This window comes from Bombina bombina, chromosome 1 (genome assembly GCF_027579735.1).
Source record: "Bombina bombina isolate aBomBom1 chromosome 1, aBomBom1.pri, whole genome shotgun sequence".
Lineage (NCBI taxonomy): Eukaryota > Metazoa > Chordata > Amphibia > Anura > Bombinatoridae > Bombina > Bombina bombina.
Window position 1 is genome coordinate 1,008,751,535 of NC_069499.1, and position 72,089 is coordinate 1,008,823,623.

The 72,089-nt window shown below is 38.9% G+C and overlaps 1 pseudogene; it reads right to left on the reverse strand.

Moving 5' to 3' along the window:
* Nucleotides 1-18,113: 18,113 nt before the first annotated feature.
* On the reverse strand, nucleotides 18,114-43,747 carry LOC128662473 (uncharacterized; annotated as a pseudogene).
* Between the last annotated feature and the right edge of the window lie 28,342 nt (nucleotides 43,748-72,089).

Consider the following 72,089-nt stretch of genomic DNA (forward strand, 5'->3'; position numbering starts at 1 on the left):
GATGCTCATTTCAAAGAGACAAATCCAGATATAATATAATCCTTAAAATAAACATACATTATCAATGCATACAATCCCCCGAGATTGCACACTTGAATGGCATGGTTACCCGATAGAAAATAATATAGAAAAATAAGTCAAAGGAAATAAGTTTTTATCATGAAGATGAGTTTTATTATTACAGATTTACCCTCATTCAAATGTAATTTTCAATGTGAAAATCATTGAACATATTTATTAAATACAAAACGATGACACATTAAAGTATAATGTGGCATAGTACTAATATTTATAGAATATATGTGATATCATGTCTGCTAAAGCAGATAATACATTTGCAATATTTAGACTATTAGCCAAAATACATAAGTGCTAAATATTACATACTTCAAGAGATATGAAGTATTGTCTTTAACATGGAGTTATTGAAACAATTTTAAAGTGCATAATGCATTGGTCCCAGGGAGAGTCTGTGTCTGTTCATATGATGTCAATTAAAATGTATTAATCACATCTATATCATGGCAATCACATATATGTTGTGCATACATCAGTGCTTAAATATCATGAAGATGCATTTCTCAAATCAGTCTAAATATTTAATAATATTCTTGACAAAAGGGAGTGCATTAGTCATGATAGGTATAGGTTTCAGATATTACATTCCACACATGACTATAAGCATGAATGCAAGGTATTTGGCCATATCAACAGGAAGGAGTATTTACTTTTCAACTCTTCTACAACTGTACAACCCTTATTAGCTTCATCTGAAGGAGCAAACAACATATGCTTGTGGAATATTAATCATAACATTTACACATGCCACGTTGACTAATGTCAGATAGCATATACTGTATTAATTTTAGACATGTATTCTTAAATGGCATAACATTCTCGATGGAAGTACACGTACATTTATTAACAATGTACACCTGCATATTAATTGACATCATGTGAAATAAAAATGAATAAAGCTGTTAATGTTTTGAAAATAAACAGCTATTAAAACAATTTGGAAATAAATTTTCTAATTTGGATTAGAAAAATATATGCATATTTATGAGATGGAAATCGCACTTAAAGTGCTTCATACAAAAAAATAGATATTATATATCTGGAAATAATTTAAAAAGAAAAATATTTATTAATGCCTGCGGCGGGATTTGGCCTTTGGAGGAGAGGTACTTGGGGTGGAAGTGTGGCGTCTTGTGTGACGCACACCAGCTGACTGGGAGGCTAAAACATGTGATTCAGGGTCCTGCAGGGAGATAATGGAGGATGCGAGTAAGGAGGGAGTTTGCGGCCTATCTGCAAGCCTCTCCACTGCCTCTGCCAGGCGGACAAGTGAGGCTTTATGTATGTCCACCTGGCTCTGTAGCCTCCTGAATTAATGCTGCTGCTGGAGCCTAGTCAGCCTAAACTCTCTGTGAATGAGCCTCAGTAGAGCATCCTGCTGGGACTGTGTGGGAATATTGGATTCCATGGGGGGAACTTGTGGCTCCATAGGTGTCTCTGGCACATATTCCTGGCTCTGTGTGGGGTTGTTGTCACTCAATCTTGGGGACTGTGTGGGTGGCTCAATATTCAATTAAGGACAGACATGGTGGGTGGTGGTGGTGATTGTTGTGGTGGTGGCGGCATTTGTTGTGCCATGGGAGGGTGCTGGATCTGCTGTTGAAGTGGCATGTAGTACAGATGCTGCAGTGGAGGATGCATCTGCTGATGCTGCGATGGAGGATGCATCTGCTGATGCTGTGGTGGTGAAGGATGCATCTGATAATGCTGTGGTGGTGGAGGATGCATCTGATGATATGTCCTCCCATATGAATATGGGGATGGGGCAGGAACATTTTCAACCTCATAGGCCAGTGGCTGTTTCTCATCCCCTTCAAGCATGCTGAGATTGGAGTATCCAGCTTCAATAACATCCCCCTCCTCCTCCTCACTGAATTCCGGAACATAACTGGCCTCCGGTCTTGTTGAGGACTCATACTCATGTTCCGATTTTGAAAAATAAATTGCTATAATTAATTAATCTGATGAAACATATAACATTTGAAAATCATAAAACATAATAGATATCTTCACATATAACATTTGAAGATATCTATTATGTTCAACTTACAGGAACGGCCATGGGCCTGAATTTGGCCCCAGCCTACGCCAATGCCTTTATGTCTGCATTTGAGAACCAGAACTTATGGTTACACCCTGAACCCTCCATCATCTTTTACAAACGCTTTATTGATGATATCATTTGGGTCTGGAGAGGGAGTAGGACCACATTAAATATATGGTTCAATAAAATTAACACCACAGAATCCACAGTTAGATTTAAAATTAATGTTGAAGAACATAGTATACACTTCCTAGATGTTTCTATCTTAATCACAGGGAACAAGTTAGGAACAACACTATACACTAAGCCTACTGACCGTAACTCCCTACTTAGGGCAGACAGTTGTTATCCTCCATCATTGTTTAAGGGTATTGTGAAGTCCCAACTCATTAGAACACTGAGTAATAACACAAATAGGGAAACAGGGGTCTCCCAGATGAATGTGATGAAACAGAAATTCATTGAGGGGCTATAAGAAAGAGCTTGTGGATAGGATTTTGGATAAAGTTAAGGACGATGACACTTCAGGTGATGCTTTGGCACAAGAAAATTCACCTACACCTTTAATCATGAGCACCACTTTTGCACGAAATAATAGGCAAACAGGGTATATTCTGAATAAACATTGGTCTATACTATCATCAGATACAAGACTTCCTTGTATCAATAATACCAAACCAATGGTTGGATATAAAAGGGGCACAAATCTCAGAGATCTCCTGGTCAAAACTGGCCCCAAACATTGTTACCAACCCCCATGGAAGGTTACTATAAAGGGTTGCTACAAATGTCTGGGGTGCATCACATGCAACTCAATGATATCAACAAAAACATTTCATCATCCACACAAGAACAAAGTTTACAACATATGGCACTCCATCTCCTGTAACACAACAAATGTTGTATACTTATTAATCTGTCCGTGTGCATCCTTCTACGTGGGAAAAACCAGAGGAACCATCAAGGAAAGAATGGTTAATCATCGCTTGGCGATTAGACAAGCCCTTGAAACAGGACATTCTGATCAACCAGTGGCACGGCATTGCTTGATGAAATTGCATCCTGTTGCATCCATGAGAATAATACTTATACTGTAGATCACATCCCGAAACCGGATAGCGGAGGGGACCGCGACAAGATGCTACTCAGACGAGAGGCAGAGTGGATATTCCACTTAGAAACCATACATCCCCGCGGACTCAATTCGATACCGGATTTTAAGGCAATCATTTAGGAGATGGCATTAGATACATACCTGGGTGCTGTATCTCCAATTAGGGGTGGTTACAATGGGAAGATGTGGTGATGGCACACTGATTAGTGGGCGGTTCCTCCTCTTCCTGGACTGTTGGGATAGGTCTTGTCGGGAGTCCACGTGGTGGATCCTGTTCACTCACCTGCCCCCTACCCCAGTTGAAGTGGTAGTCAATCTATTAGTCTATGCCCCCTAATAGCCTGTTCAAAACTATCAAGAGTTGGCACATTTGTGGTACATACAGGTCTGGCTTTAACATTGTCTGAGGACATTCTAACAATGGAGAGACATTTCAAGTTCCCTAAGGATTTACAGAACATTGAACCCAGATTGTTTTTAACATTTAATTTTTTTATTTTCATTCAAAATAAATGTAGGTTCCTTAGTATCATTACTTTTCTTGTTTTGGTTTAGTTCTATAAGAGAAGGTATTATAGATTTAACATGCTATCGTTATATGTAATCCAGCTGGTATCATACCAAGCGAGTTGTAAGGGCACTTGGACTCATATATGTTAAATGATAGGGGAAATGATTTCAAATATCCATCACTCTTGCAGGCTGATTTAATGAAAAGCGGAGTTAATAATATATATATAAGTAGAGCACTAAGTGAGCTACAGAAGACCCTATAGGGATCTTGAAATGTTTAAATTATTTCTTCTTGTTTTACCTTAATATGGGATCTTTTGTCTTTTTTGTTTTTTTATTTGTACACAGGGTTTAGTTTTCAATATTTATTTTTCTGTACTGTGATTAATGTAGTATACACAAGGTTATTTGACACAACATGCTATTTTTATAACAAGATTTCTTTGTGTGTATATACATTTTTTGCACAAGTGCACACTTCAGTAATAGCAATGTATGAGGGTTAATTAGATGACCATAAGTACCTAGATGGCTACGATAACACTGATGTTTAAACACTAAGATTTTTCACTACAAGGGCTATATTGGAGAAAGGTATAGTTTGCATATTTGAGAAGTCAATTCACTATAGTCAGTTTAGCCCATAATATAAGAGATTAATATTCCCCCTTTTTTTCACAGAAACCGGAAGTGACGTCACTTCCGGGTTGGTGTAACACCAATATGAGTTCCAAGTACCCATCACTGATAGTAGAGGAGGGAGCATAGGGAGACCTCATACCATTTTATGAAACTAGCATGTTGCAAGCCATAGTTTTCACTGTTTGGCAATAAAACCTGTCTTAAATTGGAACATTTTCGTAATACCGAAAGTGACATCACTTCCGATACACATACATGCATTCCAATTACGAACAGTAACCCCCTTATTATTATTTACTACAGTTTGTAGAAGGGAATAAATAATCCTGTTCAGTTAACTTATAGGATAATACCGGAGTAGGTATTTATTAAGGATTATTATTTGATATGTTTTTTCAAGCTTGATTAAAACTGTACGAAATTGATAAACCGGAAGTGAGTTTATTTCCAGTTTCAGTGGAATGCATGGCGTGCCCTCCACTGGGCAACTTAGGAACCTAATTGCAGTGTTTGTTTGTTTGAGATGTGACACATTTTTTGTATTCTGATGAAGGAGTTCATGTGAACCCTGAAACGTCAATACATTTTGTTGTTGACCCACCATAAAGAAGACCTGAGAGTGCATTTGTCTGTTACCATATTCATTAAATTTTTGCACCCAGGCTGATGACCCAGAAGGGTGGATTCACTTTTAGGAGAGTGATATATATATATATATATATATATATATATATATATATATATATATATATATATATATATATATATATATATATATATATATATATATATAATTTCGATAAAAACTTAAACATATTTAACCAGAGGTGTATATTTAAAGATTGTGCCTCCAAGCGACTTTTTGTATTACACATAGTACATATTTATGATATAGATAGAAATAATTAAAATCTATACCCTTGCTTGTTTGAGCAGATAGCCAGTCCAGAAATCATGATGAATATATCCACTACAACTATGTTAAGATGCACTTAAAGGGGCAGTAAAGTAAAAATTAAACTTTCATGATTCAGACAGACCATGCAATTTTAGGCAACTATCTAATTTACACCTATTATAATATTTTCTTCCTTCTCTTGGTATCTTTATTTGAAAAGCAAGACTGTAAAGCTTAAGAGCCAGACAATTTTTGTTTCAGAACCTGGTTTGCTGTTGCTTATTGGGTGGCTAAATGTAGCCACCAATCACGAGCGCTAGCCAGGGTGCTGAACCAAAAATCCAAAGTCTCCTTAGCTTACATTCCTACTTTTTCAAACAAAGATACCAAGAGAACAAAGAAATATTGATAATAGTAATACATTAGAAAGTTGCTTAAAATTGCTTCTCTATCTGAATCATGAAATAAATACATTGGGTTTACTATCACTTTAAGTTAATGTGCCAATCAGATTTTGCACCATGTAAAACATTACTTGTCCTCAACCGACCTAGGTATGTTTTCCACTGATGCTTGAACACAATTGATTACTAAACATATATAAAATATGAACACTCTATATTCTGTATTACACATGTGTATGATTACATTGATATTCTAAAAAACAAAGCCTATGTATATTTCTGATGTTAACATATATTTGTAAGAAATAAAACATTTATTACATATGAAATTTAATATTCACATTCATGGACCTCTTCAGCTGGCACTGATGTGTCCATTGTCCTTTAGCATCCAATGACAGTTTTACCATAGATGACATTAGATAGCTTCTCCTCCCATCACTTCAGGTGAATCTCCTTACTGGGACCACCACCTGTCCCACGTACATATTTTGCCTGCTGTGCCATCTTCGCCTTGGTTTCCCTCCTGCAGTCGTGACACCTGTGTTTGATGCTGGCAATAGAACGATTGCATCCTAAGCAGCTGACTGCCACTCAAATCTCTTCCCACAACTTGTTCCTGAGACTCGCCTTCAGGTTAGGGTTCTCAAGCTGAGGTGCTCTCTCCAAGTAGGCCTCATCAAGAGCCTCCTTCTCCTCCTCTCCTCTCTAAGCCTGCCCTTCATACCTGAAGGGCCAGCAGACACAGACTCTCCCTTGTGTGACTGGGGACCAGCCCTCTCCCTCCTCTGTCCCTGCAGGCTGTGACAGACTACTATTAGCCTCACCCCCACTTGCCACAGTCTGCCCCACTCTCCCTTTTCTTTGGGTGCCTAGTTGAGGCTGACTCCTCCTCACTCATCCAACCTTCACTCCTCTTCCACCCTCTCTGCTTCCCTTCTCTGCCAGGGTTTGAGGAAGGACAAATTCTCCACCCAAACCTCGGCCCCTAGTCCTGCCCATACTACTCCCTACTTCCCCCCCTCCCCCTCCCTCTATCCATCCTCTTCACTGCCCTCCCCCTAGCCACCCCTTCCCAACTCCACTAGGCCTATCCATCCCTTTCTCCTTCCTCCCTAACTCTAACCTAACACTAAAGTCCCTAGCTTACCTAACTACACTTATTCACCTAACTAAACCCTAAATTAAATATCCCTAAAACTAACCTATCTAGACCCTAACTATCTCTATTCTATATCCCTGCAAATAAAAAAAATGTGGGGGTGAAAATAAACAAAGGAATGTAAATGAAAAAAAGGGATGGGCTAAATATATATATAAAAAAGTATTATAACAAATTTAAAGAAAAATAATAAGGGATGCAAATGAAGAAAGGGATGGGCTATATCATAAAATAAAAAAAAAAATATGGGATGTAAAACAAAAAAGGATGGGCAAAATGTATAAATAAGAAAAAAGTTAAATAAAATTATATAGTGGGGAAAGGAAAGGGTAGTTAAAAGGGAGATGGGAAGTGGGATAAGGGGGTTAATGAAAGGAGTAATAAAGGAAGATGGGGATATGGGGGTTAATGAAATAAAAAAAGATGTGAATGTGTTTGTATCAAATCAAAGTGTGTGTGTTTGTGTATATAAACTAATGTGTGTTAATTAACTAATGTATGGATGTGTGTGTGTTCCTAATATTATATGAGGCCTACAATAAGAATATATCGGCTAGATTACGAGCTTTGTCGGTAAATCCGTGCGTTGCTAACGAGCCTTTTTTTACAGCGCTCACTTTAAACAACGCTGGTATTACAAGTTTTCTGAATGGCTGCGTTAGCCTCAAAAAAGTGAGCGTTGAGCAATTTTAGCTCCACATCTCACTGTAATACCAGCGTTGCTTACGGTAGCGGTAAGCTGGCTAAAACGTGCTTGTGCACGATCTCCCCATAGGAAACAATGGGGCTGAGATGGCTGGAAAAAAAACCCTGCAAAAAAGCAGCGTTCAGCTCCTAACGTAGCCCCAGTGTTTCCTATGGGAAAATACTTTCTAAGTCTACACCTAACACCCTAACATGAACCCCGAGTCTAAACACCCCTAACCTTACACTTATTAACCCCTAATCTGCCGCCCCAACATCCTCGCCACCTGCATTATATTATTAACCCCTAATCTGCCGCTCCTTAAACCGCCGCCACCTACATTATACCTATGAACCCCTAATCTGCTGCCCCTAACATCGCCGACATTTACATTATATTTAGTAACCCCTAATCTGATGCCCCCAACATCGCCGCCACCTACCTACAATTATTAACCCTAATCTGCCAACCGGACATCGCCGCCACTATAATAAATGTATTAACCCCTAAACCGCCGCACTCTCGCCTCTCAAACACTATAAAATTTGTTATTAACCACTAATCTGCCATCCCTAACATCACCGCCACCTACCTACAATTATTAACCCCTAATCTGCCGCCCCCCTAATCTGCCGCCGCTACTATATTAAATGTATTAACCCCTAAACCTAAGTCTAACCCTAACACCCCCCCTAACTTAAATCTATTTTTAATAAATCTAAATAAAATTACTATAATTAAATAAAGTATTCCTAATTAAAACTAAATACTTACCTATAAAATAAATCCTAATATAGCTACAATATAACTAATAGTTACATTGTAGCTATTTTAGGATTTATTTTTATTTTACAGGCAACTTTGTATTTATTTTAACTAGGTAGAATAGTTATTAAATAGTTATTAACTATTTAATAACTACCTAGATAAAATAAATACAAATATACCTGTAAAATAAACCCTAACCTAAGTTACAATTACACCTAACACTACTCTATAATAAAATTAATTACCTAAACTACAGTACCTACAATTAAATACAATTAAATTAAATAAACTAAATTACAGAAAAAAAACAAACACTAAATTACAGAAAATAAAAAAGAAATTACAATATTTTAAACTAATTACACCTAATCTAATCCCCCTAATAAAATAAAAAAGCCCCCCAAAATAATTAAATTCCCTACCCTACACTAAATTACAAATAGCCCTTAAAAGGGCCTTTTGCAGGGCATTGCCCCAAAGTAATCAGCTCTTTTACCTGTAAAAAAAAAAGAATACAATACCCCCCAACATTACAACCCACCACCCACACACCCCTACTCTAAAACCCACCCAATAACCCCTTAAAAAAACCTAACACTACCCCATTGAAGATCATCCTAACTTGAGCCGTCTTCACCCAGCCGGGCACCAGTGGTCATCCGATCTGTCCAGAAGTCTTCATCTGATGGGCCAGAAGAGGACATCCAGACCGGCAGAAGTCTTCATCCTATCCGGGCAGAAGAGGACATCCGGACCGGAAGAAGGCTTCATCCAAGCGGCATCTTCTATCTTCATCCATCCGACAAGGAATGGCTCCATCTTGAAGACCTCCGGCGCGGAACATCCTTCTAGGCCGACGACTAACGACGAATGAATATTCCTTTAAATGACGTCATCCAAGATGGTGTCCCTCGAATTCCGATTGGCTGATAGGATTCTATCAGCCAATCGGAATTAAGGTAGGAAAAATCCGATTGGTTGATGCTATCAGCCAATCGGATTGAAGTTCAATCCGATTGGCTGATTGGATCAGCCAATTGAATTGACCTTGCATTATATTGGCTGATCCAATCAGCCAATCGGATTGAACTTCAATCCAAAAGGGCTGATAGCATCAACCAATCGGATTTTTCCTACCTTAATTCCGATTGGCTGATAGAATCCTATCAGCCAATCGGAATTTGAGGGACGCCATCTTGGATGATGTCCTTTAAAGGAATATTCATTAGTCGTTAGTCGTCGGCCTAGAAGGATGTTCCGCACCGGAGGTCTTCAAGATGGAGCCGTTCCTCGTCGGATAGATGAAGATAGAAGATGCCGCTTGGATGAAGCCTTCTCCCGTCCGGATGTCCTCTTCTGCCCGGATAGGATGAAGACTTCTGCCGGTCTGGATGTCCTCTTCTGGCCCATCGGATGAAGACTTCTGGACGGATCGGATGACCACTGGTGCCCGGCTGGGTGAAGACGGCTCAAGGTAGGGTGATCTTCAATGGGGTAGTGTTAGGTTTTTTTAAGGGGGTATTGGGTGGGTTTTAGAGTAGGGGTGTGTGGGTGGTGGGTTGTAATGTTGGGGGGGTATTGTATTCTTTTTTTTACAGGTAAAAGAGCTGATTACTTTGGGGCAATGCCCCGCAAAAGGCCCTTTTAAGGGCTATTTGTAATTTAGTGTAGGGTAGGGAATTTTATTATTTTAGGGGGCTTTTTTATTTTATTAGGGGGATTAGATTAGGTGTAATTAGTTTAAAATATTGTAATTTCTTTTTTATTTTCTGTAATTTAGTGGGTTTTTTTTTTCGTAATTTAGTTTATTTAATTTAATTGTATTTAATTGTAGGTAGTTTAGGTAATTCATTTAATTATAGAGTAGTGTTAGGTGTAATTGTAACTTAGGTTAGGGTTTATTTTACAGGTATATTTGTATTTATTTTATCTAGGTAGTTATTACATAGTTAATAACTATTTAATAACTATTGTACCTAGTTAAAATAAATACAAAGTTGCCTGTAAATGTATTAGTTATATTGTAGCTAGCTTAGGGTTTATTTTACAGGGAAGTATTTATTTTTAAATAGGAATAATTTATTTAATTGTAGTTATTTTATTTAGATGTATTTAAATTATATTTAAATTAGGGGGATGTTAGGGTTAGGGGTTAATAACTTTATTATAGTAGCAGCGACGTTGGGGGTGGCAGATTAGGGGTTAATAAATGTAAGTAGGTGTCGGCAATGTTAGGGCAGGCAGATTAGGGGTTAATAAAATGTAACTAGTGTTTGCAAGGTGGGAGTGCGGCGGTTTAGGGGTTAATACATTTATTAAAGTGGTGGCGATGTCCGGTTGGCAGATTAGGGGTTAATAAGTGTAGTTAGGTTGCGGCGACGTTGGGGGTGGCAGATTAGGGGTTAATAAATATAATGTAGGTGTCGGCGATGTCCGGTCGGCAGATTAGGGGTTAAAAATATTTATTATAGTGTTTGCGATGTGGGGGGCCTCGGTTTAGGGGTTAATAGGTAGTTTATGGGTGTTAGTATACTTGTTAGCACTTTAGTTAAGAGTTTTATGTTCCGGCGTTAGCCCATAAAACTCTTAACTATTGACTTTTAAATGCGGTAAGAGTCTTGACAGGAGAGGGTCTACCGCTCACTTCTTCCAAGACTTGTAATACCAGCATTAGGCAAATTCCATTAAAAAGATAGGATACGCGGTAGCCTCGAGTCGCGGAAGAAAAGTGAACGGTAGACCCTTTCCTGCCTAATACCAGCATTAGATAAAAAGCAGCATTGGGACCTCTCAACGCTGCTTTTTAAGGCTAACGCAAAACTCGTAATCTAGGCGTATGAAAATAAAATATCAAACTCTCCACTAACTCTCAAACAACTCTCAAAACCATCAAAACTCCTACCAACGCAAATAGCTCCCGTGTCTTTCTCTCTAGAGGCGATCATAGGTAAAGAGCGCAGGCGCAAACCGTTATTCTTATAGACAGAGGTCGGATTACCATGGCAATGCACTTGTTATGGCGCGCTTTTCGTTGAATCCGACATCGGTTGGCAGTGCACATTATGTACGGCCGAAAAGAGCAACTGCGCGCAACACGCTAATCTTTTCAATGGAAGCCTGGTACTAAAATGGAGCCGTAAATTACTTTTAGCTGTCGGCCACTTTGATAGCTTACAGCTCCATTTTTAATGACTTAAGTCGGTAAACAACAAAAAATTATCTTGTCATTGATTGCACAGGAATTCTCTTTATCATATAAAACTTATCAGGCTTTAGTAAGAGTATCACTTGTACATATCTTTTTTTTATTTATTTATTTAAAGGATTTTTGCTTTCTTTGAATCAAATGGCTAACACAGTACAATACTACATTTTTTCTTTTCAAAACAAGTCTTTTAAATAATAAGTCTACATTATACACTAATTCATAAGGTTTACATCTCAGATAAACTCTTAAATATCAAAAGGAATTTCACCAGCCAAACACTGCATATAATAAAATGATCTATATAACCATATATACCTTATCATTTTGGAATTCACTCATGTTATCTAGAAGTGTTTCAACTGACAATTAAAGATATTTTTAATGTATAATCTTGAAATTTCTTGCTTTATATAAATAATGGTTTACTAAAGGGGCAGCAAGTCAAAATTAAATTTCATGATTCAGATAGGGTATTTAATTTTAAACAACTTTCCAATTTACTTATATCATCAAATTTGCTTTGTTCCCTTGGTATCCCTTGGTATTCTTGAAAGCTAAACCTAGGTAGGCTCATATACTAATTTCTAAGTCCTTGAATGCCACCTCTTATCTGAATGCATGTGACAGTATTTCACAGCTAGAGAGCATTTAGTTCATGTATGCCATATAGATAACATTGTTCTCACGCCTGTGGAGTTATTAAGGAGAGGGCACTGATTGGCTTAAATGCAAGTCTGTCAAAAAAAACTGAGATAAGGGAGCACTCTGCAGAGGCTTAGATACAGGGTAATCACAGAGGTAAAAAGTAAAATAATATAACCATGTTGATTATGCAAAACTGGGGACTGGGTATTAAAGGGATTATCTATCTTTTTGAACAATAACAATTCTGGAGTAAACTGTCACATATTATTGTGTTTTCAGAAAGCTTCCTATTTTATATGTAGTTTCTTTTTTTCAAGTTATAATTGCATAGTGATAAATATGACACCAAAGACACACACTCGGGCGCCAAGGAATCAAAATATCAGTGCTTGGAAAGAGTGGCATGATATAAGGACCACAGCAAATAGGAGGAGACACAGTTCCTTAGTAAAAAGTATAAAAGGTTTATTAAAAGCAATGCGTTTATCAGTGGTACATCCTCCATTTCATCAGGGTAACAATTGATTGCCAAACACAAGGTTATATCTGTATGTTAAACCCGCCCAACAACAGAACATTCTGTGATCTGAGATGTCATTGCAGAAAATCCAGCATGTCTGCAGAAAGAATGGGACACATGCAGGAACTGTTAGCGCTTTTTACTTTGCAGCACTGCTCCATAATAGACTGTTCTCTTCAAACAGAGCTTTGCTTTGGCTGGATTGTGTAAGATTTTTCCTTAGAACAGTGCATCCAGAGCAAAGTGCTGTTTGAAGAGTACAGTCAAATATGGAGCAGTTCTGCAAAGCAGCAGTGACTGTCTCTTAGACATTTCTTCAACCCCGCCCCCTTTTCTTTCCCAGTCTGCAAAGCTGTGACTTCTGAATGTTAAATCTTCTTGTGAGCAATGCACCTTTGTTTATTACTACATTTCTAACTTGTGATTTTAGACTAAGAGAAAGGGAAATACATTTGAGACATTTTCAAAACCTATTATATTTTTTGTTTTTGATTGCAGCTAATTTGCAAAGCAATTTTCAACTGCTGCACTTTATTATAAAAGTTTAAAAATTGCTTTACTCTCCAATTAATCAACACATTGCAATTGAGCTGTTGCTTTAGTGTAGCTGCCTAATTTAAAATGGAATTTTATTTCAAAATGACCTGCAGAAAATTTTTCACAAAACAAATCTCATCACAGAAAGTGAAGAAAAGCTCTGCCTCTTGGCTGTCTATTTAGTTTAAACTTATCTAACCTGAATATAACTTTCCCCAACTGGCCTTCCTGAATGTCTATGATTCTGTCATTAACTAGTTTAGTGTACTTAGCTGATTGCACTGGCCTATAAATTTAACCCCTTTGCCGAAACCGATCTACGTCATGTGGTGCAACGCCCAGCATACTGCATAACGTAGATTGACATCGGACATGTTGGAAGCCCATGCAATCTCAGTTGTCACTAGCTGCTTGTGGGCTGTGGGCATATGCCTGGGCACATTGCAGTCTTTGCAGAAGGGTGGTATTTAATTGAGCAACCACACAGGAGGGAGGTATGATGTGTTCAATAGAAGCTTCAGAGGAATCACTTGAGTGAGGGAACTGATGGGAAAGGGCGTCCGCTTTCTTGTTCTTGGTCCCAGGAATATAAGAGACCACAAAGTTAAAATGGGAAAAGAACAAGGCCCACCTGGCCTGTCGAGGATTGAGTCGATGAGCAGTCTCTAGGAAAGTCAGATTCTTGTGGTCGGTGAGAATCTGAAAGGGATTGGCGGTGACCTCTAACCAATGATACCATTCGGTCAAGATGGGACAAGAAAGGGATTAGCTAATCCCTTTCTTGTCCCATCTTTTCCCCTATCCTAGTTGCATTATATTGTTACTTAAAGGGCAGCACCGATATCATTGATCTTTATTTCCTAATCACTATATTCACAGTGCCAATATATTTTCTCTCCAGCCATTCAGTCAAGGCCATCTTAATGGGTTTAAGAGTTCACGATTACCCACATCGTAATTCCTCTCTGCAGGAGTAAAGCGTTTAGAGAAAAAGGCTACAGGGTGTGACTTGGAAGTCAAGGGATCCCTTTGGGTTAGAACTGCTCCAGCCCCTATCTCAGAGGCATCAACCTCTAAAGTGAACTGTAGGTCAGGATCAGGATGGCGGAGCACAGGAGCAGAACAGAAAGACCTCTTCAGATGAGAGAAGGCATTAATGGCTTCAGGAGGCCAATGTTTACAGTCTTTGTTCCGTTTTGTCAATTCAGTGAGTGGAGCGACTGTTTGAGAAAAATTCTTTATAAACTTGCGGTAATAATTGGAAAACCCCAAAAATCTCTGTAGTTCCTTTAATGAAGTAGGTTGAGGCCATTCTAGAACTGCGGTGAGTTTAGCAGGATCCATGGCAAAACCCTCCTTCGAGATGACATAACCTAGGAACTGGATCTGGATTTGGTCAAACTCACATTTTTCTAGCTTAGCTACCAAAGAATTGTCTCTGAGATGTTGAAGTACCTGTCTCACGTGCATATGATGCTCCTCCAGACTGGAAGAGAAAACAAGGATGTCATCCAGATAGACGATGACAGTGCGGTTGAGGAGGTCACGGAAGACATCGTCGACAAATGCCTGGAAGACTACTGTAGGGGCATTACAGAGCCCAAACGTGGTTTCAGCTTTGGAGAGTGGATAATAAGTCCTCCCTTTAGGAAGTGGGGCTCCGGGGAAAGAGGTTGATCTTGCAGTCATAAGGACAGTGGAATGGCAGTACAAACACATCTGTGAAGTCCGCATATACTGAGGGAAAGTTTGGAGGAGTCTGTATACTGGCTATGGGAATGCAGAGTAGAGGAGTGACTTTAGCAAGGCAGGAGTGGAAACAGGAGGTACCCCAGGAGGCCAGTTGTCCTTCCGCCCAGTCGAACTGTGGATTGTGTATCCGAAGCCAAGGAAGATCAAGGATGACATGCTGTGCTGGGGAATGAATAACCTCAAACTGCAGCTGTTCGGTATGAAGGACTCCCACAGTCAGAGTCAGGGGTGCTGAATCAAAATGGATCAACCCTGAACCAAGGGGGGTGCCATCCAAAGTAGTTATTTTGAGACAATGTCTTTTCTGCAGAAGAGGCAAGCCAGCTTGAATCATAAAACAGTGATCCAGAAAATTTCCAGCTGCCCCTGAATCAATGAAGACTTGAGTGTGGACAGTATTCTAAAGAAAGGTAAGGGTAACAGGTACCAGAATCCGAGAGGAGTGAGGGGATTTAGAAGAGATCATGCTTAGAGGTACCCCAGTGTTATCCCTTAAGCATTGGCTTTTCCCAGCCGAATGTCACAGTTCTTTAGTTGGTGGGAGTTAGAACCACAATAAAAGCATAGTCTCAATCTCATACTTCTCTGTCTTTCAGACTCTGAGGGTTTGAAGGAGGAAAGATCCATGGGTGGGTTCCTCTACAGGGGTGGCTGGAGTAGTAGAAGGAGGAGAGGGCACTGCAGAAACCGGATGAATAGAAGGACGGGAGGGGAGGTGTGACGAACCAGGGTTATCCAACCCTGCACCAGTCACTTATTTGGCACAGAAAGGGTTATCAGACCCCTTCTACTCTCACTAATAGGTCACAATCTAGCCACACCAGGCAAGCTTGTGATTTAGTTCCGTGGGTGCAAGGGTTAACAACACTCCCTAGTCTGTACTAGACGTAAAAGAAATGCCCAAAACTCCCCTTTAATGCCACACACACTAAACTAACAACCATATAGCTCCAAAACTGCCACCACTTAAAATTTATTAAAGGAAAAACCCAGACTTACACATTAACTCTCTGAATACAATTTAGCAGAAAATAACCTAAATTATACAGTTCTAATATTCCAGTCTCTTCAGTAACGTGGTTCAATTATTAGACAAAGGCCAAACTTAATAAAGGAATTATTTATTATGCCAAAAATATTATGCACAATGCATTATTAATAAAAAGTTGTTGCAAATACAATTACACACAGCAAACAGGTTAAAATAAAAAAAGAGAAAAACAGATTGAATAATTTACTTGTCTCAAGATATGCGCCTGGGGACTGGCATGAAGCAATTGGGTCCTTACTCTGTAGAACAGCTCCCCTTGTAAGAATGACAATTTCAGTGTTAAAAAACAAGACCCTTATACCTTTTTTCCATAGATCAGATTGCCTGACCACACCCTCCTGGGCGGGCTAAGAAACCCCCCTGTCTTTAAACACATATATGAATTATACCAATGTCCTTTTATTGACCTCCTCAGGATATGGGGAAGTAGCACTGTGTTGTATCTCTGGAGCTAAAAGCTTGAGTGGCTTTATGACTCAATGCATACACAATAACATTTGGTGGAGTGAGCCTTAGAAACTATTTATGAGGCTCCTGGCACTTCAAAGAAAACACAAACAAACACAGGACACAATTCTTCTTGAAAAGCAAATAACTGTTTTTAGTTCACAAACTGAACAGAATTAACCCCTTAGCAGCTAAATCCTGAGGCATTTGTGACACCTCCCCCAATAAGAGATGCAAAAGGGGGTGGCTACAAGCCACTCCCGATGCGTATCAAAGGGATCGTCCCCTTGCGGTGAGAACATCATTGCCAGACCGGTTGCACATAGCAGTTTTGCCATCATGATGCCTTCCATTTAAAAATGACACACTAGTTCCTCTACCCTGCTGATTTAATATATTGCAGGGCCCCCTCCCATGCAGCCTGTAGTTTGTTCTGTCTCATGGGCGTGAGTACAAGAACATTTTGCACCATCTCATACACTCCCTCTCTGGCAGTAAAATCCTGTAACTGTTTTTGTGGGAATATGGTATTGGCATCTCTGGGTTTTCCAGGTACCTTCCCCCAATAAGGCTTGCATCTTATCCCTGAATAACACATCATCCCCTTTTACAGAGGTGCCTGTGAAGCCTAGGGTCTTGCTACCTATGGTGTGCTCTCTGAACATACTGTGTGCTGTCAGTTGCTGCTTAACTACCCAGGGCTCTTGCCCTCCCACTGGAGTAGAATTCCTGTACTCCTGCACTCTGTTATGGTTGGTAGTGGGTTGACTAACTGCCCTCCTCCTCTCCACTGTGGGTCCTAGCTGCTGAGCCTGCTGGGGACTCTGATGCTGCACACCTCTCAGTGTATCTGCTGAATGGCACTGTGGGGCTGTGTAAATACACTTCTCTGTACTCCCCTCTCCTGTGTCTGCAGTCTGTGTCAGTCTCTTTCCCCTAGTCTGTGCAGTCTGTTTATAGGTCACAGCTGAGGTTACTGGGGTCTCTGTCACCCACAATCTCTCACTCTCACTCTGGGGGTCCCTCAAAGAGTATCCTGTACCCCCCTCCCTCATACACTCTGGATTCTGTGGCTCTGCTGCTTCTGTTATAGAGGGGGCTACATTCTCCCCCCACTCTCTCTCACAGTCAGTCTGCCAATTCACATCATCACACAGAGTTTGGGATCCTTCTGACACTGGTGCAGACAAGCACACATCTTCCTTCTGCCATTTATCCCATATATCCTGTCTTCCCACAAGGAACTCAATTGATCCTGGCACAGACTGGCACACATCATCCAGCGGCCCAGTCACCCAGTCATTCTCTCCCCTGTCAGTCTCATTTCCTTCTATAGAATCCACTGATTCAATCACAGACACTCACCACTCATCTGCCTCCTCTCACAAACAGTTTCTCCCTGTACAGTTAAACTCGGTTCAGGCACAGACAGACCCACACAGTCTATCTGCCTTTCTCCCCCATCAGTCTCTCCTCGTACAGGTTCACATCTCAGCACAGACACCCCCAGTTCAGGCACAGCACTTTGCACACATGCACTCTGTCCTCCCTCCTGGCTATAATGTCTCTGAGCATTTTTACACACAGCCCTTTTCACATAAGGGTCTGCAACTACTGTCACTAGGTCACATGTAGCATTGTCAGGCACATAAAGAGATAACAATCTACCCAGATCAGTACCCAGTAAAATATCATTAGGAATATTTTCAGATACCCCCACATTTCTTAAACCTCCCCCACTCCCAAATCAAGATATACACATGCCATAGGCACTGCAAGTTTCATTCCCCAATCCCTTTAACTGCTACAGTCCTGCCAGAAATAATGTCCTGAGAGCGCACCAGCGCTGGACGTACGAGAGTCACTGCTGTGCCTGTGTTCCGAAGCCCAAGTGTTACCTTAGTTCCAACGAGCACAGGTTGCAAGTTCTCCTGGTTGCTTTCCTCTGGACGTGTAACAAACAAAACAGATGCTGGTACTTCTGAGGGATTACCCCTCCAGCTGATTGCTCCAAGTTAATCTTCTCTGGGCAAGTAGAGCTGATGTGGCCCACTTTGTTACAAGCAAAACAGCTGCGGGTATTCCCCTGCCCAGATGCAGCACTCGCCCCTCCTTTCCCAGAGGGAACAGACACATGAAACAAAGGCACAGCAGGTTTTGTGAAGGAGGGTCGTGCAGCAGCTCCTTTCCAGGTGGATCCCCCCTTAGCAAAGGATTTTCTCCCTGTTGGCTATGTAAAAATCAGCCAGCTCACCAGCTTCCAGTGCTGTTATGGGTTTATGGTCCAAAACCCATTCTTGAACTTCTGCTGGGCACAGCTGCATAAATTGCTCCTTCCCAATCAAATATTCCAGCTCTTCTATAGTGACAACCTTTAGCCCTCTGACCCACTGTTTAAACACTGTCATCAAGTTCCCAACAGATCAGCTCTCTGACGTACCTTTCTGCAGAGAACGGAATTTATTTCTGTACACCTCAGGAGTAAGATTATACCTCCTCTGCAGTGCAGCTTTAATGGAATCATAGTCCTGATCAAACTCTGGAGGTAGTTCAGCAAAAGCCTCCAGTGCAGGACTTTTCAGACCAGGGGTAAGGTACTTGGCCCACTGTTCCCTTGGCAGCTGGAACTGTCCGCAAACTTTCTCAAAGCTACGCAGGAATACATCCACATCGCCATCTTTCTCCAGAGTGGGAAAATTTTCTGCACGCACTCTGGGAACAGGTGGGTCTCCAAGTTCACTAAAAACAGGTGAGACCATCCCTCTCTCCAACCGTACAAGCTGTAGCTGATACTCTCTCTCAGCCTGTCTTTCAGCAGCCTGTCTCTCAAAAAATTTGGCAATCAGCTCCATGCGCAAACTTGCATCCACTGAGCATATATGCTTCAGAGCAGTTTGCAAATAACAGTCCAATGGATCCTCAGATCCTGATGAATCACTGTCCCTAGCTGCAGACACCTCTCCTGCGGCTTGGCTGTTATCATATTTAAAAAGAGCTTGTATTAGTCCATCTTTGTTCTTTCCATGGGTTGGAATATCACGCTCCTGCAATAACAGTGCCAACGTTTCCTTTGTTTTTCTTTTCTATTTTATTTTTGCTATGGAGACATACAAGCACTAAACTGAGAATAGGGAAGGGGACTGTTTGCAATGTGTGACTATATAATGCACTGAGTTTTAGCCTTTGGAAATTGTGAGTTACAATTTCTTTTTAGTACTGGGATTTTCACACTAGCAAATCCACAAGCACGAAAATCTAATAATCAATTTGTGATGAACCAGGGTTATCCAACCCTGCAGCAGTCACTTATTTGGCACAGAAAGTGTTATCAGACCCCTTCTACTCTCACTAATAGGTCACAATCTAGCCACACCAGGCTAGCTTGTTATTTAGTTCCGTGGGTGCAAGGGTTAACAACACTCCCTAGTCTGTGCTAGACATAAAAGAAATGCCCAAACTCCACTTTAATGCCACACACACTAAACTAACAACCATATAGCTCCAAAACTGCCACCACTTAAAATTTATTAAAGGGAAAATCCTAAGGAAAAACCCAGACTTACACATTAACTCTCTGAATACAATTTAGCAGAAAATAACCTAAATTATACAGTTATAATATTCCAGTCTGTTCAGTAACGTGGTTCAATTATTAGACAAAGGCCAAACTTAATAAAGGAATTATTTATTATGCCAAAAATATTATGCACAATGCATTATTAATAAAAAGTTGTTACAAATACAATTACACACAGCAAACAGGTTAAAATAAAAAAGAGAAAAACAGATTGAATACTTTACTACTCTCAAGATCTGCGCCTGGGGACTGGCATGAAGCAATTGGGTCCTTACTCTGTAGAACAGCTCCCCTTGTAAGAATGACAATTTCAGTGTTAAAAAACAAGACCCTTATACCTTTTTTCCATAGATCAGATTGCCTGACCACACCCTCCTGGGCGGGCTAAGAAACCCCCCTGTCTTTAAACACATATATGAATTATACCAATGTCCTTTTATTGACCTCCTCAGGATATGGAGAAGAAGCACTGTGTTGTATCTCTGGAGCTAAAAGCTTTAGTGACTTTATGACTGAATGCATACACAATAATATTTGGTGGAGTGAGCCTTAGAAACTATTTATGAGGCTCATGGCACTTCAAAGAAAACACAAACAAACACAGGACACAATTCTTCTTGAAAAGCAAATAACTGTTTTTAGTTAACAAACTGAACAGAATTAACCCCTTAGCAGCTAAATCCAGAGGTATTCGTGACAGGAGGATTCTCTGAGTTCTGTCTCTCTCGGCTTGTCTCTCCTAGAAGCGAGAGTCCAGACTGATACAAAGTGTTATAAAGTCATCCAAAGAAGAGGGAATATCACGTTAAGTGAGTTCATCTTTGATGCGTTCATGCAGACCCCTCCTAAAGGCTGCCTTGAGGTAACTGCCATCTCAACTGGTCTCTAGTGCCAAGGTGCGAAACTCAATGGCATCTAAAGTACCACCATCTAAAGTCAGAAGTTATGGGTTTTGTGCTACAAAGCTGTAGCATAAAACTCATAACTAAAGTGTTAAAAATTACACTAACAACCATAAAATACCTATGAACCCCTAAACCAAGGCCCTCCCGCATCGCAAATACTATAATAAAATTATTAACTACTAATCTGCCGCACTACTGCATCTCAAACACTAGTTAAATATTATTAACCCCTAAACTGATGCCCCAACATCACCACTGCCACTATACTAAAGTTATTAACCCCTAAACCTAACCCTAAGTCTAACCCTAACCCTAACACCCCTAACTTAAATATAATTAAAATAAATCAAAATAAAAATTACTATCATTAGCTAATTCCTATTTAAAACTAAATACTTACCTGTAAAATAAACCCTAAGCTAGCTACAATATAACTAAGAGTTACATTGTAGCTAGCTTAGGTTTTATTTTTATTTTACATGTAAATTTGTATTTATTTTAACTAGGTAGATTAGTTAGTAAATAGTTATTAACTATTTACTAACTACCTAGGTAAAATAAAACCTAACCTGTCTTACACTAACACCTAACATTACACTAAAATTAAATAAATTATATTAATTAAAAACAATTAACTAAATTACAAAAAAAATAAACACTAAATTACAAAAAATAAAAAAGAAATTATCAAATATTTAAACTAATTACATCTAATCTAATAGCTCTATCAAAATAAAAAAGCCCCCCAAAATAAAAAAAACCTAGCCTAAACTAAACTGCCAATAGCCCTTAAAAGGGCCTTTTGCAGGGCATTGCCCCAACAAAAGTGCTGTTTTACCTGTAAAAAAAAAATACAAACAACCCCCAAACAGTAAAACCCACCACCCACACAACCAACCCCCCCAAAAAAAAACCTCCCTAAAAAAACCTAAGTTCCCCTTTGTCATGAAAAGGGCATTTGGAAGGGCAATTGCCCTTAAAAGGGCATTTAGCTCTTTTTCGGTGCCCAAAGTCCCTACGCTAAAAATAAAACCCACCCAAGAAACCCTTAAAAAAACCTAACACTAACCCTCGAAGATCCGCTTAGTTTTTGAAGACCGGACTTCCATCCTCATCAAGCCGAGAGAAGTCTTCATCCAAGCAGGCAGAAGTCCTCAACGAAGGGCATTTAGCTCTTTTTCGATGCCAAAAGTCCCTAATCTAAAAATAAAACCCACCCAAGAAACCCTTAAAAAAACACTAACCCCCGAAGATACACTTACAGTTTTTGAAGACCGGGCATCCATTCTCATCAAGCAGGGAGAAGTCTTCATCTGATCGGGCAGAAGTCCTCAACGAAGTCGGGAGAAGTCTTCATCCAAGCGGGCAGAGGTCCTCAACGAAGCCGGGATAAGTCTTCATCCAAGCGGCAAGAAGTCGTCCTCCAATTGGGCAGAAGTCTTCATCCAGACGGCGCGGAGCGGCTCCATCTTCAAGACATCCGGCGTGGAGCATCCTCTTCATACGGTCGCAGCCATACACTGAAGGTTCCTTTAATTCCAATTGGCTGATAGAATTCTATCAGCCAATCGGAATTCAAGGGATGCCATCTTGGATGACATCATTTAAAGGAACCTTCAGTGTACGGCTGCGACCGTATGAAGAGGATGCTCCGCGCCGGATGTCTATCTTCATCTTTTCCGCGTCAGAAAGATGAAGATAGAAGATGCCGTCTGGATAAAGACTTCTGCCCCTCTGGAGGACAACTTCTTGCTGCTTGGATGAAGACTTCTCCTGGTTTCGTTGAGGACTTCTGCCCGATCAGATGAAGACTTCTCCCTGCTTGATGAGAATAGATGCCCGGTCTTCAAAAACTGTAAGTGTATCTTCGGGGGTTAGTGTTAGGTTTTTTTTAAGGGTTTCTTGGTTGGGTTTTATTTTTAGATTAGGGACTTTTGGCATCGAAAAAGAGCTAAATGCCCTTTTAAGGGCAATGCCCATCCAAATGCCCTTTTCATGACAATGGGGAGCTTAGGTTTTTTTAGGTAGTTTTTTTTGGAGGGTTGGTTGTGTGGGTGGTGGGTTTTACTGTTGGGGGGTTGTTTGTATTTTTTTTTACAGGTAAAGAGCTGATTTCTTTGGGGCAATGCCCCGCAAAAGGCCCTTTTAAGGGCTATTGGCAGTTTAGTGTAGGCTAGGGTTTTTGTTTTTTTTTTTTTGGGGGGGGGTTATTTTGATAGGGCTATTAGATTAGGTGTAATTAGTTGAAATATTTGATCATTTATTTTTTATTTTTTGTAATTTAGTGTTTATTTCTTTTTAAATTTAGTTAATTGTATTTAATTAATGTAATTTATTTAATTGTAATGTAATGTTAGGTGTTAGTGTAACTCAGGTTAGGTTTTATTTTATAGGTAAATTTGTATTTATTTTACCTAGATAGTTAGTAAATAGGTAATAACTATTTACTAACTAGTCTACCTAGTTAAAATAAATACAAACTTAGCTGTGAAATAATGTAACTATTAGTTTTATTGTAGCTATCTTAGGGTTTATTTTACAGGTAAGTATTTAGTTTTAAATAGGAATTAGTTAGGTAATAATAGTAATTTTTATTTATATTTATTTTAATTATATTAAAGTTAGGGGTGTTAGGGTTAGACCTAGGGTTAGGGGTTAATATATATATTTAGTGGCAGATTAGGGGTTAATAACTGTAAGGTGACGGCGATGTCGGGGGCGGCAGATTAGGGGTGTTTAGACTCCGGGTTTATGTTAGGGTGTTAGGTGTAAACATAAATTTTCTTTCCCCATAGGAATCAATGGGGCTGCGTTACGGAGCTTTACGCTCCTTTATTGCAGGTGTTAGGCTTTTTTTTTAGCCAGCTCTCCCCATTGATGTCTATGTGGAAATCGTGCACAAGCACGTAAAACCAGCTCAAAGCAGCACTGGTATTTGTGTGCGGTATGGTGCTCAACGCAACCATATTGGCCACTAATGCAGGTTTTTGGAAACCTGTAATAGCAGCGCTATTAAAGGTGACCAGTGGCAATAACTTGCAAGTTATTACCGAGGCGCTCATAACACAAAACCCATAATCTGGCCGAAGGATATTAAATAACTTACTCATTTTTTGCCAGACCCTTGCCAACATTTGCTTCTAACCAGCTTCTCAAAATTTGGAGTAAAAGATTGACAATACACAACCTTCATATGTCAGAGAGATTGGCATTGGTTAGCCTTGATCTGTGAATTGTTTTGGTATCTTTAATGCATGAAAAAGTTGTTCACATATATACCGTATGTACTCCCAAAGCTCCTTGAAATCTTTATTGCGCCTGTCAAATTTGTTTTTAATATTTTCTATTCTTTCACAAAATTTCGAAAAATCATAGCTTTGATTCTAATTTTTTATCTATTCGCACATAGGAAGTGAGTCAGTGTACCCTCTTTCAAGTGATATTGCCACAGAAACAACCTGTGTACAAAACTGTCTAGTGCGTCATTCATGTCTGTTAATAACTAATCTTTCCGTTGTAGTTTGATCTTTAAATCGTTATTATTTCATCCAAAAGTTAAAAAAAAGCTCTTAAGGACTTTGTGGCAAGACAACCAACAAACTTTTTTTTTTTTTTTTAGATTTCAAAAAGTTTATTAAATATTCATAGAAGTCATCATTACAGCTTATATGGGGACAATAAATACCCCATCTTTGTATGACGTTACAAAACTATGGAAAACATTAGACATGTGCGGTTCGTTTCGGATTAATTCGGAAATTCGGTAAATTCGGTAAATTCGGAGATTCGGATCGATTCGGATTTCCGAATTAAAATACTTCCGAATCTACCGAATGAATCCGAAATAGCTGCCGTATCTCCGAATAAATCCGAATTAGCTCGTTAAAATTCGGCATTTCCCCATAGGAAACAATGGGAGTTTCGGCTGAAAAAAAACTAACACCGCAGCCCCATTGTTTCCTATGGGGAAAACACTAAGTCTGCACCTAACACCCTAACATGTACCCCGAGTCTCTAAACACCCCTAATCTAACACTTATTAACCCCTAATCTGCTGCCTCCGCTATCGCTGACACCTGCATTATTTTATTAACCCCTAATCTGCCGACCGAATATCGCCGCCACCTACATTATAACTATTAACCCCTAATCTGCTGTCCCTAACACCGCCGACCCCTACATTATAGTTATTAACCCCTAATCTGCCCCCCCCCAACGTCGCCGCAATCTAACTACAAGTATTAACCCCTAATCTGCCGACCCGATATCGCCGCCACCTATATTATAACTATTAACCCCCTAATCTGCTGTCCCTAACACCGTCGACCCCTACATTATAGTTATTAAACCCCTAATCTGCCCCCCCCCCACGTCGCCGCAATCTAACTACAAGTATTAACCCCTAATCTGCCGACCGCAAATCGCCGCCACTATAATAAATGTATTAACCCCTAAACCGCCGCACTCCCGCCTCGCAAACACTATAATACATTTTATTAACCCCTAATCTGCCCTCCCTCTCCGCAACCTACCTACAATTATTAACCACTAACCTCACGCCCGCACCGTCACCGCTACTATAATAAGGTTATTAACCCCTAAACCTAAGTCTAACCCTAACACTAACACCCCCTAACTTAAATATAATTTAAATAAAACGAAATAAATTTACTATAGTTAAATAAATGAATCCTATTTAAAACTAAAGACTTACCTGTAAAATAAACCCTAAGATAGCTGCAATATAACTAATAGTTACATTGTAGCTATTTTAGGATTTATTTTTATTTTACAGGCAACTTTGTATTTATTTTAACTAGGTACAATAGTTATTAAATAGTTAATAACTATTTAATAACTACCTAGCTAAAATAAATACAAATTACCTGTAAAATAAATCCTAACCTAAGTTACAATTACACCTAACACTACACTATCATTTAATTAATTAAATAAATGACTCATATTTAAAACTAAATACTTACTGTAAAATAACCCTAATATAGCTGCAATATAACTAATAGTTACATTGTAGCTATTTTAGCATTTATATTTATTTTACAGGCAACTTTGTATTTATTTTAACTAGGTACAATAGCTATTAAATAGTTATTGACTAATTAATAGCTACCTAGTTAAATAATTACAAAATTACCTGTAAAATAAATCCTAACCTAAGTTACAATAAAACCTAACACTACACTATCATTAAATAAATTAACTACAAGTACCTACAATTATCTACAATTAAATAAACTAAAGTACAAAACCCCCCACTAAATTACAAAAAATAAAAAACGACTAAATTACAAAAAATAAAAAATATTACAAGAATTTTAAACTAATTACACCTAATCTAAGCCCCCTAATAAAATAACAAAGCCCCCCAAAATAAAAAAAAATGCCCTACCCCTATACTAAATTACAAAAGTTAACAGCTCTATTACCTTACCAGCCCTGAACAGGGCCCTTTGCGGGGCATGCCCCAAAGAAAACAGCTCTTTTGCCTGTAAAAAAAAAACACAATCCCCCCCCCCCACATTACAACCCACCACCCACCATACCCCTACTCTAACCCAAACCCCCCTTAAATAAACCTAACACTACCCCCCTGAAGATCTCCCTACCTTGAGTCGTGTTCACCCAGCCGGGCCGAAGTCTTCATCCGATGGGGCAGAAGAGGACATCCAGACCGGCAGAAGTCTTCATCCAAGCGGGGCAAGAAGAGGTCTTCCATCCATCATACAAGTACCAAAATACAAACAAACACTAAATTACCAAAAATAATAAAATATTACAATAATTTTAATCTAATTACACCTAATCTAAGCCCCCTACTAGCTATTAATATAGCTACAATATAACTAATAGTTACATTGTAGCTATTTTAGGATTTATATTTATTTTACAGGCAACTTTGTATTTATTTTAACTAGGTACAATAGTTATTAAATAGTTAATAACTATTTAATAACTACCTAGCTAAAATAAATACAAATTTACCTGTAAAATAAATCATAACCTAAGTTACAATTACACCTAACACTACACTATCATTAAATTAACTAAATAAATGAATCCTATATAAAACTAAAGACTTACCTGTAAAATAAACCCTAATATAGCTGCAATATAACTAATAGTTACATTGTAGCTATTTTAGCATTTATATTTATTGTACAGGCAACTTTGTATTCATTTTAACTAGGTTCAATAGCTATTAAATAGATATTGACTATTTAATAGCTACCTAGTTAAAATAATTACAAAATTACCTGTAAAATAAATCCTAACCTAAGTTACAATTAAACCTAACACTACACTATCATTAAATAAATTAACTACAAGTACCTACAATTAAATACAATTAAAAAAACTAAACTAAAGTACAACCCCCCCCCCACTAAATTACAAAAAATAAAAAAATATTACAAGAATTTTAAACTAATTACACCTAATCTAAGCCCCCTAATAAAATAACAAAGCCCCCCAAAATAAAAAAAATGCCCTAACCTATACTAAATTACAAAAGTTAACAGCTCTATTACCTTACCAGCCCTGAACAGGGCCCTTTGCGGGGCATGCCCCAAAGAAAACAGCTCTTTTGCCTGTAAAAAAAAAAACACAATCTCCCCCCCCACATTACAACCCACCACCCACCATACCCCTACTCTAACCCAAACCCCCCTTAAATAAACCTAACACTACCCCCCTGAAGATCTCCCTACCTTGAGTCGTGTTCACCCAGCCGGGCCGAAGTCTTCATCCGATGGGGCAGAAGAGGACATCCAGACCGGCAGAAGTCTTCATCCAAGCGGGGCAAGAAGAGGTCTTCCATCCATCAGAAAAGTACAAAAAAACAAACAAACACTAAATTAGCAAAAATAATAAAATATTACAATAATTTTAACTAATTACACCTAATCTAAGCCCCTACTAGCTATTAATATAGCTACAATATAACTAATAGTTACATTGTAGCTATTTTAGGATTTATATTTATTTTACAGGCAACTTTGTATTTATTTTAACTAGGTACAATAGCTATTAAATAGTTAATAACTATTTAATAACTACCTAGCTAAGATAAATACAAATTTACCTGTAAAATAAACCCTAACCTAAGTTACAATTACACCTAACACTACACTGTCATTAAATTAACTAAATAAATTAATCCTATATAAAACTAAATACTTACCTGTAAAATAAACCCTAATATAGCTGCAATATAACTAATAGTTACATTGTAGCTATTTTAGCATTTATATTTATTTTACAGGCAACTTTGTATTTATTTTTAACTAGGTACAATAGCTATTAAATAGATATTTACTGTTTAATAGCTACCTAGTTAAAATAATTACAAAATTACCTGTAAAATAAATCCTAACCTAAGTTACTATTAAACCTAACACTACACTATCATTAAATAAATTAACTACAAGTACCTACAATTAAATACAATGAAATAAACTAAACTAAAGTACAAAAAAAACAAACACTAAATTACAAAAAATAAAAAAAAATTACAAGAATTTTAAACTAATTACACCTAATCTAAGCCCCCTAATAAAATAACAAAGCCCCCCAAAATAAAAAAATGCCCTACCCTATACTAAATTACAAAAGTAATCAGCTCTATTACCTTACCAGCCCTGAACAGGGCCTTTTGCGGGGCATGCCCCAAAGAAAACAGCTCTTTTGCCTGTAAAAAAAAACACAAGACCCCCCCCCCACATTACAACCCACCACCCACATACCCTTACTCTAACCCAAACCCCCCTTAAATAAACCTAACACTACCCCCCTGAAGATCTCTCTACCGTGTCTTCACCCAGCGGGCCGAAGTCTTCATCCGATCGGGCAGAAGAGGACATCCAGACCGGCAGAAGTCTTCATCCAAGCGGGGCAAGAAGAGGTCTTCCATCCATCAGAAGTCTTGATCCAGGTGGCATCTTCTCTGTTCATCCATCCGGAGCGGAGCGGCAGCATCCTGAAGACATCCACGCAGAGCATCCTCTTCTTTCTTGATCCGACGACTAGGTGACTGTACCTTTAAGTGACGTCATCCAAGATGGCGTCCCTTGAATTCCGATTGGCTGATAGGATTCTATCAGCCAATCGGAATTAAGGTAGAAAAAATCTGATTGGCTGATTCAATCAGCCAATCAGATTCAAGTTCAATCCGATTGGCTGATGGAATCCTAACCTAAGTTACAATTAAACCTAACACTACACTATCATTAAATAAATTAACTACAAGTACCTACAATTAAATACAATTTAAAAAACTAAACTAAAGTACAAAAACCCCCCCATTAAATTACAAAAAATAAAAAATATTACAAGAATTTTAAACTAATTACACCTAATCTAAGCCCCCTAATAAAATAACAAAGCCCCCCAAAATAAAAAAAAAATGCCCTACCCTATACTAAATTACAAAAGTTAACAGCTCTATTACCTTACCAGCCCTGAACAGGGCCTTTTGCGGGGCATGCCCCAAAGAAAACAGCTCTTTTGCCTGTAAAAAAAACACAATACCCCCCCCCCACATTACAACCCACCACCCACATACCCCTACTCTAACCCAAACCCCCCCTTAAATAAACCTAACACTACCCCCCCTGAAGATCTCCCTTGAGTCGTGTTCACCCAGCCGGGCCGAAGTCTTCATCCGATGGGGCAGAAGAGGACATCCAGACCGGCAGAAGTCTTCATCCAAGCAGGGCAAGAGAAGAGGTCTTCCATCCATCAGAAAAGTACAAAAAAACAAACAAACACTAAATTAGCAAGAATAATAAAATATTACAATAATTTTAAACTAATTACACTAATCTAAGCCCCCTACTAGCTATTAATATAGCTACAATATAACTAATAGTTACATTGTAGCTATTTTAGGATTTATATTTATTTTACAGGCAACTTTGTATTTATTTTAACTAGGTACAATAGCTATTAAATAGTTAATAACTACCTAGCTAAAATAAATACAAATTTACCTGTAAAATAAACCCTAACCTAAGTTACAATTACACCTAACACTACACTGTCATTAAATTAACTAAATAAATTAATCTATATAAAACTAAATACTTACCTGTAAAATAAACCCTAATATAGCTACAATATAACTAATAGTTACATTGTAGCTATTTTAGCATTTAATATTTATTTTACAGGCAACTTTGCTATTTATTTTAACTAGGTACATAGCTATTAAATAGATATTTACTGTTTAATAGCTACCTAGTTAAAATAATTACAAAATTACCTGTAAAATAAATCCTAACCTAAGTTACTATTAAACCTAACACTACACTATCATTAAATAAATTAACTACAAGTACCTACAATTAAATACAATGAAATAAACTAAACTAAAGTACAAAAAAAACAAACACTAAATTACAAAAAATAAAAAAAATTACAAGAATTTTAAACTAATTACACCTAATCTAAGCCCCCTAATAAAATAACAAAGCCCCCAAAATAAAAAAATGCCCTACCCTATACTAAATTACAAAAGTAATCAGCTCTATTACCTTACCAGCCCTGAACAGGGCCTTTTGCGGGCATGCCCCAAAGAAAACAGCTCTTTTGCCTGTAAAAAAAAAACACAATACCCCCCCACATTACAACCCACCACCCACATACCCCTACTCTAACCCCAAACCCCCCTTAAATAAACCTAACACTACCCCCTGAAGATCTCTCTACCGTGTCTTCACCCAGCGGGCCGAAGTCTTCATCCGATCGGGCAGAAGAGGACATCCAGACCGGCAGAAGTCTTCATCCAAGCGGGGCAAGAAGAGGTCTTCCATCCATCAGAAGTCTTGATCCAGGCGGCATCTTCTCTGTTCATCCATCCGGAGCGGAGCGGCAGCATCCTGTAACTATGTAACTATTAGTTATATTGCAGCTATATTAGGGTTTATTTTACAGGTAAGTCTTTAGTTTTATATAGGATTCATTTATTTAGTTAATTTAATGATAGTGTAGTGTTAGGATGTAATTGTAACTTAGGTTATGATTTATTTTAAGGTAAATTTGTATTTATTTTAAGCTAGGTAGTTATTAAATAGTTATTAACTATTTAATAGCTATCTGTACTAGGTTAAAATAAATACAAAAGTTGCCTGTAAAATAAATATAATCTAAAATAGCTACAATGTAACTATTAGTTATATTGAAGCTATATTGGCGTGACACGATCTCAAGGTAGGGAGATCTTCAGGGGGGAAGTGTTAGGTTTATTTAAGTGGGGTTTGGGTTAGAGTAGGGGTATGTGGGTGGTGGGTTGTAATGTGGGGGGGGGGATTGTCGTTTTTTTTTTTACAGGCAAAAGAGCTGTTTTCTTTGGGGCAATGCCCCGCAAAGGGCCCTGTTCAGGGCTGGTAAGGTAATAGAGCTGTTAAACTTTTGTAATTTAGTATAGGGTAGGGCATTTTTTTTATTTTGGGGGCTTTGTTATTTTATTAGGGGGCTCTAGATTAGAGTGTAATTAGTTTAAAATTCTTGTAATATTTTTTTTATTTTTTGTAATTTAGTGTTTGTTTGTTTTTGTACTTTAGTGGGGGTTTTTTGTACTTTAGTTTATTTTATTGTAGATATAATTGTAGGTACTTGTAGTTAATTTATTTAATGACAGTGTGTAGTGTTAGGTTTAATTGTAACTTAGGTTAGGATTTATTTTACAGGTAATTTTGTAATTATTTTTAACTAGGTAATCTATTAATTAGTCAATAAACTATTTAATAGCTTTTGTACCTAGTCTAAATAAATACAAAGTTGCCTGTAAATAAATATAAATGACTAAAATAGCTACAATGTAACTATTAGATATATTGCAGCTATATTAGGGTTTATTTTACAGGTAAGTATTTTTGTTTTTAAATATGATTCCATTTATTTAGTTAATTTAATGATAGTGTAGTGTTAGGTGTAATTGTAACTTAGGTTAGGATTTATTTTACAGGTAAATTTGTATTTATTTTAGCTAGGTAGTTATTAAATAGGTTATTAACTATTTAATAACTATTGTACCTAGTTAAAATAAATACAAAGTTGCCTGTAAAATAAAATAAATCCCTAAAATAGCTACAACGTAAACTATTAGTTATATTGCAGCTATCATTAGGGTTTATTTTACAGGTAAGTCTTTAGTTTTAAATAGGATTCATTTATTTAACTATAGTAAACTTATTTCGTTTTATTTAAATTATATTTAAGTTAGGGGGGTGTTAGTGTTAGGGTTTAGACTTAGGTTTAGGGGTTAATAACCTTATTATAGTAGCGGCGACGTTGGGGGCGGGAGATTAGGGGTTAATAATTGTAGGTAGGTGGGCGGCGATGTTAGGGAGGACAGATTAGGGGTTAATAAAATGTATTATAGTGTTTGCGAGGCGGGGAGTGCGGCGGTTTTAGGGGTTAATACATTTATTATAGTGGCGGCGATTTGCGGTCGGCAGATTAGGGGTTAATACTTGTAGTTAGATTGTGGCGACGTTGGGGGGAGGCAGATTAGGGGTTAATAACTATAATGTAGGGGTCGGGCGGTGTTAGGGACACCAGATTAGGGGTTAATAGCTATAATGTAGGCGGCAATATCGGGTCGGCAGATTAGGGGTTAATACTTGTAGTTAGATTGCGGCGACGTTGGGGGGGCAGATTAGGGGTTAATAACTATAATGTAGGGGTCGGCGGTGTTAGGGACAGCAGATTAGGGGTTAATAGCTATAATGTAGGCGGCGGCGATATCGGGTCGGCAGATTAGGGGTTAATACTTGTAGTTAGATTGCGGCGACGTTGGGGGGGGCAGATTAGGGTTAATAACTATAATGTAGGGGTCGGCGGTGTTAGGGACAGTAGATTAGGGGTTAATAGTTATAATGTAGGCGGCGATATCGGGTCGGCAGATTAGGGGTTAATACTTGTAGTTAGATTGCGGCGACGTTGGGGGAGGCAGATTAGGGTTAATAACTATAATGTAGGGGTCGGCGGTGTTAGGGACAGCAGATTAGGGGTTAATAGCTATAATGTAGGCGGCGGCGATATCGGGTCGGCAGATTAGGGGTTAATACTTGTAGTTAGATTGCGGCGACGTTGGGGGAGGCAGATTAGGGGTTAATAACTATAATGTAGGGGTCGGCGGTGTTAGGGACAGCAGATTAGGGGTTAATAGCTATAATGTAGGTTGCGGCTATATCGATCGGCAGATAGGGGTTAAATAATGTTATTATAGGGTTTGCGATGTGGGGGGGCCTCGGTTTAGTGGTTAATAGGTAGTTTATGGGTTGTTAGTGACTTAGTGTACTAAATGGGATGTTAGTGTACTAAAAACATACCGAATTTCGGAAGGAATAGAACCGAATTCAGCCGCATACCGAATAAATCCGAAACGAATTTCTTCGGATCTGAATAATTCCGAAACGAATTTATTCAAATTTTGAGAATCGATTCGATCGAACCGAATTCGAAAAGTCCGAATCGATCGAAACCGAAACGAACCGAATTTTTTAGGCGTGCACATGTCTAGAAAACATATAACAACGATGGGGAAGTCATGCAACAAACTTTTTTTAATTAAGGTAGCCCTTCAATTTACTCCTCAACGCTTCCTTAAGAAAAAGCGCAAACTAACAGTGATGAAGTCCTCTAGATCACATAAAATTCACAGCATTAGTCACAGTCTGAAGAACATTGCTCTTTTCCAGTACTTTGGAATATAGAACCTCCTGATGAATAATGCAAATTATGCAATGGAAATATTGCAGTGTTGGTTTGTTTGGGTGCATGTTCTTCAGTCTTGGTACAAATCCTTTAACTTTACCTATCATTGCTGGAATCAGCATCAGTTGCCACCCTGCCGGTATTTTCCCGGCACAGCCGGTAATCAGAGAATGGGAGCCGGTGCCAGAATTAGTATAATACCGGCAATGCAAAAGACGTTTTTTTTTTTTAATTTTCCCTTCGCTAGCGCCTTTTTATTTAAATTTTCACTTTGCTAGCGCTGCGTCAGTGACTGTGACATAATTTTCTCATTGTCTCTGCTCAGTATCTGCCGCCCTGAGGCTGTGTACTGTCTGTACACTTACACAAGTTACCACATAATCATATCCAGTCCAGACCTTATCCTAATCCAATTCCTAATCCTATCCAATCCATGGTGGGCTGGCTGCACAGTGCTGTCTACTCTGGGAGCATGCAGTGACGTGCCTGACTGTGGGCATGGCTGATGCTGACTGGCTGTGGGCTGCTTCTTCATACAACAAGAAGACTTGCGCTGGTAAGAAGCCTCAGCCTAGCCTGGCTAAACTTCCACAATTATGGGCTAATGTATTTTGTGGTTGATTGGTAGTTAGATATAGGAGTTTCCTAAGCAGCTAATTAGGCTACACATGTGGATATTTGATATTTCTCTAGAGAGCATTCTGTTTGTGTTTGTCTGTATAAAGAAATGCTGTGATGATGAGAAAAGAAAATGCAAACTTTTAAGCAGCATTATTTTTTTGTTACCATTGTAGCTTTCACAAGGTTAGAGGTCCCTTTACCCCTTAGTGACCTGGACCACTTTTCAATTTTCTTACTCTTAAAGGGACAGTATACAGCAATTTTCATATAACTGCATGTAATAGACACTACTATAAAGAATAAGATGCACAGATACTGATATAAAAATCCAGTATAAAAATGTTTAAAAACTTACTTAGAAGCTCTCAGTTTAGCTCTGCTGAAAAGATAGCTGGAAAGCCCCCTTCATTTGCATATGAAAAGACCCATTACACAAACAATAGCAAGCTGGAGTAGGTATAAGTCGGTATTCTTAAACTTTGGGGCTTGGTTAGAAGTCTGAAAATCAGAGCAATGTTATTTAAAAATAAGCAAAACGTTATGGGCTATATAAATTACTTACATTGAGTGAATCTGCCTCTTTTTTGGCCCCGCCTTTTTTTGTGTCTACATCCTTTTGTGGCTCTGCCCACCCATGGCTGGTATTTTTTTGAGGAAAAGGTGGCAACTCTAGTCACAGCCTGTGGAGAGGAACCTTGTTTTTCTTCAGAATGCTCCATACGGCTTCAAAAATATCTTCCTTAGAAGTAGTTCCATGGATTCGAATAATTTCCAATAACTCTTCAGTTATTTTCATATTGTCATTGCAGGCTCAGAGAAACAGGATAACTTGTGCCACATCTTGATCAGTACTTTTGTCAAGTGCAATTGAAAAGCACTGAATTGTTGGGAATATTTCATGCAATTATTTGGTCAGGTTGACTGCCATTTCTTTTATTCTTTCAGACACTGTACTCCTCAACAAAAAAATATTGCAAAACACTTTCACTTTTATCGTGCATTCCTTAACCCCTTAGTGACCAGACCATTTTTCAATTTCTTACCCTTAAGGACCAGGGCTATTGTTACATTTCTCCTGTGTTTGTGTTTAATGTTTTTAGCTGTAATTTTCCTCTTACTCATTTACTGTACCCACACATATTATATAATATTGTTCTCGCCACTAAATGGACTTTCTAAAGATATCGTTATTTTCATCATATCTTATAATTTACTAGAAAAACAATTATAAAATATGGTGAAAAAAAATTAAAAAATATAATTTTCTAAGTTTGACCCCCAAAATCTATTACACATCTACAACCACCAAAAAAACACCCATGCTAAAAAGTTTCTAAATTTTGTCCTGAGTTTAGAAATACCCAAAGTTTACATGTTCTTTGCTTTTTTTTGCATGTTATAGGGCAATAAGTACAAGTAGACTTTGCTATCTTCCAAACCCTTTTTTTTTTTTTTTTTTTAATTAGCGCTAGTTACATTGGAACATGATATCTGTCAGGAATCCCTGAATATCCTTGAATGTATATTTTTTTTTAGTAGAGAACCCAAAGCTAATGAATCTAGGCCCATTTTGTATATTTATGCCACCATTTCACCGCCCAAATGGGATCATTATGGTAAAATGGTTGTAAATGCTTCCTCCTGGGATCCACTATGTGCAGAAATAGCAGACATTTATGGCTTCTTTGGCATTACTTTTTGATAATTTAGAAGGCCGCTATATGCCACTACGCACCATATTGTATTATGCAGCAGTGAAGGGGTTAATTAGTTAGCTTGTAGGGTTGATTTTAGTTTTAGTGTAATGTAGTAGACTACCCAAACTATTGATTTAGGCCCCTTTTGGTAAATGTCATGCCACCATATTACCGCCAAATGTGATCAAATAAAAAAAATTGTTAACTTTTTCAAAAACTTTAGGTTTCTCAGTGAAATTATTTGCAAACAGCTTGTGCAATTATGGCACAAATGGTTGTAACTGCTTCTCTGTGATCCCCTTTGTTCAGAAATAGCAGACATATATGGCTTTGGAATTGATTTTTGGTAATTAGAAGGCGCACCACACTTGTATTATGCCCAGCAGTGAAGGGGTTAATTAGGTAGTTTGTAGGGTTAATTTTAGCTTTAGTGTAGAGATCAGCTTCCCACCTGATGCATCCCACCCCCTGATCCCTCCCTGACCCCCGTCAAACAGGTCTCTTCCCTCCCCCACCTCACAATTGTCACCGCCATCTTAAGTACTGGCAGAAAGTCTGCCAGTACTAAAATAAAAGGCTTTTTATATATATATATATATATATATATATATATATATATATATTATTATATATATATATATATATATATATATATATATATATATATAGATATATATAATATATGTGTGTGTGACGAACCAAGGTTATCCAACCCTGCGCCAGTCACTTATTTGGCACAGAAAGGGTTTTCAGCCCCCTTTTCTGTCACCTATAGGTCACAATCTAGCCACACCAGGCAAGCTTGTGATTCAGTTTAGTGGGTGCAAGAGTTAATTTGCACTCCCTTAATCTGTACTAGACGTAAGAGAAATGCCCCACACTCCTTTTCCAATGCCACCCACAATAAACTATAAATCCTATAGCTCAAATGCTGCCACCACTTAAAATGTATTAAAGGGAAAATCTTAAGGAAAACCCCAGACTTTACACATTGACTCTAGAAATACAATTTAGCAGAAAATAACCTAAAATTATACAGTTCTAATATTCCAGTCTCTTTCAGTAACGTGGTTCAATTATTAGACAAAGGCCAAACTTAATAAAGGAATTATTTATTATACCAATAATATTATGCACAATGCATTATTAATAAAAAGTTGTTACAAATACAATTACACATGCAAACAGTGTTTTAAAATAAAAAGAAAAAAACAGAATTGAATACTTTCCTAGTCTTCAAGATCTGCGCCAGGGGAATGGAAGAAGATGGCTCCTTACTCTGTACAGCAGCTCCCCTTGTAAGAATGACAATCTTATTGTTAAAAAATAAGATTCTTAAACCCTACTTTTCAGAGATCAGGTTGCTTAACCACACCCTCCTGGGCGGGCTAAGAAACCCCCCTGTCTTTACAACCTTCAATAGACTAATTTCTTGCCTGAATTTATACAACCTATTATCATTCCTGCTAGGTAAGAAATTTCTATATTTACATATTTAGAACCTCTTAGTTTTATTGGGAGAACCGGTTTGATATCAAATATGCCATAGGTTGTCATATTTACCTGCCTTTAGATTATAACAGCTTTAACCCACATATGTACATAATATACCAATGTCCTGTCAGTGACCTGGTCAGTTTTTATAATGAAGAGCCTGTTTTGCATCAGGCATTCTATTGACAGCTTAAGCCATAAACTCTATCCTGTGTATCTCTGTGACTAAGAGTTTCAGTGACTTTATGACCCAATGCATACACACTAACATTTGGTGGCTATTTAGGGGGTTCTGGCACTTCAAAGAAAATACAAACACAATTCTTCTTGAAAACAAATAACTGTTTTGAGTGCAAGCTACACAAAGTTAACTCCTTAGCAGCTGAATCCTGAGATATTTGTGACACCCCCAATAAGAGAAGCAAAAGGGGGTGGCTACAAGCCACTCCCGATGCGTATCAAAAGGAGCTTCCCCTTGCAGTGAGAACACCATTGCCAGACAGATTGCACCTAGCAGTGTTGGCAGCAGGATGCCCTCCTTTTAAAAGTAACACACTAGTTGCTCTACCCAACTGATTGAATATATTGCAGGGCCCCTCCCATGCAGCCTCTAGTTTGTTCTGTCTCATGGGCGTGAGTACAAGAACATTATGCACCATCTCACACACTCCCTCTCTGGCAGTAAACTCCTGCAACTGTTTTTGTGCGAATATGGCATCTCTGGGTTTTGCAGGTACCTCCCCCAATAAGGTTTGCATCTTATCCAGGAATAACAATCATCCCCTGTTACAGAGGTGCCTGTGAAACCTAGTGTCTTGCTACCTATGGTGTGCTCTCTAAACATATTGTGTGCTGTCAGTTGCTGCTTAACTACCATAGGCTCTTGCCCTCCCACTGGAGTAGAATTCCTGTACTCCTGCACTCTGTTATGGTTGGTAGGGGGTTGACTAACTGCCCCCCTCCTCCTCATTGTGCGTTCTAACTGCTGAACCTGCTGAGGACACTGAGGCTGCACATCTATCAGTGTATTTGCTGAATGGCACTGTGGGGCTGTTGAAATACACTTCTCTGTACTCCTCCCCCCTGTGCCTGCAGTCTGTGTCCGTCTCTGTCCCCTAGCCTGTGCAGTCTGTTTATAGGTCACAGCTGAGGTTACTGGGGTCTCTGTCACCCACAATCTTTCACACTCACTCTGGGGGTCCCTCAAAGAGTATGCTGTACCCTCCTCCCCCACACACTCTGAAATCTGTGGCTTTGCTGCTTCTGTCATAGAGTGGGCTAGTTTGCCCCCCTGCTCTCTCTCACAGTCAGTCTGCCACTTTGTATAATCACACAGAATCTGAGATCCTTTTGACACTGGTGCAGACAAGCACACATCTTCCTTCTGCCATTTATCACAACTATTGTGTCTTTTCACAGGGTACGGAATTGTCCCTGGCAGAGACTGGCACACATCATCCAGCGGCCCAGTCACCCAGTCATTCTCTCCCCGTCAATCTCACCTCCTTCTATAGAATCCACTGATTCAATCACAGGCAGACACGCACCCTCATCTGCCTTCTCTCACAAACAGCTTCTCCCTGTACAGGTAAACTCAGTTCAGGCACAGACAGACCCACACAGTCTATCTTCCTTTCTCCCCCATCAGTCTCACCCTGAACAGCTAATGGTAATTCTGCCGATACTGCTGGTTTAAGTATAGAAAGACACATACCGTCTGTCTGTCGTTCTCCCCAGTCAGCATCTCCTCGTACAGCTTCACTCTCCCACTCTCTGGAGACCTGTTAGCTGTGTAAAAATCAGCCAGCTCGCCAGTTTCCAATGCTGTTATGGGCTTCCGATCTAAAACCCATTCTTGAACTCCAGCTGGGCACAGCTGCATAAACTGTTCCTTCACAATCAAATCCTCTATAGTGGCAACTTTTAATCCTCTGACCCACTGTTTAAAGGCTGTCCTCAAGTTCCCAACAGCTGTAATATAGCTCTCTGACAAACCTTTCTGCAGAGAACGGAATTTCTTTCTGTACACCTCAGGAGTAAGATTATATCTTCTTTGCAGTGCAGCTTTAATGGAATCATAGTCCTGATCAAACTCTGGGGGTAGTTCAGCAAACGCCTCCAGTGCAGGACCTTTCAGGCCAGGGGTAAGGTACTTGGCCCACTGCTGCCTTGGCAACTGGAACTGTCTGCACACTTTCTCCAGAGTGGGAAAATTCTCTGCACGCGCTCTGGGAGCAGGGGGGTCTCTAGGTTCACTAACAACAGGTGAGACCATCCCTCTCTCCAACCGTGCAAGCTGTAGTTGATACTCTCTCTCCGCCTGTCGTTCAACAGCCTGTCTTTCAGCTGCCAGAGCCTCTCTCTCAGCTGCCAGAGATGCCTGTCTCTCAGCCACAGCAGCCTGTCTTTCATAAAACTTTGTAATCAGTTCCATGCGCAAACTTGCATCCACTGAGCCCATATGTTTAAGAACAGTTTGCAAATAACAGTCCAATGGATCCCAGATCCTGATGAATCACCGCCCACAGCTGCAGACATCTCTCCTGAGACTTCAACTGGTGTGATATGGCTGTTATCATATTCAACAAGAGCTTGTATTAGTAAATCTTTGTTCTTTGAACGTATTGGAATATCCCGCTCCTGGCATAGGAGTATAAGTGCCTCTCTAGATCGCTGCTCGTATGCCTCCATAGCAAAAATAAAATAGAAAAGAAAAACAGAGAATAGGGAAGGGGACTGTTTGCAATGTGTGACTATATAATGCACTGAGTTTTAGCCTTTGGAAATTGTAAGAAACAATTTCTTTTAGTACCGGGATTTTCCCACTAGCAAATCCACAAGCACTAAAATCTAATAATAAAAAAATGATCTACACCGCTGCCCACCAATTTGTGACGAACCAAGGTTTTCCAACCCTGCGCCAGTCACTTATTTGGCACAGAAAGGGTTTTCAGCCCCCTTTTCTGTCACCTATAGGTCACAATCTAGCCACACCAGGCAAGCTTGTGATTCAGTTTAGTGGGTGCAAGAGTTAATTTGCACTCCCTTAATCTGTACTAGACGTAAGAGAAATGCCCCACACTCCCTTTCCAATGCCACCCACAATAAACTATAAATCCTATAGCTCAAATGCTGCCACCACTTAAAATGTATTAAAGGGAAAATCTTAAGGAAAACCCCAGACTTTACACATTGACTCTAGAAATACAATTTAGCAGAAAATAACCTAAAATTATACAGTTCTAATATTCCAGTCTCTTTCAGTAACGTGGTTCAATTATTAGACAAAGGCCAAACTTAATAAAGGAATTATTTATTATGCCAAAAATATTATGCACAATGCATTATTAATAAAAAGTTGTTACAAATAAAATTACACACGCAAACAGTGTTTTAAATAAAAAAGGAGAAAAACAGAATTGAATACTTTCCTAGTCTTCAAGATCTGCGCCAGGGGAATGGCAGAAGAAGATGGCTCCTTACTCTGTACAGCAGCTCCCCTTGTAAGAATGACAATCTTATTGTTAAAAAATAAGATTCTTAAACCCTACTTTTCAGAGATCAGGTTGCTTAACCACACCTCCTGGGCGAGCTAAGAAACCCCCCTGTCTTTACAACCTTCAATAGACTAATTTCTTGCCTGAATTTATTCAACCCATTATCATTCCTGCTAGGTAAGACATTTCTATATTTACATATTTAGAACCTCTTAGTTTTATTGGGAGAACCAGTTTGATATCAAATATGCCATAGGTTGTCATATTTACCTGCCTTTAGGTTATAACAGCTTTAACCCACATATGTACATAATATACCAATGTCCTGTCAGTGACCTGGTCAGTTTTTGTAATGAAGAGCCTGTTTTGCATCAGGCATTCTATTGACAGCTTAATAAGCTATTTAGGGGGTTCTGGCACTTCAAAGAAAATACAAACACAATTCTTCTTGAAAACAAATAACTGTTTTGAGTGCAAGCTACACAAAGTTAACTCCTTAGCAGCTGAATCCTGAGATATTTGTGACAATATGTTATTCTGCAGTGTTGGATCCCCAACCTCCATGATCCCCCACAAAAAGCTCTCTAACCCTCCCCCCTCTACCTAATTGCTGCCATCTTGGGTACTGGCAGCTGTCTGCAAGTACCCACTTTGCAATAAAATTGGGCTGGGCATCCTTTTTTTATGTTACCCCATCATTTAGGTTGGCCCAATCCCCCTCCATACCCCCCTCCCTCCCAGATCCATTTCCCAACCTTTATATCTCCCTCCCTCTCCCACCTTCCCTTACACTTGATCACTTTACTGTGATCTGAAGCGGGCGTGCGCATGAGCACACGTGCGCTCCCGTGCATTACCCGAACTGACATCCCCGCTGGCCAGAACAGCTCCATCGATCAGCTGATATATTCATGGTTGGAGTAAAGGTGGGTATAAATTGATAGCATGAAAGCATAATAAGGCATGAAATGTATAATGTAGAGTGAGAACTTGGAAATGTTTTCACAGGGAATTTTTGATAGTGAATTTATATTTAAATAGCTGCTCATGAATAACAGTAGATAAGGGGTCAGCTTAATATGTATCTGGGAGGACCTTCATATAAAATAAATGTGCACCACTAAAACTGGCAAGGAATAATGACTGGCTCAGGTCTCAAGTGTGATAAGTAGACCATCCCTAGTAGAGTTTCTCTTAACAGCTTAGCTAGAGCTCCCGAGTTTGGTTTGATTATATTGTATCCTGAGGGTAGTTGCTCAAAATGAGACCCATTGTGAGAGTCCTAGGTGTTAATGTTAAGGAGGAGACACTGTGGCTAATTTATATATATATATATATATATATATATATACATTCAAAAACTATTAACCTTGTCCAACAACTTGAGGATATACATTATAGGTTTAATAATTTATACAGAATAACTTTAAAATATCTGGTAATTGCTAAATCTATCTATACATAATTAACTGTCTTTAACGCCCATATCCCATTATTATATTATGGGGGGTCTGGCGCCTAGGAATGTGTATATGATGATGGCTATCCCCCGCTTTGAGGATCAGCCAATTCCCCTTTTAGGGCTCACTTCCATTGAGTCGTTAAAAATGGAGCCGCAAGCTACCGAAGCGGCCGACAGCTAAAAGTAATTTACGGCTCCATTTTAGTACCAGGTTTCCATTGAAAAGGTTTCCGCTTTGCGAGCAATTGCTCTGTTCGTGTAGGTGTAAGTAAGCGTTGTGTTAATGCTTCCACCCGATGCCAGATTTCTAAAACATTAATAGGAAACTATAGTAACCCGACTTTGCACTACACTCGATTGCATATACGCTGCATACAAGTGCGGCGCCATAGATATTTTACCCATTGCTCGCTGCTAAAATAAAATCAAACACCTAACGCATGCGCGATATCTATCTCTCAACTGCAAACCCCCCACCGCAATAACTAATGTATTAACCCTTAATCTGCCAATCCCTATACTGCAAGTATCTATCAAAGTTATTAACCCCTAAATCGCCATCCCCCCACAACTTAAACTATCTATTAAATCTATTAACCCCTAATATGCCATGCCCCCACAACGCAAACTATTAAATCTATTAACTCCCTAATCCCACATCACATGTCATGTCAAATAGTCGCGGCTCGCCCCGGCACTGCACCACTATGTGCTTCAGCTCCTTGACACACATATCTGTTATGTCTGTGTCCATAGTACATTAACATGATGTGAATAAATTATTTGTGCCAAAGAAGTCCTGTCTGCTGAGCTTTAGCTTAGACAGTGCATGGGTGGAGCCCAGGTAACCGTCAGCCTAACAGCCACACTACATCAGCACATAAATACAATTTTGGGGCTAAATAAAAGCACTCGGTGAGTGAAGTAATGGTGGGCGGGGCTAAGGTAACCAAGGCCCAGGGTCAGTCCAGGCCTGCCCCTCAGGATAACTCACTAGGGGACTAAGGGCAGTTCTGGCAAAGCTTAGGCCAGATAGTCCACTGTTCACACCTACCCCTGTATGGTCTGTAGGTGTAGCAGGTTCACTTGTCACTGTAGCTGCTGGGCCCACACATTCTCTATCCAGGTCACACACAATTAGAGAATTGTAGGGGGAAGTCCCATCTCCCTCCCCCTTTTCTTCACATATGCCTTTACTGTAGGGTGGGTTTACAGACACATCTAGGGCCCCATCCTGTCCTACCCTCTGTAGCAGGGCAGAGAGTACTCTGACCTCTATACCAGTCATGCCATTCACTCCTACTTGCATATGCAATGCTGTTTCAGAGACAGACTGACACATACCTGTCAGCTGTTCTCCTGGCCAGCTGCATAGCTGAGCCTGTGCATTTTACCTCAGGGAAAACCAGAGAAGAAGCCTGCCTCCTCCTCCTGCCCCCTGTTTAACACACTCAGCTAAACACAACACTTAGGCACCACATGTTTACAGCATCCAGCAACCTCTAGGGCATCATCCTCCCTTGGCCCTCGACTCTCACTCCTAAGCAGGGATAAACCCAGCTCTCTCACCAGTCCCTCTACTCTAGGACCTGTCACATGGCACACATTGTCATAATCAATGGCAGTATATCCATTTTTACTGGCACAATACATTACTGGTATAGGCTCAATTAAATCAGCATTAACCCTAGGCTCTCCCTCCCAGCAACCAGGTTCAAGAGAATCAACATTGCCACAATCATTTGCAATTGCAATACATCCCTCTTCACTAGAACAAGACATTACTGGTGTACACACATGCAGAGCTGCATTAACCCTCAGCCCCCTCCCAGCAACCATGTTCAAGGGAAGTATTCTCCATCTTTTGGTAGGATACTTCTGGCTCTGGTTCAGCTGGAGATTTGTCCATCCCCAAGCTCCAATCTGGGTCCTCCAAAGTTTTACACAGTACCTCAGTTGGTGCAGGGCCCTCTGCTGGCCATTCCAGGTTGCAGGTGTTGTCTTCTGGGGCATACTGACAAAGCATCTGGCCAAAATCATCCCACAGTAAAACATCAACAGAGATATCCACACCCCAATCAAGGTACACTTGTGCCACAAGCACTGTGGGGCAAACTCCCCCAATTCCTTGGATGGACACAGTTCTCCCTGGTATAATGTTCTCCGGCTTTACCATTTTAGGACGCACTAAGGTAATCAAAGCTCCACTATCCCTGAGTCATGTTGCCACCTGGTCACCCACAGATACACAGGCAGAGCTGTATTAACCCTCAGCCCCCCTCCCAGCAACCATGTTCAAGGGAAGTATTCTCCATCCTTTGGTAGTATACTTCTGGCTCTGGTTCAGCTGTAGGTTATCTCTCTGCTTTTACCTTCTGAACCCACCCACAAACAAAACAGATGCTGTTCCCCCAGCCACATTGCCACCCTCAGGCTTCTTCTTCTGTGGGCTGGTAAAACTCAGATGCCCCATCTGGTTACAATTAAAACACTGATAGGTATCCCCCTGCCCAATGGGGCCCCTGCCCCTCTGGCTGTAGGGTGTAGAGGAGATGGTCTCTCTGCTGGCTTGTTTGCCATTTTCCATTTTGGCGATCTAGCTTGAACAGTTGCCTGCCTCCTGCAGGTGCCCTGTTGTTGGCATATTCATTAGCCAGGTCTGCAGCCTCTGCCACTGTTTTGTGCTTTCTGTCCAGGACTCGGTGTATGCAGGAACTGCTCCAGGATCATCAGATCTTCCAAAGCCTCGTAAGTTTAGGCCCCCAGTCCATTGCTTAAAAGCAGCTCTCAGCTGTGCAGCATACTCTGTGCAGCTGTCACCTGCACTCTGCTGGACACTCCAAAATTTGTTCCTGTAGAATTCTGGAGTGAGGTTAAAACTTTTCAATAAGGCTGTTTTCATAGCCTCATAGTCCTTGTCATCCTCCACTGGCAGTGAAGCAAATACATCCAGGGCTTTACCTTTCAAGTGAGAAGCTAAATAGCAAACCCATTGCTCTAGGGGCAGCTGATACTGCTTGCATACTTTCTCAAAGCCCCTCAGAAAAAACATCCAAATCAGTGTCTTTTTCTAACATTAAAAAATACTCCAGATGGAGCTTCTCTATTGCTGGTTCCCCGCGATCACTGGTTTGGGGAGACAGGCTGGTTCTGTTAATCCACAAAACCTCTAGCTCATATCTCCGTTTAGCCTCCTTTTCCTCTCTTTCTCTCTCTCTCTCTCTGCAGCCTCCCTCTCTCTCTCTCTCTCTCTCTCTCTCTCTCTGCAGCCTCTCCCTCTTGCCTTTTCTCCTATTGATACTTGAGGATCCATTCCATTTTTAGTTTGAGTTCAGCATCCCCCAAGTACCTGAGTGCTGCTTGTAGCTCAGACTCCATGGCACTCACAGGGTTAACAGTGTTAGGTACCAGCTCTTGGGTTACAGGTTCCACAGTAAACATTTCTATGTCTGTTTCTTGCCCAGCGGGGATGCACTCTGCCTGCTGCAGCTCCTGGACCAACTGCTCCTTTGTTTTGCCAAAAGCTGTTATTGCTCTTTCTTGACAAAGCAATTCAAGTGACTCCTTGGGCATCTTTCTGTACACCTCCATACTGAGAGTAGAGACAGACAACAAAAGGAAGGGGAAAATAACTGTTTTCTTTGCACTGTATGTCTCTCTAATTAGCACTGAGATCTGTCTTTGGGAAATTACACAAAAATATGTAATTTATTTTAGTACTATACAAATAGCACTAAAAAACTCTAGATATCCCCCCGCTGCCACCAGTTTGTGATGATTAAGCCTATCCACCCAACCGTCACAATGGGGAGGGTGTGGGCATGAAGGGGTAATAGCACTAAGCCTCTGGTTCCCTTAACCTTTAACTCTATAAAGGACCCAAAGGGACACTAAATTAACGCCCAAATCCTGTCCACACACCCCAGTTACTACATGCTGCCACCACCAAGAACTTTGAAAAAGGGGTGTCTTGGAAACACAATAACTCACATAAATGAACAATTAGGTAACGTGCCTTTAACCTTGTCTCTTTAGAGTGTAAATTCAGATATTAGAGCCCAAAGACAGAATTAGACAGAATACCAATACAAGTTGCACAGTGCCAAATTAGAAAAACATTCAAAATTACATATATGTGCAAAGATACAATTCTTTAAAATAAAATGGGACACAGAATAACACAATACCTAAGCGTATTACCAAGTTTATGTAGGTATGTGGATAACTCCTTTAGATGTTAGCTACTTCGTGTCCTAGACTTTTTCTCTGTAACATATTCAATTATAACTCAGATTCCCTTTGTCTTGTCAAGACCACTGCCCTTGTGTTAATTTACAACATCTAGATACCAAAAGAACGAAGCACATTTAAAAATAGAAGTGAATTTAAAAGTGTCTTAAAATGACATGCTCTATCGGAATCATGCATGTTTAATTTTGACTTTCCTATTCCTTCAATTTGTGCAGATTCCCTTTCTTCCACAAGGGGGCTGGTGTCTCTACAGGAAGGTTTATCTAGCTTGATATCATAAATCTTCTAGAGTAACATTACTATTCAGTAAAATCTAGATAAGAAAGAAGTCAGTTTCTGCCCATGCTCAGAAGAGGCAGAATGCAACTTAAGGTCTCAGCATATCTACCCACTTATCAAACTGTAGGCAGGTTCTACACTGAGAATTTCTAAGTGTTTATTATGCTGTTTTTTTAATATATGTTTCTTTTTATTATTAACATTTTTTTTACTAAAGGAGCACTGTTTCATATCCAGCTTCCCTGAACACATTCCCAATAGGAATATTTCTGTTAAAGGTCAAAATTGAAATGTTGCATGGATGTATTTTAATTTTAAATAGAATCATTCAGCATACACACATATGCTGCGAGGGCCATGCACTAACATTCAAGCTCAGAGAGCTTGTAGTGGTGTGTATTTTGTCTGTGAACAATTTGTCTGAAACAAATGTGTTTGTGTGCACATATCTAGTAGCAAGTATAGTCTAGCAGTCAAAGGGGCCTATTTATGAAAGGCCTGTCGGATATGATCCGACATTGCGGATCATGTCCGACAGACCTCGCTGAATGCGGAGAGCAATACGTTCTCCGCATTCAGCATTGCACCAGCAGCTCTTGTGAACTGCTGGTGCAACGCCTCTCCCTGCAGATTTGTGGCCAATCGGCCGCTAGCAGGGCGGTGTCAATCAACCCGATCGTATTCGATCTGGTTGAATTGCGGCGACGTCTGTCCGCCTCCTCAGAGCAGGTGGACAGGTTATGGAGCAGCGGTCTTTAGACCACTGCTTCATAATTGGTGTTTCTGGCGAGCCTTCAGGCTCGCCAGAAACACGGGGCTTCAAGCTCCATATGGAGCTTGATAGATAGACCCCAAAGGGTTAATTCGGTGGGGTATAATATGTTCCACCCCAGAGATTGTTCACATGGGTTGCAAGTACAACCAAGACTATGTTAACTCCATAAAACTGGTTTATATAAAAATGTACTAGAACTTCCATAAAAATGTTTACGATGGAGTAGCAGAGATTTCTCATGTTTGGCTCTTTTTACATAATTTTTAAAATTATTCAGAGGTTACAATTTTCTCTTGTTTGTAAAACATGGTAAATCAGGATTATGCACATACATTCACCTAGATTACGAGTTTTGCGTTAACAGGGGTGCGGTGCTAACGAGCAGTTTATGCTCACCGCTCACTAGCAGACAGCGCTGGTATTATGGGTTTCTACAAACCTGGCGTTAACCGCAAATAAGTGAGCGAAGAGCAAAATTTAGCTCCACATCTCACCTCATTACCAGCGCTGCTTACGTTAGCGGTGAGCTGGTAAAACGTGCTCGTGCACGATTTCCCCATAGGAATCAATGGGGGAGAGCCGGCTGAAAAAAACCTAACACCTGCAAAAAAGCAGCGTTCAGCTTCTAACGCAGCCCCATTGATTCCTATGGGGAAATACTTTTTATGTCTACACCTAACACCCTAACATGAACCCTGAGTCTAAAAACCCCTAATATTACACTTATTAACCCCTAATCTGCCGCCCCGACATCGCTGACACCTACATTATATTATTAACCCCTAATCTGCCGCTCCGGACACCGCCGCCACCTACATTATACTTATGAACCCCTAATCTGCTGCCCCCAACATCGCCGAACCCTACATTATATTTATTAACCCCTAATCTGCCGCCCCCAATGTCGCTGCAACCTAACTACATTTATTAACCCCTAATCTGCCACCCACAACATCGCCACCACTATAATAAAGTTATTAACCCCTAAACCTAAGTCTAACCCTAACCCTAACACCCCCTAACTTAAATATAATTTAAATAAATTGAAATAAAATTAATACAATTCACTAAATTATTCCTATTTAAAACTAAATTCTTACCTATAAAATAAACCCTAAGCTAGCTACAATATAACCAATAGTTACATTGTATCTAGCTTAGGGTTTATTTTTATTTTACAGGCAACTTTGTATTTATTTTAACTAGGTACAATAGTTATTAAATAGTTATTAACTATTTAATAACTTCCTAGTTAAAATAAAGACAAATTTACCTGTAAAATAAAACCTAAACTAAGTTACAATTACACCTAACACTACACTATAATTAAATAAATTACCTAAACTAAATACAATTAATTACAATTTAAAAAAATTATCTAAAGTATGAAAAAAACCCCACTAAATTACAGAAAATAATAAAATAATTACAAGATTTTTAAACTAATTACACCTACTTTAATCCCCCTAACAAAATAAAAAATCCCCCCAAAATAAAAAAAAGCCCTACCCTATATGCAAGTGCAATCCTATTGGCTGATTGGATCAGCCAATAGGATTGAACTTCAATCCTATTGGCTGATTGCATCAGCCAATAGGATTTTTCCTACCTTAATTCTGATTGGCTGATAGAATTAGAATAGAATCAGCCAATCGGAATTGAAGGGACGCCATCTTGGATGACGTCACTTAAAGGAACCTTCATTCGTCTTTAGTCGTCGGCCGAGAAGGATGCTCCACGTCAGATGTTTTGAAGATGGAGCCGCTCCACGCCGGATGGATGAAGATAGAAGATGCCGTCTGGATCAAGACTTCTGCCCGTCTGGAGGACCTCTTCTGCCCAGCTTGGATGAAGACTTCTGCCCGTCTGGAGGACCACCCGGTTGGGTGAAGACGTCTCACAGTAGGGTGATCTTCAAGGGTTTAGTGTTAGGTTTTTTAAGGGGGGATTGGGTGGGTTTTAGAGTAGGGTTGGTTGTGTGGGTGGTGGGTTTCAATGTTGGGGTGGGTATTTGTAATTTTTTTTACAGGTAAAAGAGATGATTACTTTGGGGCAATGCCCCGCAAAAGGCCCTTTTAAGGGCTATTTGTAATTTAGTTAGGGTAGGGCTTTTTTTATTTTGTTTTTTTTTTTCATTTTGTTAGGGGGATTAGAGTAGGTGTAGTTTAAAAATCTTGTAATTATTTTATTATTTTCTGCAATTTAGTGTTTTTTTTCGTACTTTAGATAATTTTATTTAATTGTAATTAATTGTATTTAGTTTAGGTAATTTCTTTAATTATAGTGTAGTGTTAGTGTAACTTAGGTTAGGTTTTATTTTACAGGTCAATTTGTCTTTATTTTAACTAGGTATTTATTAAATAGTTAATAACTATTTAATAACTATTGTACCTAGTTAAAATAAATACAAACTTGCCTGTAAAATAAAAATAAACCCTAAGATAGCTACAATGTAACTATTAGTTTTATTGTAGCTAGCTTAGGGTTTATTTTATAGGTAAGTATTTAGTTTTAAATAGAAATAATTAAGTGAATTGTAGTTTGTAGTTTTATTTATATTTATTGTAATTATATTTAAGTTAGGGGGGGTTAGGGTTAGGGTTAGACTTAGATTTAGGGGTTAATACATTTAATATAGTGGCGGAGACGTTGGGGGCGGAAGATTAGGGGTTAATAAATGTAGGTAGGTGACGACGATGTTAGGGCCGGCAGATTAGGGGTTAATAATATTTAAATACTGTTTGCGATGCGGGAGTGCGGTGGTTTAGGGGTTAATATATTTATTATAGTGGCAGCTATGTCCGGTTCGGCAGATTAGGGGTTAAAAAATGTATTTTAGTGTTTGCGATGTGGGGGGGCCTGGGTTTAGGGGTTAATAGGTAGTTTATGGGTGTTAGTGTACTTTTTAGCACTTTAGTTAAGAGTTTTATGCTACGGCGTTGTAGTGTAAAACTCTTAACTACTGACTTTTAAATGAGGTACTAGGCTTGACAGGAGAGGCTGTACCGTTCACTTTTTGTCAGACTCGTAATACCGGCGCTATGCAAGTCACATACGCCTAGATTTAGAGTTCTGCGGCCAAAGGGGTGCGTTAGCTACGCGTGCTTTTTTCTGGCCGCACCTTTTAAATACCGCTGGTATTGAGAGTTCACAGAATGGCTGCGTTAGGCTCCAAAAAAGGAGCGTAGAGCATATTTACCGCAACTTCAACTCTCGATACCAGCGGTGCTTACTGACGCGGCCAGCTTCAAAAACGTGCTCGTGCACGATTCCCCCATAGAAAACAATGGGGCTGTTTGAGCTGAAAAAAAACCTAACACCTGCAAAAAAGCCGCGTTCAGCTCCTAACGCAGCCCCATTGTTTGCTATGGGGAAACACTTCCTACGTCACTCTGCACCTAACACCCTAACATGTACCCCGAGTCTAAACACCCCTAACCTTACACTTATTAACCCCTATTCTGCCGCCCCCCGCTATCGCTGACCCCTGCATATTTTTTTTAACCCCTAATTTGCCGCTCCGTAAACCGCCGCTACTTACATTATCCCTATGTACCCCTAATCTGTTGCCCCTAACACCGCCGACCCCTATATTATATTTATTAACCCCTAATCTGCCCCCCACAAGGTCGCCTCCACCTCCCTACACTTATTAAAGCCTAATCTGCCGAGCGGACCGCACCGCTATTATAATAAAGTTATTAACCCCTAATCCGCCTCACTCCCGCCTCAATAACCCTATAATAAATAGTATTAACCCCTAATCTGCCCTCCCTAACATCGCCGACACCTAACTTCAAACATTAACCCCTAATCTGCCGACTGGAGCTCACCGCTATTCTAATAAATGTATTAACCCCTAAAGCTAAGTCTAACCCTAACACTAACACCCCCCTAAGTTAAATATAATTTAAATCTAACGAAATAAATTAACTCTTATTAAATAAATTATTCCTATTTAAAGCTAAATACTTACCTGTAAAATAAACCCTAATATAGCTACAATATAAATTATAATTATATTATAGCTATTTTAGGATTTATATTTATTTTACAGGTAACTTTGTATTTATTTTAACCAGGTACAATAGCTATTAAATAGTTAAGAACTATTTAATAGCTAAAATAGTTAAAATAATTACAAATTTACCTGTAAAATAAATCCTAACCTAAGTTACAATTAAACCTAACACTACACTATCAATAAATAAATTAAATAAAATACCTACAATTACCTACAATTAAACCTAACACTACACTATCAATAAATGAATTAAATACAATACCTACAAATAACTACAATTAAATAAACTAACTAAAGTAAAAAAAATAAAAAAGAACTAAGTTACAAAAAATAAAAAAATATTTACAAACATTAGAAAAATATTACAACAATTTAAAACTAATTACACCTACTCTAAGCCCCCTTATAAAATAACAAAGCCCCCCAAAATAAAAAAATGCCCTACCCTATTCTAAATTAAAAAAGTTCAAAGCTCTTTTACCTTACCAGCCCTGAACAGGGCCCTTTGCGGGGCATGCCCCAAGAAATTCAGCTCTTTTGCCTGTAAAAAAACACATACAATACCCCCCCCAACATTACAACCCACCACCCACATACCCCTAATCTAACCCAAACCCCCCTTAAATAAACCTAACACTAAGCCCCTGAAGATCTTCCTACCTTATCTTCACCTCACCGGGTATCACTGATCGGTCCTGGCTCCAAAATCTTCATCCAACCCAAGCGGGGGCTGGCGATCCATAATCCTGCGGCTGAAGAGGTCCAGAAGAGGCTCCAAAGTCTTCATCCTATCCGGGAAGAAGAGGCTATCCAGACCGGCAACCATCTTGATCCAAGCGGCATCTTCTATCTTCATCCGATGAGGAACGGCTCCATCGTGAAGACCTCCAGCGCAGACCAATCTTCTTCCGACGACGTCCAACTGAAGAATGACGGTTCCTTTAAGGGACGTCATCCAAGATGGCGTCCCTCGAATTCCGATTGGCTGATAGGATTCTATCAGCCAATCGGAATTAAGGTAGGAAAATTCTGATTGGCTGATGGAATCAGCCAATCAGAATCAAGTTCAATCCGATTGGCCGATCCGATCAGCCAATCAGATTGAGCTTGCATTCTATTGGCTGATCGGAATTCGAGGGACGCCATCTTGGATGACGTCCCTTAAAGGAACCGTCATTTTTCAGTTGGACGTCGTCGGAAGAAGATTGGTCCGCGCTGGAGGTCTTCACGATGGAGCCGTTCCTCATCGGATGAAGATAGAAGATGCCGCTTGGATCAAGATGGTTGCCGGTCTGGATCGCCTCTTCTTCCCGGATAGGATGAAGACTTTGGAGCCTCTTCTGGACCTCTTCAGCCGCAGGATTATGGATCGCCGGCCCCCGCTTGGGTTGGATGAAGATTTTGGAGCCAGGACCGATCGGTGATACCCGGTGAGATAAGGTAGGAAGATCTTCAGGGGCTTAGTGTTAGGTTTATTTAAGGGGGGTTTGGGTTAGATTAGGGGTATGTGGGTGGTGGGTTGTAATGTTGGGGGGGGGGGTATTGTATGTGTTTTTTTACAGGCAAAAGAGCTGAATTTCTTGGGGCATGCCCCGCAAAGGGCCCTGTTCAGGGCTGGTAAGGTAAAAGAGCTTTGAACTTTTTTAATTTAGAATAGGGTAGGGCATTTTTTTATTTTGGGGGGCTTTGTTATTTTATTAGGGGGCTTAGAGTAGGTGTAATTAGTTTAAAATTGTTGTAATATTTTTCTAATGTTTGTAAATATTTTTTGATTTTTTTGTAACTTAGTTCTTTTTTATTTTTTGTACTTTAGTTAGTTTATTTAATTGTAGTTATTTGTAGGTATTGTACTTCATTCATTTATTGATAGTGTAGTGTTAGGTTTAATTGTAGGTAATTGTAGGTATTTTATTTAATTTATTTATTGATAGTGTAGTGTTAGGTTTAATTGTAACTTAGGTTAGGATTTATTTTGCAGGTAAATTTGTAATTATTTAAACTATTTTAGCTATTAAATAGTTCTTAACTATTTAATAGCTATTGTACCTAGTTAAAATAAATACAAAGTTACCTGTAAAATAAATATAAATCCTAAAATAGCTATAATATAATTATAATTTATATTGTAGCTATATTAGGGTTTATTTTACAGGTAAGTATTTAGCTTTAAATAGGAATAATTTATTTAATAAGAGTTAATTTATTTCGTTAGATTTAAATTATATTTAATTTAGGGGGGTGTTAGTGTTAGGGTTAGACTTAGCTTTAGGGGTTAATACATTTATTACAGTAGCGGCGAGATTAGGTCGGCAGATTAGGGGTTAATAATTGAAGTTAGGTGTCGGCGATGTTAGGGAGGGCAGATTAGGAGTTAATACTATTTATTATAGGGTTATTGAGGCGGGAGTGAGGCGGATTTTAGTGGTTAATAACTTTATTATAGTAGCGGTGAGATCCGCTCGGCAGATTAGGGGTTAATAAGTGTAGGCAGGTGGAGGCGACGTTGTGGGGGGCAGATTAGGGGTTAATAAATATAATATAGGGGTCGGCGGTGTTAGGGGCAGCAGATTAGGGGTACATAAGTATAACGTAGGTGGCGGTCGGCAGATTAGGGGTTAAAAAATTGAATAGAGTGGCGGCGATGTGGGGGGACCTCGGTTTAGGGGTACATAGGTAGTTTATGGGTGTTAGTGTACTTTAGAGCACAGTAGTTAAGAGCTTTATAAACCGGCGTTAGCCCAGAAAGCTCTTAACTACTGACTTTTTTCTGCGGCTGGAGTTTTGTCGTTAGATTTCTAACGCTCACTTCAGCCACGACTCTAAATACCGGAGTTAGAAAGATCCCATTGAAAAGATAGGATACGCAATTGACGTAAGGGGATCTGCGGTATGGAAAAGTCGCGGCTGGAAAGTGAGCGTTAGACCCTTTCCTGACTGACTCCAAATACCGGCGCCTCTAACACTGGTTTTGACGGCTACCGCCAAACTCTAAATCTAGGCCATAGAAAATATAGGATACGCAATTGACGTAAGTGGATTTGCGGTATTTCCGAGTCTGGACAAAAAAGTGAGCGGTACACCTGTACCTGCAGGACTCGTAATACCAGCGGGCGTTAAAAAGCAGCGTTAGGACCTCTTAACGCTGCTTTTTAACCCTAACGCACAACTCGTAATCTAGCCGATAGTTATTGTTGATTGATTTGCATTTTTTAGCAAAAATCAATACTCAAATGTTTTTATGCATACATCAGAGAACAGTAAATTCAGGCAAACAAATCCAACTTAAAACGGTGCAGAGAAAAAGTTTTAAAACGCAAGTTATACACATAATGACTGCAAACATGCATTTTAAAGATATCATTTCCTGAAACGTGTGTAGGTCAGGTCATATGCACACTATTCTCTCTGAGATGATACAATAAACCATACACAATTAAGATAAAATGTGAGTCAGTTATCTTTAAGCAAATATCTTCTCCTAGAAGCAGAGAATAACAATTCCTTTATGACATACCAGAAACTGATCAAGAAAGCATCTTATACTTTACTATACAGAGCGTAACTATAACCAATTCCTCATAAAGCTTTAACAGAATTCTGAAATTCTAGTGCCATCTACAGGTATTTAGCTGAATTACTTCTATACTAAGCCTGTGTAAATGTCTGTGTGTGTATGTGACCCTGAGTGTTTGCAAGTGTGAGTGGATGTTTGTGAGTGATTGAGTGTTTGTGTGAATGAAAGTGTGTGTGTGACCCTGAGGGTTGTTAGTGTAAGTGAATGTTTGTGAGTGAGTGAGTGAGTGTTTGTGTGAGTGAGAGTGTGTTTGTGACCCTGAGTGTTTGCTAGTGTGAGTGGATATTTGTGAGTGAGAGTGTCTGTGTGTCTGCTGACATGTTACATTTATAAATTAATTAACATCTAAAAATATCAAACTAATAACATAATTTTTTAACAAATTTGAGGGAAAATATTTCAACCAACCTCTTGAAAATGGCATCATCAGACAGCTCCAACCATTTTATTAGCCATCAAACGCCATCCAAAATAAAAAAAAATGATATGTTAAACATTGCAGTGAGGTAGGAAACATCTTTAAACTTTTTTATATTCAAAGTCATTATTTGAAACTGTTGACTACTCCCCTGGTAACCCTCAAGCAGGAACCCCTCCTCCTCCTTGTTCTATCCAGTCTAAAGGGACTGGTAGACCCATTTTTTTCTTTTGAAGAGGCCTTATCACAATTGTATTATTCACCTGCTGTGAGTTCTGTGTTATGGGCTTCAGTATGCATGTGCTGGCACATGGAAGAGTCTTCTCCGTTCCAACCTGCATATTCCTTACTGTTAGTGAGGATTCTCCTGAAGCATGAGTGTGCAGTTCAGCTTGCAGAACACTGTTTCTCTGCATGGTTGTTTGCTGAATATTCTCATGCATATTATGGATAGATAGATAGATAGATAGATAGATAGATAGATAGATAGATAGATAGATTTACGGTAAAAGGTACATGCATAATATGTCTTTTCCTGTCTCTTTTGTATGTGCCTATTTTGTACTTATGTGATTTTTATGTTTTATAGCCCTCGCCTAAGCCTTTCTGTGCCTTATTCATTAACCCTTGCTGGCAGGAAATGCTGCCCCTTTTTGGGGATCTCATTTCTGAAGGATTTCAACATTTTGACACTGACTCTGAGTGTGAAGCTTCCTCTATACTCTCAGACAGCCCTACTGTATTTGAATGCACCCTAATATTGAATTTATGCCTCTCAGGGAATTAATATTTGTATTGAGCTGACTACTTGTCTCCTGGTTTTGGGCTTGCTTAAGGATGCTTTCTTGTCCTTTAATTTTCTGTCCTACTGTTTTTGAACCTGCTGCATTATGTGACTTTATTAAATTCATTAAAAAGGCTTTAGGCATTGATGACCAGCAGACCCCTGGTTAAAGCATAAGGCAGATTATGTGGATACTTTTTCTGTATCTGATGCCATAAAGAATATTTATCTGGAAGAATTTTCTAAGAATGAGAAGCAGCTTAAAGTGATGGTAAATCCTAGCGTTTTTGAAACACTAGGATTTACCAGTGCAACAAATAAAGGGGACTTTCAGTCATGAAGTATAAAATACTTCATGCTGAAAGTTCCTTTATTTGTCTACAGCATTCACCACACTGAGCACCTTGCACACCGCCCACAGCAGAACGTTATTTTGCAGTGAGGTGATCTTAGCCAATAGCGTGCTAGCTATCCGGTATATTGCCAGCTGGCCTCCACGGCTAGTAGCTAAGAGGTGGAAACGTCACCTCATTAAAAAAATGGTGTTCTGCTGCAGGCGGAGAACGCTGCAGACAAATAAAGGAGCTTTCAGCATGAAATATTTTATACTTTATGACTGAAAGTCCCCTTTATTTTTTACACTGGTAAATCCTAGCGTTTCACAAACACTAGGATTTACCATCACTTTAATGTTCTTCCTATGGTTGATGCTGTGATCTCTAGACTAACTAAGAGAATGTCTTTTGCCAATTGACAATGTTGGGGCCTTTAGATGTGATGGAAAGAAAGATGGAGAATAACCTTAAAAAAACTTTATTTACATCAAGGGGATCTTATCCACCCTCAATTGGCTATTATCCAGAATGTATCTGCTAAAAAAAGGTTCTTTCCTTTTTTATACGAACACAGAAGCGCTCTACCAGGAGCTAACAACAGCTCATCAGCTAGTTCTATGGCAATTTACCACCCAGGAGCAGCCTCTTTTAGACCAGTGTGCTTTTCACAGAGGAAAACTTTCCTGAAGTATATCAGTCTGATCTCGCCAAGTAAGGTCAGTCCAGCCTCAAAATACCAGGCAATTCTCCTTTGAACAAGGAACATGACAACTCCAGATGATTGTTTCGGCCTCCTATGGGAGTCGTCAATGAGGTGCAGCCACATTCCTCTAAGCTAACTGGGCAAGGAGTCCACGTCTGTTTTCCCCCATCACCCATAGGGAGACCTCCCTAGGGTCATATTAATTTGCATACGAACACAGAAGCACTCTACCAGGAACGAACAACAGCTCATCAGCTAGTTCTATGGCGATTTACCACCCAGGCGCAGCCTCTTTTAGACCAGTGTGCTTTTCACAGAGGAAAACTTTCCTGAAGTATATATCGGTCTGATCTCGCCAAGTAAGGTCAGTCCAGCCCCCAAATACCAGGCAATTCTCCTTTGAACAAGGAACATGACAACCCCAGATGATTGTTTTTGCCTCCTATGGGCCTTGTCAATGAGGTGCAGCCACATTCCTCTAAGATAACTGGGCAAGGAGTCCACGTCTGGTTTATGAACACAGAAGCGCTCTACCAGGAACGAACAACAGCTCATCAGCTAGTTCTATGGCGATTTACCACCCAGGAGCAGCCTCTTTTAGACCAGTGTGCTTTTCAAAGAGGAAAACTTTCCTAAAGTATATCAGTCTGATCTCGCCAAGTAAGGTCAGTCCAGCCCCGAAATACCAGGCAATTCTCCTCTGAACAAGGAACATGACATCCCCAGATGATGGTTTCGGCCTCCTATGGGCCTTGTCAATGAGGTGCAGCCACATTCCTCTAAGCACACTGGGCAAGGAGTCCACGTCTGGTTTCCCCCATCACCCATATGGAGACCTCCCTAGGGTCATATTAATTTACATACGAACACAGAAGCGCTCTACAAGGAAGGAAGAACAGATTATCAACTAGATCTATGGCGATTTACCACCCAGGAGCAACCTCTTTTAGACCAGTGTGTTTTTCACAGAGGAAAACTTTCCTGAAGTATATCAGTTTGATCCTGCCAAGTAAGGTCAGTCCAGCCCCGAAAAAAAACAGGCATTTCTCCTCTGAACAAGGAACATGACAACCCCAAATGATATTTCAGTTTTTATGTCAGCTGCTACTGAGAGTAATTTAATGCTCCTGCTAGATGTAAGCTTTTTGCGCGAGTCGGGTTGCACAAGTCGGGTTGTGTAAGTTGAAAGTTAACTAACAAGGGTAAAGAGCTCAACTTACAATATCGCACGCACAATAACCTACTCCCATCAAAGTCAATGGAGCAAAAAAAGTGGACAAAAAACCTAACACCATACTCGCGCTCAAACCCGATTGCATATTCTTTAGTGCACTAACCCAACATGGAAATATCAATATTTCACATTCCAAAGTTCTTCACATGACAGAATATGTTCTATTTATTTATAAATAAATAGTTCTACATATATCTGATGTTTGTTTGTTTTTTTTTAAATATATATCTATACCTATATACACTCACCGGTCACTTTATTAGGTATACCTTGCTAGTACCCTGTTGAACCCCCTTTTGCCTTCAGATCTGCCTTAATTCTTCATGGCATAGATTCAACAAGATGTTAGAAACATTCCTCAGAGATTTTGGTCCGTATTGACATGATAACATCACGCAGTTGCTGCAGATGTTTCAGCTGCACATCCATGATGTGAATCTCCCGTTCCACCACATCCCAAAGGTGCTTTATTGGATTGAGATCTGGTGACTGTGGAGGCCATTGGAGTACAGTGAACTCATTGTCATGTTCAAGAAACCAGTTTGAGATGATTTGAGCTTTGACATGGTGCATTATCCTGCTGGAAGTAGCCATCAGAATATGGGTACACTGCAGTCAAAAAGGGATGGACATGGTCAGCAACAATACTCATATAGGCAGTGGAGTTTAGACAATGCTCAATTGGTACTAAGGGGCCCAAAGCGTGCCAAGAAAATATCCCCAACACCATTACAGCACCAGCCTGAACTGTTGATACAAGGCAGGATAGATCTATGCTTTCATGTTGCTTACACCAAATTCTGACCCTACCATCTGAATGTTGCAGCTGAAATTGAGACTCATCAGACCAGGCAACATTTTTCCAATCTTCTATTGTCCAAGTTTGGCGAACCTGTGTGAATTGTAGCCTCAGTTTCCTGTTCTTAGCTGACAGGAGTGGCACCCGGTGTGGTCTTCTGCTGCTGTTGCCCATCTGCTTCAAGGTTTGACGTGTTGTGCGTTCAGAGATGGTATTCTGTATACCTTGGTTGTAATGAGTGGTTATTTGAGTTACTGTTGCCTTTCTATCATCTCAAGCCAGTCTGCCCATTTTCCTCTGACCTCTGACATCAACAAGGCATTTTCGTCCACACAACTGCCGCTCACTGGATATTTTCTCTTTTTCAGGCCATTTTCTGTAAACCCTAGAGATGGTTGTGAGTGAAAAAGTCCACCACATACTCAGACCAGCCCATCTGGCATCAACAACCCATTCTGATGCTCAGTTTCAACTTTAAAGTGAATTTTGATGCTAAAGTGCCCGGTTTTTAAAAATTTGATTAAAAACTGGCACTTTAATTAATCAAAATTCACTCCTGTTGTGAAAAAATACTTACCTTTTAAACTTGACAGCAGCTCCAGCTTCCTCCACCCGTCGCAAAGCTTCTTCCTGGGTCTAAAATGAGGAATCCGGCTTCCTACAATCACGGCATTGAATCAGACACTGATTACCCCGGGGGGGAAGTCGTGATTGAAGGATGACCTATCCATCATTTCTGACATCAAAAATGGCTTGTGACAACTGGAGGAAGCTGGAGCTGCTGTCAAGTTTAAAAGGTACGTTTTTTTCACAACAGTAGTGAAAAGTAAATTTTGATTAATTAAAGTGCCCCTGTTTTTAATTTAATTTTTAAAAACTGGGCACTTTAGCATCAAAATTTACATTCACTTTAACAAGTTGTCTTTACCACTTCTAAATGCCTAAATGCATTGAGTTGCTGCCACGTGATTGGCTGATTAGTAATTTGTGTTGCCAAGAAATTGAACAGGTGTACCTAATAAAGTGGCTGGTGAGTGTATATACATGATTATATATAGGTATAGATATTTACAGATATGTATATAGGAATATCTATTTAAAAATACATAGAACATATTCTGCTATGTGCAGAAAAATTGAATGTGAAATATTTACAGTAAATACACAGTATAACACTTTATTAAATCTGAATATTGCATATTTTTACGTTTTCATCTACTAAACTGCAAAGAGCTCCAATGCTTATTATATATATATGTCTATAAATGTGTACATATGTATTTATGTGTACATATGTATTTATATATGTATATATGTCTGTAAATACACATATAAATACATAAATATATCACATCTGTACATATATATATATATATATACACATACATAAACATCTTTAGACATGTATATCTATGTATCTCAATAGTAAAGCCCTTTGCCTACCTTTTTTGGTACTTTTTAATGTGTTTTGTGACATTTTTTTTGTTTTGTGAAACAGTTTACCAGAGCTCTGAGGTTGCGCTAACCAAACCCGCATTAACTTGAATTGCACTCAAATGATTTTGTTTACTTTCAACTTGTAATATGAGCAAAAAACCTGACGCACACAAATGCCTGCGATAAATCCCTTTTTGCTTGCGAGTAACTTTTAGCACTCAACTGGTAATCTAGCCCATAGTGATTAGCTGTAGGTAACCTATATAAAATATATAGATGGAAAATAAATACATGTTTTCTATATATATCTCATGGATTTTTGGTAAACTATATATCTATACCTATATTTCTGATTATATGAATATCTATTTAAAAATAAATAACATATTCCCCTATGTGAAGAACATTGGAATGTGAAATATTTACAGTAAATACACAGTATAACACTTTATTAAAAATATGATTTTTCATGTTTTCAGCTTCTTGACTGCAAATAGCTCCAATACACTTTTATATACAGTATATATATATATATATATATATATATATATATATATGTATGTATGTATTTATGTGTTTATATGTCTGAACATACATATATATATATATATATATATATATATATATATATATATATATATATATTAGGGTTGCACCGATACCATTTTTTTAAGACAGAGTACAAGTACCGATACTTGTTTTCAAATACTCGCCGATACCAATTACCAATACTTTTTTTATGTCATGTGACAGTTTACCAAGCACAATACAGACTAATCATTTAAGATTCCTTCTTTATAATTATGAAGGACTGTAGCTCAAAAGACATTATGAAATAATAAAACAGGTTTTATTTGTCACAAAGTTCACAGAACATGTTTAGAAATAAAAATATTACAATAAAATATATTAACAACAACAATAAATAACAAATATAAAATTGCAACCAACCAAAAGTGCCATACAGTAAAAAAAAGAATAGAATACTGTTTAATCATGGTGAACAACACTATGGGCTAGATTACATTTGACTGGTAAGCTTTACCAATGCTCTCATTACACGTCCTACTCCACTAAAGGCTATGGAGTCGCAAATGTGAACAGAGCATTGGTAAAGCTTACCAATCAAATGTAATCTAAATCTAGTCCTATAATTGCAGGATGAGTGTTCATTGGGATTAACTTAATTTTTCCTATGAGTACTCTTCCTGCAATTATATAAGCTAAGATGTTCCTCAGAGTACAGTATGTTTTGAACAGAATTGTGCAAGATGAGAACTAGCAGTATAAAAGGCAATCTAGCAATTAGAATAATTTTTCAAAAGTTAGTGGCAAGTTCTTTTTAAGGAACAGAACAGAAGCATCTCTGCATGTTCAGCTATAAGTCTGTTTTTGCTATAAGTAAGGAGGTTCAACTTTCCACACCACTGCATGGGGCAGAAAGATATTTTTGGGCCATTTTAGCCAGAGCTGGAAATCACAGTTTATTAACTGCCCAGTACTTCAGGGGTTTGTCTGAACGCAATACAGTGATCTCTCCTACAATAATACAAATAAGAGCAATTTGTATTGGCAGAACAGTAGTAAACAATTTTTAGTTTAGTCTCCACTCCAGCTTTAAATGAAATTGGAACATGCAGTTTGAAAAAAACACCACAAGATAGCATATGGGTAGTAAGTGGAGGTATCGGTTTAAGTATCGGTGCATTTGCACGAGTACAAGTACTCATGCAAGTACTTGGTATCGGTACCGATACCGATACTAGTATCGGTATCGGTGCAACCCTAATATATATATATACACACATATATAAATCCATATGTACACACGCACATATATATATACATACATAAATCCATATGTACACAGACATATATATATATATATATATATATATATATACTGTATATACATACATATACATATTTAGACATGTATATGTATATATGTATCTCTATGTTAAAGCCCTTTTTATACAATATTTTTTTTTAAATAATTTGTATTAAATAGTGTTATTATGAGTGTAACAGTACTTTTAAATGTATTTCTGGTGTGTTTTGTGCAACTTTTTTGTTGAGAGTAACATTTAACCAGAGCTCTGAAGTTGCACTCCCCATGTGTGGTATCCCCATGTGTGGTAAATTCAACTGTGCTCAAGCAAACCTATTTACTTTTAACTTATAATATGCATGCTACTCCCGGCAAGCACAAAGAGCCTTGACGAACCCCTTGTCACTCGCGTGCAACAGTAAACTCATAATCTAGCCCTAAAGCAGAGTTTCTGTAATGGACATATGTATATGGAAATGCAAACATAAAATTAATTCTATAAAATGTAGAGATGTTATTGCAGATGGGTATAAGGGCAAATTTCCTCCTTAGACCTAGGTTGTCTTTTTATAGTATAGCTATATCATGTTGCCCTGGCCGCAGACAAAACATCATTGATGTGGAATAAATTAGAACAACCAAACAATGGAATAATAGGTATTACCTCTAATACAGGGGTGTCCAAACTTTGCTCTCCAGAGGTTTTGGAACTACATTTCCCATGATGCTCAGCTAGATAAAATGCTGGCTGAGCATCATCGGAAATGTAGTTCCAAAACCTCTGGAGAGCAAAGTTTGGACACCCCTGCTCTAATACATAACAATCAGAAGGAGGAATAAACAGACTTTTCAATACATAAGTATTTAACCATCATATCCTGGTTATAAACAACAATGGATAATGCATAACTATTGTATTTGTAAGTAAGCTATATGGAAAAACAGCAAACAAAAGATACCATGCATAATATATTCAATTCAACCAGTTTTAAACTTTATATTTATGGTATGGGTAACATGACAGCATGGATCCAAAATAAAATTAAAGGGACAGTCTACACCTTAGTCATTTTAAAGTATTACCTTAGATTAAGCTGCAAATATCCTCCTGCAACCATTCCATATCATGCAGAAGGAACAGTAAAAAAGTAATTTTAAACTTAATATTGTTTCTGGACAGTTTGAAATAGCTGCCAAGCTTACTGATGACATAATGATCTTGGCTGCATATGTCATCCAATCACAAAAGGCTCACTAGTTGGATTCAACAGACTGTCAATGCTATTCAGCAGAATGCATAGATGCAGCCCAGATCGTGATGTCATCAGGGGGCTGAGCTCAGCAGCCATTTCAAACTGTTTTATAAATAATAGTAGTGAGATACTGTAATAGTAAAATACATATTAGATCCCCAACACAATTATACCTAATAAACAAAAGGAAAAAGGGTTTTTCCTTTTTAACTAATTAATAGGGTGGGGGGTGCTCAATATCCTAGATAAACATTGAAAAAATGTAGAAAGCCACGGACGTGGCGAAATGCGCATCAGGCGCTCTGACAAATGCTGAGAATTTATTAGTTAGTGTGTTAAAACCTTAATTCTTATAGACATTTACTTACAAGCTATTTCGTTGGTAATCACTTCTGGACATCGATTTATGTCCAGGCTCATTACAAACCAGTACAATTGTATGAGCTTGTATTTAACTTAATTCTAGTATATTCAATTGTGTGGGATTCTGACAGAGATAGCACTGCTCCAGTATTGCACCAGTCAGTTAATTTTGTGTGAGGTCAATCCTCTTTTTAGACTAGCAATCGTGCAATCCGTGAGCATATTATGGTGCTTCCTTGCCAGACCTACCCACTTAACACACAATAGATAGTCACAAACCGGTATCTCAGCATTTATCATTTATTTTAAATGCTTTTATATACACCTATTTGTGTGAATGTTTGTCACATTTATTTTAATTTCAACATATATTAAAAGTTACGTTTTATATATTACACCCAATCCTGCAAACTCATCATACAGAACTATTTACTATTAGGACTATTTGAGTGCTCTGTTATATCCATATTTTTCTCTACATTTTTTCGCCATTTCAAACTGGCCAGAAACAATATTTATTTTAAAATAACTTTTTTTTTTACTGTTCCTGCTGCATGATATAAAAATGGTACAGGAGGCTATTTACAGCTTACTCTAAGGTAAGACTTTAAGATGGCTAAGGTGTAGACTGTTCCTTTAACAGTTTCATATTTGGAATACATTTGGAAATTAACCGGCCATAACCTGTGTTACAGTGATATAATGTCCAAAATAAACGATGTGCACAACAATGGGATGTGCTTCAAGGGAGCTACCAAAACAAAATAAAGTCTAAGGTAATAAAGACAGCCCTTGTCTATCAGCAGATAACAAGCAGTTCGCTAACCGACTCCGGAATTGTGAGGGTTGGTAGGAAATTGACGAGAAACTGAAAACAAAAGCAGATGGGATCTCTCACAGCAAACTGTCCTACAGTACCAATACTGATCCAAGACAAAAGTTTGTGTAGGCTTCGAAGGCTTGTGCAAATCCAGATCATGGAAACCACCAGGAAAAGGAAATCCTCAGACAGAGGGAAGTAAAAGTTCTCAACTTTAGCCCACACCAATCCTCCACATTTATGAAATATTGTAGGTCTGTATACATATAGACTTACAATATTAGCGTCTACTTTCTATGTTTTCATCCAATGCCAGACTGTTAATGTAGCATGTCAGCAAACAAGTGTATTATCTTTACATCAGGTTTAGATGCTAAAGTATGCAATCCATAGCCCATTGAACAGTTGTAAAATGCTCCCTTCTCCAGAAACGGTGTCAGGGTTTAGGACATCAGATTAGTATCTATGTTCTTTTCAGCAGTTCTGTTCTGGTATGGGCTCTGTTGTAGTAGTAGCGAGGTAGCTGTCACTTTTAAAATAATCAATGGAAGGTAACTTGCTGTAACGGTTTTCAGCAGTGACTCCATTCCAGAATCCGCACTACAAAAATGTTGCTGCTATTATTGTAGAGATAGACTGCAACTTCCTGTAACATTACCATGGAGTGCTTATCAGACTGTCCGCTGCCATTATGTATAGTACTGCCACTTGAAATCTGCATCATGTCTCCTTAGTAGACTTTATAACTGCAAACTGATGCCGGTATTGTATTCTTATCTTAAAACTCTTGGTACCTTATGAGTTCAACAGCATACGATTCATATGTGAATTGTAGTAATAGTTAATGCAGCACTTTTCACTACTAGTAACCCAGAATCAGCCCAAACAATGCAGGTGAACAGATTCACAATGCAGGCCTCCCCATGTAGTTTAGCTGAAGAACATAGGATGATCCACCTTCATAAAATGTATTCACAAATTTTCTTGGGGTTTCTCAGGGTACTAAAGCTAAAAATCCTGCTATAGTAAATAGATTTTAAAATGAAATAACCACTAAAAGCCCAGCAGGAATTAGAAACTCCTCACACGATGAACATCTTGAGTGCCTTATCACCATATACTAGATAATGCCTGCGGACAACACTCTGGTAAGTATGCCAATCACGTCCTCTGATTCTCGTCTACTCACTTGTCTGACTGACAAGTAATTTTTAGGGTATCTGATGTAGTGATGCTTTGTCCATGACCCAAGCCTCAATATCAAAATTATAAGGCTTACTGCTCTGGTAGAGGTTCCGTTTGTTCTCAAGGTTGGAAAATGCAGTCTCAGTTGAAAGGCAAAGGTCATATCAGGACAGCAGTGTCTCATCAAACCAAGAGGCAATGAAGGTGCACCTGCCCAGATGTCTCTTCTGGGAGGGAAACTTTACAGATACAGAGATGTTTGGGAAGCCACCATTTCAGAAAATAGGTCCAGCTGACTCTGGGGTTCTTGGCTTGGCTCTCAGTAAACCCAATTCCTTTCTTGTGATCAAGAAATTAAAAATGTAATCTCTTCTCCCAGTGATCATCTTAGTACCCCTGAGGGATTATCTTTTGCCTATGTTTCTGAAGGATTCATACTTATATTTCTGTTGCAGAACCCCACAGGCAGTTTTAGAGATTCACTGTGGGAAGTTGCATTTCCAATTTGCTGCCCTGTCTTTTGGCATTTCAGCAGCACCATGAAAATTATTGTTCCTTTAATTGAGAATCTTCAAGTCAGAGGCCTTTTTGTAATACATTACTTAGACAACATTCTTCTAATTATGGACTCTGTTCAGCAAGCAGAAATCAGCTTTTTCAGACCTTACAAGAAGAGTTGGTTGGTGAAACAGTAAAAAAGTCAACTTCAATCCACACAATCAATAATTTTCTTAGGGGCACAGTTCAAGACCAAAAAGGCATTGGTATCACTACCTTTTCAGCAAGGGCATTTACTTGTAAACTTTTTAAGAGTCTACAATACTTAAGTCAGATGACAGCACAAGCCTGGATGATAATATTAGAACATATTTCTTCTCTTATTAACCTAGCAAAGTGGACAGGATGGCAGATATGGCCTTTTCAGCTACTCTTTTCTACTAATTTCCTAAGGCATCTAAGCCATGCTCAGCACATTCTTTTTCCAACAGGTCTAATTGGTGGTTTCAGATTGCAAATCTGTCCAGAGGTTTATCCTTGGTAGAACCAGATTGGATTGTCATCCAGACAGAAAGATTTGGATTGGGGGGCATTTGTCAGGAACATTTTGTCCAGGATACCTCCGTTGTGTCAAATCTTCTTATGATAAAGGTTATGCATCAAGCTCTTCTCCATTTTCATAAATGGAATGAAAATTAGTGAGGGGGGAAGAGAGTCAACAGGCCCTGAAGGAGGTATCACCTGTCTTCATGTGGGTACAAAGACATCTGAAAATGTTTCTGCTTTTCATCTTCCATGAGTCAAGAATATTATCTAAGCCAGGTCCAGATATCAAGGTGGCAGGTGAAAAAAAAAATGTCTTCAAATTATTAAAAAAACAAATGTTTTCAAATTATTGAAAAACAAATGTTTTTAAATGGATTGTCAACAAACAAGTGGGTCTACCACAGAGAGCTCTAATGACTTCCAGTTGCAACTATTAACTTGAGCTGTTTTACAATCATTTTCACACACCTCATGCTTTGGGAAAAGATGCTCTTTCAGGAGTGGAATTTCAGTCTGATTTATGTTTTTCCACCTCTCCATTTAATTATTTGATTGCTACAGAGAATTCAGAGGGAGAGGGCAACATTCATTGCAATCATTCCCATTTTGCTATGATTACATTTTGATGTTGTCTGTTGTTTGCATGTCTACATAAAGAAAACTCAGTCAGTTCATCATTCCAAGAGGTCAGCTTTAAGGTCAAGCACTAGTGAAAACCAATATGGCCAGTTGGATAGTCCTGGTGATTTTAGAAGCTTATAAGCAGAAGGAAAACCCTGTTCCATTTGGGCTCAAGGCACATTCCACAAGGGAAGTAGCTATATCTTGGGTATTGAAAGCAGATTTTGAGCCACAGAAAATCTGTCAAGCAGCCATCTGAAGTTCACCACATACATTTGGATGCTCGGTGGCTCTCTTCAGCAGAGTTTGGCCAAAAAATGTTGTCTTCAATAGTTTCATAAATAACATCATTCTATGTTTTGCAGCATTTATTTGTCTCATATGTTTTTTATTTCCCACTCAAGACTTATTAACTTTTATTTGTCTAACTGGTAAGTATTACTAGGAAGGACCAAGATAAATAGAAACAACCAAATACAAGACATTTTTATATCTTGGTTCATATACCTGGACATTACTAGGAGGATAAGGAGGTCTTTCTTCAGGGTTACCTTTGTACAGGATTATAGGGGAAGTGGTCAATTATTTCCACACCCCTTGGGAGAAGCTTATCACTGGTAAGTATTACCCAGGCATATCCGCCAAGATAAAAAAGTATTGCTCAGTAATACTCTCAAGTCTTGTTTATCAATAGAGTATTTATATTTCTGTTTTTCCGACATCCATACTATTATCCAGGTGTGCTCTGTCACATTGGAATTCTTCTGATGCATATTTTTTTTTATTTATTTAAAGTAATAGTCCATAATGGAACACAGCTATTTGTATGAATCTCCCAGATGTACCAATATTGTCTTGGGTAAGGAAAATTTGATAATACTTACATATTCATTAAAGGTTTCTTTATTCAGGGTGGTGACCTATTATCTGAAGTATATTCAGCATGTTCAAATATAGGTTCCCTTGTAATGTGTACTAAACCACTGCTGATATGTTAAACTTGCTGACACACTACTCATCCATAACCATAACTCCACATCATGACCCCAATATCTAGAATAAGGGTTAAGGGCAATTTACAAGTTCAAACTCAATAGGTACTTCACTCTAATGTGTAGCATAATTATTTAAACAAATGTTATTGACACAACTTTTAAAAATACATGGACAACTGCATTTCACCCACACCCCCAAAGCCTAATAATGATACCAGAGGGTCACAAAAAGCATAAGGCTGATGACATTTCCCATGCATTTTTTTTAATTGGGAAAACATTTATTTTTGTGTTTTGGCTAGTAAATTGTGTGGTGGTTCAGTTTGCCACCTTTTGGTTTGCACGACACAGTACATTGGGAGTTGTAGTCCACAGGGAAGTTCTTTGGTGTAGTGCAACAACAAATAGCTGCATAACAAAAACTTGTTGTTGTGATTACTCAGCTATCTGGCATGGCACGATACAAATTCTGACCTGCAGCATTACACAGAACAGGACAAGCTTGTCTGTCCACTACTATAATTACCAAGATAAATTATGGAAATGTAGTGTCATTTGTTAAATCAGACGTAAATATTAGGAGCAGATGTGATATGAAAAACATCCAGAATTATAGGGAAGGGTTATATGAAGCAAAAGGAGGTTTAGAGACAGAAAGGTTAATTAGAGCAAAAAAAGTTATGGGGATTGCCTGGTGCGATGTATTATGTTATAGGGTGTGTTTATATAAAGTAACAGGAGGAGTTATAGGGAGAGATAATATGCAGAGAAGGGCAATTGTAGGTATAGGGTATATTGAGCAATTATAGGAGTTATAGGGAGGTATCATATGGAGCAATAGGACCTATAGAAACTACATGGGGCTGCTGAAATAGTTTATATAAAGCAACAGCTTGAGCTATTAAACAAGATTTTCGAAAGGAATGCAATACCACTTACCATGACCTAGATTACAAGTTGTACAGAAAATCCGTTGCGAAAACCCAGTGAGCGCTATGTTTTTTTTGCATAGCTCTGCCATTAAAAGTTTTTAAAAAATGTATTTATTGCATGCGTTATGCTACATACCACGCATAAACCAAGTTCTGACATGGTGTGCGTGTGCATGTATTCCCCATAGAGATTGCGAAATCGCCATCGCGTTTTCACATTCCCTATTGAAGTCTATGGAGAAAAAAAATTATCAAAAATCTAACACCCTACCATAAACCCCTAGTCTAATAAGCCTTAAAGGGACACTATACCCAAACATTTTCTTTCATGATTAATGTAGAGAATACAATTTTAAACAACATTCCAATTTACTTCTATTACCTAATTTGCTTCATTCTTGAGATATACTTTAATGAAGAAATAGCAATGCACACGGTGAACCAATCACAGGAAGGATCTATGTGCAGCTACCAATCAGCAGCTACTAAGCATATCTAGATATCCTTTTCAGCAAAGAATATCAAGAGAATGAAGCAAATTAGATAATAGAAGTAAATTAGAAAGTTGTTTATAATTGTATGCTCTTTCTATATCATGAAAGAAAAAATTTGGGTTTCATGTCCCTTTAATCCGCCAAAAAAAAAATATATTCCTATTTTAATACCCCTAAAAGAAAATAATACCCACCCCAAAATAAAAATAAACCCTAAACTACAAATAAACTACCAATAGCCCTTAAAAGGGCCCTTTGTAGGGCATTGCCCTAAAGCTAACAGCTCTTTTGCATAAAAAAATAAAACAATTACCCCTCACCATTACAACCCCAAATGCCCAAAATAAAAAAATCCTAACTAAAAAAAAACGTATCTACCCAATCCCCCCGAAAAGATCATTTGGATGGGCATTTCTCTTAAAAGGGCATTCAGCTTTTTTGCTGCCCATTAAAAAAAATTAAAAAACTTAGGTTTTAATTTTCTTTTACAGGTAAGTTTTTATTTTTTTAAGGTAGTTAGTATATTTTTAATATAATCTTAATTGGGTTAAGTTAAGGGGTGTTAGGTTAGGGGGTTTAGTTATTAGTTTAATACTTTGCGATGTGGGGGGGATGGCCGTTTAGGGGTTAATAGTTTTATTTAGTGTTTGCGATGTGGAGGGATGGTGGTTTAGGGGCTAATAGTTTTATTTAGTGTTTGCGATGTGGGGGATGTGGGGGGTGGCGGTTTAGGGGTTAATAGTGTATTTAGATACTTTGCGATGTGGGGGATGGAAGTATCGGGGTTAATAGTTTTATTTAGTGTTTACAATGTGGGGGTGGCGGTTTTGTGCTTAATAGTGTATTTAGATACTTTGCGATGTGAGGGATGGCGATTTAGGGGTTAATAGTGTATTTAGATACTTTGTGATGTGGGTGGTGGCGGTTTAGGGGTTAATAGTTTTATTTAGTGTTTGCGATGTGGGGGGATGTGGGGGGGTGGCGGTTTAGGGGTTAATAGTGTATTTAGATACTTTGCGATGTGGGGGATGGAAGTATCAGGGTTAATAGTTTTATTTAGTGTTTACAATGTGGGGGTGGCGGTTTAGTGGTTAATAGTGTATTTAGATACTTTGCGATGTGAGGGATGGCGATTTAGGGGTTAATAGTGTATTTAGATACTTTGTGATGTGGGTGGTGGTGGTTTAGGGGTTAATAGTTTTATTTAGTGTTTGCGATGTGGGGGGATGTGGGGGGGTGGCGGTTTAGGGGTTAATAGTGTATTTAGATACGTTGCGATGTGGGGATGGCGGTTTAGGGGTTAATAGTGTATTTAGATACTTTGCGATGTGGGAGGTGGCGGTTTAGGGGTTAATAGTTTTATTTAGATACTTTGTGATGTGGGGGATGGCAGTTTAGGGGTTAATAGTTTATTTAGTGTTTGTGATGGGGGTGGCGGTTAAACTGTAGTTTATGGGTGTAAGTGTACTCTGTAAGGTA